The sequence below is a fragment of the Lissotriton helveticus genome, assembly GCF_964261635.1.
Source record: "Lissotriton helveticus chromosome 1_1 unlocalized genomic scaffold, aLisHel1.1 SUPER_1_unloc_1, whole genome shotgun sequence".
NCBI lineage: Eukaryota > Metazoa > Chordata > Amphibia > Caudata > Salamandridae > Lissotriton > Lissotriton helveticus.
This window is the reverse complement of record NW_027611648.1, coordinates 3,926,967-3,999,055: the sequence shown is the minus strand read 5'-3', so window position 1 is coordinate 3,999,055 and position 72,089 is coordinate 3,926,967.

The window sequence follows — 72,089 nt, the reverse complement described above, 5'->3', positions numbered from 1 at the left end:
GTGGCGCTCACGCTTGATAGCGAGGTTGGGGATGCGCATTTCTACGCAGATCCGCACGGCATCTGGCTGTTTCGGTTTCTTGGCTACCACGATGGGCGACACCCATGGAGTGGGCCCGCTTACACTTTCGATGATTCCAGCCAGCTCGAGTAAACGCAGTTCCACTTCTACCTTGGGTCGTAGGTGGAACGCGATGCGTTGGGGGCGGAGGACCACTGGGGCGACCGATTTGTCTATGTTGAGATGGATGGCGGGTCCCTTCAAACAGCCGATCCCTTCAAATAGCGATGTGTGTTCTAGTACTAGATGGTCGAGGCTGTGGGCTTGGACTGTGAGTGCAAAATGGATCAGCCCGAGGTCTTGGGCTGTTCTGCAACCAAGCAGGAATCCCGATCCTTCTTGCGACACATAGATTTTGGTTTGCAGGCGAGTGGCGTCGTGGGACAGGTCCGTCCGGAACATCCCGCACAGGCGTAGTGGGTGACTGGTGCCGTAGGCGTACACTTGCACCCTCGTGGGATGGAGTGCCGGTGCATTCTCTAGTATCCGGTACACGCTGGCTGCCATCAGGTTGATCATCGCGCCTGTGTCGATCAAAGCCGCTACTGCTTGGTCCTGCACGTTGACCGTGCACATGGGTTCTGCGGACGGTGTAGCTGCCAGGGTGTTAAGCATCCGCACGACCTGGACGGAGGCCGCGTCCACTTCATCGTCATCCATGTCACTGCTGGTAGAGGTGCTGGGCAGCGGCTCCAGCTGTATTATCCTTCTGGGTGAGCCACTCTGCTTCTTCTTCGGTGCCGACAGACATATGCTTGCGAAGTGGTTGGCTTTTCCACATGTGCTGCAGATATTGCCTTGTGCCGGGCATGATCCGCTGTGGGGTGTTGCGCCTCTGCACCACGCGCAGGCGTGGCTGTGGGAGGGCTGAGCCGTCTTGGTTTTCCTCGCCGGGGTTGCTTCGTGCGGTTCTCGGTGGCATTGGTCTTGAGGGCTCACACCGGCTCTGTCTTGTTTGCGACCGCTGGCTTTGGCTCCATAAGTCTGAATGAGGTCGCACACTGCTCGTCCCATCAGCGTGTGACCCCGGAGCATGATGGTCGATGTGGTCGGTATCAGCGGGTGCGCTTCTACCCGAGTTTGAAGTCTTGAGGGTGTTCACTTGTGTGCTTGCCATCCCTGGACACGTGTTTCGCGTTCATTAACGCTCATCAGCAGGGATTAGGCGTGTGCACGGGGTTGCTGCGTGGGCTGCCGAAAATATTCTTAGGTCCAGATACCTCTGTCAGCACTAGATACCTGAATGTTGCTGCCACCAGCTGATCTGGACTCCACCTCCAACTCAGCAAAGCTCAGTCTCTGAGCTACACAAATCTCTTGTTGCGGGGCTGAAGCCCTCCTGGCTTCAAGCTCCAAATCAAGTTCTCTCATCCTCAAGTAGTGAGCTCTTAGGCGTTTTTGCGCTTCCATTGCCAATTTTTGCTTTTCCAATTCTATTTGTCCAGCTAACTTTGCCATCTCCATTGCATGTGCCCTGTCTGCTGCCTTGTCTGCCAACTCCTCTGGCGACAGGCATCTGGTTGCTGCCTTTTCCATCCTCACTGAACCAGGCATGACGTCTTCAAAAACACATGGAGATCTCCCAGCAAAATTATAGAAATGGAAACCTGTGGCTGCGTTATAGGTTTGCTCTCACTATGTGGTGATCAGCAATTCACTGTATGTCAACTACAAATGCAAATTCGCAAATCCTCACCGCTGCGTCCAATGTTAGAATTGGGGGTCTCTGGTTGGCGCAAGTATGCACTTGTGACAAGCAGGGACCCTCTCCTCTAAGTCAGGGCGAAGGATGACCCTTTAGAATTACCCTTGCTCACCCTCTAGGTGCGTGGCGTGAGCAGCCAAGGCTATTCTTCAGGCGTTATTCAGTTAAGCATTTGTAATCATACACACAGTAAAATGTACCAATCCCCCCACAAATGGACACCAGGCTGGAAGTATATATCAAAATATGATTCTTTATGTAAAAATATATATATATCTCAGATCAGGCTTATTCACAAGACCAATAACGTTTTTCTTTATGCCACCAGATGATAAAAACAGGCAAATGCTCCTTGTTGTACTTAAAAAGTGGTTTCTCTCAAATTCAATAGTTCTCTTCGTCTTATCTCACTCTAAATGCAGTCTCTTCCAAGTTTGGTGGGTTTTGGACCCACCCCGGGCCTTCGGCGTGCCTTGCAGCGCTTCCCTTGCTCTCCGCTGTGAAACTGACTTCACCCCTACCGCGGCTCACGCATCGGGCGTGAGCACGCCTGCGCCGGGACCGGCTCTTCCCCTCGGCTCGGGGACAGAGTCAGTTGCGGGCCGGCTCGGCGGTGCGGGAGGGCTCTGGGGACAGCGCGGCAGTCAGGGGGAGCTTGGGGTCCCTAACGGGGAGTGCAGACATAGCGCACAGCTCTCACTCACCCGTGGGGACTCCGAGGACGCGCAGACTTCTCTTCTTTGGCTCCCAGGCAAGGAGCGGCTCGATGACGGGGAAAGAACAAGTTGCGGGCCCCGAGCCCGATGATGATTTATGAACACTTCTCCTTCTTGCGGTTGGGCCTAGTCGGCACAGGCAGCGCGACTCGGTCCGGATAGCGCTTTGGGATCCCTTCAAAAAGCGGAGTATCTCCGGGGTGACACGCAGCACGGGGGCCCTCAGTACCGACGGTACAGCAAGGTGGCTCCCTTCTCAGTGCGGCGCGGCCTCTCCTGCGGGGGCAGAGCCAAGCGGGGCGGCCGGGTGCAAAAGGAATGCACAGATGGCCGTCCAGGCTACAGGCAGCTCGCGTCCCCGGGATTCCGGTGGGAGGGGCTGAAGTCTCCTCAAGGGCTCCGTGAAGCAGGCAGAGGTAGAGGAGCGCCGGCCTTAGCCCTGGGGCAGAGAGCGACTCCGGGTGGAGCGAGGCTCTCAAGGGCAAGAGGGCAGGCTGGCTCCCGGGTACCACAGCCCTAGGAGGGGGTGAGAGGGGGCAGACTTCACCTCCGGCGGGAGGAAATACTCGGCCTCAGGCAGGGGACGAGCCAAAGCACAAGAGGACCCACTAGTCCTGGGGTCCAGATCAGGGGGCAAGCTCAATCAAGCCCTTGGAGAAAAGTTTCAAGCACAAGTCAGCAAAGTCTTTTAGAAAAGTCTTCTCCTCTCCTTCCTCAGCAAGGCAAGCAGCAGGCCAGTCCTTCCAGCGTCTTCTTCTCCTTCTATTCAGGCAGAGGTTCTTTGTGGGAAACAGGATTCTAATTTACAAGGAGCAGGGCTCCTACTTTTATACTGTATTTCCTTTGTTCTTACAGGCCGGGGGGGCCTTTGCATAACTGCTTTCAGTCTCGGAGCACTTGTTGGGTGTAATTCTGGCTTCTGCTTTCAGCGCGAGGGGGCAGGCACATCAGACGCTCCACAGGGGGGTGGAGCCAGCATTGTGGGGACAGGGGCAGCCAGGAGTACCTTGTTGACAGTGCTTCGCCCTTCCTGGGCCAGGTGCAGGCTGAGTCATCAGTCGCTCCCCAGGGGGGCGGAGCCAGCATTGTGGTGGCAGAGCACAGCCTGATTCAGAGTCCAGGGCACTCCTACCTCCCACTAAGGTGTAATCCTTGCATTCACCACCTGTCATCCCCCAGCCCTGTCACTCACACAACTCAGACAGTCAGATACACATACTGCAGAGGCGGGCTGAAATGGTTAGGCAAGCAAATGCTAACTTTCTAAAAGTAGCATTTGCAAACACAGGATATTAAAATAAACTTTACTAAAAGAAGTATTTTATTATTCTGAGTTCAGGCATACTAAACATTATTTTCTACCATGTTCCCTGAGCCTGCTGGGATTATAGAGTGTAATAATTCTAGCAGCCCATCTGGCCTAAAGAAAACAGGTAGCCTCACAATAGTGAAAAACGAATTTGGCTGTAATTCACTATTAGGACATGCCACACTCATCAGAGCATGTCCCACCTTACACTTACAATGCACCCTGCCCTTGGGCCTACCATTGGGTGACTAATATGAAGCAAAGGGAAGGTTTAGAGGCTGGCAAGTGTGTGCACTTGCCCAGCCAGCATGACAGAATCACACTGCACGCAGGTTCTGCAATGGCAGACCCTAGACACATTTTTAAGGCTGCTTCTGTGGGTGGCGCTACCAGCGCTGCAGGCCCACTAGCAGTATTGGCATTCACAAACCCTGGCACTCCTGGTGCACTTTACTAGGGACTGACAGTAAATCCAATGAACCAATCAGGAATATCAATCACAGTTACACTTTACCTAGGGAGCACTTGCACTGCGGCACGGATTGGCCGTGGCGCAGTGCCCTGAGCAGCGGACACCAGCAAAAACATCGGAGGCACCTCAGCAAAAAGTGGAAGGGAAACTCACGCCAAGGTGCCAGGTCTAACACTAAGCAAGACACACTGTGAGGCACACAGCGCTGGAGTCTAGGCGCTTCAGAGAGCTGCTGCATGGAGCTCGCTGGGGCAGGATCACAAGCTTTCAGCATCACACGCACCACGGACGTCACACTAAGCAAGACACACTGTGAGGCACACAGCGCTGGAGTCTAGGCACTTCATAGAGCTGCTGCATGGTGCTCACTGGGGCAGGATCACGAGCTCTCAGCATCACACGCACCACGAACGTCATACTAAGCAAGACACACTGTGAGGCACACAGCGCTGGAGTCTAGGCGCTTCATAGAGCTGCTGTCTGGAGCTCGCTGGGGCAGGATCACGAGCTCTGAATATCACACTCACCACGGACGTCACATTAAGCAAGACTCACTGTTAGGCACACAGCGCTGGAGTCTAGGCGCTTCAGAGAGCTGCTGTCTGGAGCTCACTGGGGCAGGATCACAAGCTCTCAGCATCACACTCACCACGGACGTCACACTAAGCAAGACACACTGTGAGGCACACATCGCTGGAGTCTAGGCGCTTCATAGAGCTGCTTCATGGAGGTCACTGGGGCAGGATCACAAGCTCTCAGCATCACACTCACCACGGACGTCACACTAAGCAAGACACACTGTGAGGCACACAGCGCTGGAGTCTAGGCGCTTCATAGAGCTGCTTCATGGAGCTCACTGGGGCAGGATCACAAGCTCTCAGTATCACACTCACCAAAAACTGAAAGTGAAAACTGACCATTTTTTGCAATGTGCCTAGCTGTGGATTTTGAACCCAATATCTGCTGGTACCTAGCAAACCTATACATTTTTAAAATCTAGACACCCAGGGAAATCCAGGAGGCGGTGACTTGTCTGATTCTCACCAGGGTCTGTTAGTCAGAATTCCTTGCAAACCTCAATCTTTGTTAAAAAAAAAAGCATTTCCTTCACGTTTCTGTGATGGAAAGTTATGGAATCAGCGTGAGTCCACAAAATTCCACCCAACCCCCATTCCACAAAGTCTGCCTGATAAAAATGGTACCTCACTTGTGTTTATAGGCCTAGTGCTCGCAACAGGACACAGACTAAAACACAACGCGTACACACCACATTTGTACAGTGAAAACGTACCCTTTTTTTGTGCAAACTGCCTAGCTGTGGATTTTGAACCCTAGCTCTGCTGGCAGCAAGGTAAACCTAGCAAACCTACACATTTTTTAAAACTAGACACCCAGGGAAATCCAGGAGAGGGTGACTTTTGCGGCTCTCTCCAGATTCTGTTACCCAGAATCCCTTGCAAACCTCAAACTTTGTCAAAAAACACATTTTCCTGACATTTCTGTGATGGAAAGTTCTGGAATCTGCTTGGATCTACAAACTTCCACCCACTCCGCATTTTGTAAAGTCTTCGTATAAAAATGGTACCTCACTTGTGTGGGTAGGTATAGTGCCCGTGGCAGGAAATGGCATATAACGCAACGTGGACGCGTCACATTTTTACAGTGAAAACGGACCCTTTTTTTCAAAGTGCCTAGCTACAGATTTTTAACACGAGCTCTGTCGGCACCTAAGGAAACCTAGCAAAACTATACATTTTTGAAAACTATACACCATGGGGAATCCAGGATGGGGTGACAGTTGTGGCTCTCACCAGGTTCTCTTTCCCAGAATCCCTTGCAAACCTCAAACTGTGTCAAAAAACACATTTTCCTCACATTTCTGTGATGGAAAGTTCTGGAATCTGTGTGGATCCACAAATTCCATCCACCCCTCATTTCCCAAAGTCTCCCGATAGAAATGGTACATCTCTTGTGTGGGTAGGCCTAGTGACCGCGACAGGAAATGGGCCAAAACGCAATGTGGACATTGTAGAAAGGTGGCTCTGGATATACTATACCAAAGTGAGGTATAACGTGCACAGAGTCCAGTTGAACCCCAAAGGTAGGCAGAGGTAAAAGTTAGATAGAACCTTACTCTCTATTTGTGGCAGTGTGGTCGAGCAGTAAGGCAGTATCAGAGGACAGTGTTAATGCATTTGTTGTACACGCTCAGTCAGCAAATGAATTCACACACTCAAAGACTGAACTTGAGACCAATTGTTTTTGTATAAAAAATATTCTTTTAGTTATTTTATTTCCTAGAACCAAGCAAGCCTGGCACAGGTAAGCAACAAGTACTTTGGAGTAATGGTACAGATTGTAACACAGTTTGAATTGCAATTGTGATGTACTTTGGTTTGACTAACAGTATGGTTGCAGAGAAATGCAATACTGTGTAAATACAGTACATAGACTTGAGTGGGCTTTTTAATAACATACCAGGTAAGTTACTTTTTGGATTACTTTTCTTTCACAGAGTAGTATATCTAGATACTACTCTGGAACATTTCCTTTAAACAGGTAAGTAAAATCATTTTTGTTAAACAGTACAATTGTAAAGAATTTCTTTAGGTTTTCTAACTACACACTTAGAAATTGTTCCAAGAAAAACAGTCAATGTTATCCTATGGAAGAAAATAGTGTTATTGGTTTTAAGGTAAGTATTTGGCAATGGGAGTTGAGGTTCTGGGGGTAGACTCAGGGGTCCCCCAGGGTCAAGGATGCACTGTTGTTACACCCTCAGCGGCACTAGGGTGGCCGGGTGCAGAGTGCTGAGGCCCATTGCTATCCAATGAGAGAAAGGGGCCCTACGGTTGGTGGCTGCTGACTAGCACACCACTTAGTTGTGGGAGCCCAGGGCAAAGGGGGATCTGGCTTAGCACACAAAGCGTACCCGCAATGGCACAGGGGCGGCTGGGTGCAGGCACGGCTGGACTGGAAACCAAAACCAGCCCTGGCAAACAGCTTGGCTGCCCCCCCCCGGGAAAAGGGGTTGGGGGGGTTGCCAGCTGGAAGCACCACTCTTGTCTCACCGCTGTCCCTTTTGTTACAGGGGACTGATATTGCCGCCCCCAGTTACAAAAATGGCCCCCAGGGGTCCAAAACTGGCCCCCACCCTGGTGGGCCACCGGGGAAACGCCCGGTTCTCGCTACGGCCAGTCCGGCTCTGGGTGCAGGGTGCTGTTTTGGCGTTGGGTGCCCTGTTGTTTTACAATGGGGATTTTCGGTTTTGGTTTTTAGCTACAGGCTCGGTCCAGGAAGACATCCGGGAGGAACCAACAGCTGGGCAGGTAAGTTGGAGGGCTCAGGGACGTAGATGCACCTCAGGTTCTTTTCTCCAGGGCACAGGGGTGTCTTTTGAGGTCAGATTTCACCTTACAGGGCCACTCGCGGTTGGGGGGTCTCCGTGCAGAGACTGCAGGCGTAGTCGGGGAGTCCTGGAGGGGTCAACCCATGGTGGACTCGGACTCAGGAGCGCTGGGGGACCTAGCTGGGACCGGTGGGCCACTCGAACACTTACCGTAGATGACGGGTGCAGGGGTAGTTCCAGGCATCGGGTTTCTTTCTCCTCAGCAGGCCCAGAGTCTGTTTTTGTCGTTTCATTTGAACAGGGCTGCTGTTCACAAGAGATCCGGTCTTTGTTGAAGGCAGTCTGTCCTCCAAGGGTTCTGGAGGTCGCTGGCTGCAGGACAAGACGATTTGTGGTGCAGGATCTCTGGAAACTGCTGATGGGCAGGTAGGGCTGGGGCAAGTGTTCTCTGCAGTCTCCTCTGCTGGGCGGCTTCTTTTGTCCTTTTTCTTCTTAGGTAGCAGGAATCAGCCTAATAGGTTCAGGGCTGCCCCCTAAATACTGTATTAAGGGGGCGTTTACAGGTCTTGGGGTCAGGAGTCAATGCACTACTGACCTTAGGGTGACTACACCCTGGGTGTGCTCACCTCATGTGGGGGAGTGAGCACAATCCCTAATCCTGATTAGTGGGCTTCATCCCGCCTTCCCCACCTGAGGGGTGGAGCTGGCAGAGGTGGGCACACCTTCTGGGCTGGCTAGTTTTCCCCGCCTATCTTCCTGCCGAAAAGGAGGGGAGGCAGGAAGGGGCCCGCTCCTGTTAGCAGGACAGAATAGGGGTCGCACTACAAAGGCAGCAAGGCATTGGAAGCTCCCCTGCCACAGATGGCGCTATCTGGCCTGGGGGAGGTGTGAACACCTCCTCCCAGGAAATACTTTGTTTCTGGGCTCAGGGAGCAAATGCTCCCTCCCCAGGGGCCCAGAAACATGTCTCGTGGTGGCAGGCTGGTATGTACCAGTCAGGGAACCCACCGGAGGCTGGTAGTTTTTCAGGGGACATCTCTGAGATGCCCTCTTTGTGCATTTTTCATTACATCCCACACCGGCATCAGTGTTGGTTTAATGTGCTGAGAAGTTTGATACCAAACTTCCCAGTTTTCAGTGTAGCCATTATGATGCTGTGGAGTTCATAATGACAAACTCCCAGCCCCATATACTCTTAATGGTAGCACTGCATTTACAGTGTCTAAGAATGGACTTAGACACTGTAGGGCTACAGGGCTCATGCACCTGTATTTTCACCACTGGTATAGTGCACCCAGCTAGAGGGGTGGCTGACCTATGACGGGGCAGTGGCTTGTAGGCATGGCACACATGGATTTGTGCCATGTCGACTCTTCACTTCGTTCTGCACCAAAACACTCAGCCTGCAAAGGCAGTGTGTGAGTATGAAGGTACAGGACCTCTAATGGTGATGCAATAAGTGCTGCAGCCCTTAAAGACCTTCCCTTGTCACAGTGCCCTGGTTACCAGGGGTACCAGTTACCAGGGGTTGCCAATTGGGTTTAGTACAGTTTTGGGGAAAGAACACAGGCCCTGGGAGCATGAATGGCCGGGACCCAGGGCACATCAAGTCAAAGTGCATCAGTAGTTCTGTCAAAAAGTGGGGGGGGGGGTTACTGCAACAGAAACCCAGCTTCTCACATAAGCCTCCTCAAGCCCAAAGGCCAGGTGACCCAGCCAAACCTGGGAGAGTCTTTCTAGTCTTTCAGGTGAGGAAGAGTAGAGGAAGTGGGTTGAAGTTGCAGGGCCTACTCTGCTTTACATCCTTCTGCCCAGGTCATTCCCTTTGGGGAACTGGTCTTCCTCAACAGTTTCAGGACCACAAGGATAGCAGGTGAGGATCACACTCAGATTTCAGTGAACGTTCGGACTTGATCACTTATTCTATACATCAGCTGTTCAAGAGCTGCCATTGTGGCCATGGCATCCATCCAGTGACGTGTGTAGAAGAGGAGTGACGATTTCCATCGACGAAGGAGGAAGATTTTCACTGTGGCCAGGGCTGAGTCCATCCTATGCTTCTTGTGGTTGGTTAACCCCGGGATAGTGCCCATACTGTATAGAATCACAAGTGCTCGTGAAGGATGGAATGAAAGTCCACTTGTGGTTTTGATGATGCACGAGACTTGTGACCAGCATGGCTGGATGTGGGGGCAAGATTTTAAGACTACATACAAAAAGGGGGTCTGAGGGAATATCAACGACCAAAATGCTACATCCCTCTGTCTTTACTACTACCAACAACAAGGTAGCATTTGGTCACTGTCTCCGAAGAGAATGAATTAAATAAATAAAGGTGTGAAAGAGTTACTTGCAGGAGTCGTTCACTGGGCACTCTCAGACCTGCTGATAGTGTTCCCATCAGGCAACCAACCTGTACCGCCCTTCATCATTTGGGACAAACATCTTAAGGCTCACTGGAAGTCGCCCAGTGTGCGAGCACGCACAATAGTGCTATAATGGTTCTTTATACCCAAACGATAGGCTTTGTCAAAGAGTAGGTATCAAGGGTTGCTCACAAGCAGTGCAAAAGTATTAAATTAAACAAAATTAATTAAATATAAACGGTGGTGGTGCCATTAAAAAAGGGTAAAGGAAGGAAAACAGTTTAATAGTGACCTTCCTTTCCCAACATTAAAAACAGTGGAAGAAAGGTAGCATTAACAAATAACTACCTTAACAGTTGTTTTGGTCGACATGTTTCTGCAGTGTTTACCTTGGGCCCAGGGGTCACCTACTGCTTCATCAGGACCTATTGATTCTACTGCTTGTAGTGAAAATGAACAAAAAAAGTGTAAACAATATCACCTTCAGCTCTCCTGGATTGTAGAATTCCCGGATTTCATATAGTAACACACACACCAATATGCAAGAAAACAGAGAGAAAACACATTAAGCTATTTTATCGCTTCTTGCTCCAAAAAATCCACAGCTTTGTTTAGTAGCTGTGGCTCACATCCTACTAGTAATGTCAACAGCCACATATCACAATCTCGCTATTAGCGATTCATGCAAGAGCAGAATGACTTATGGTCCAATACACTCACCTATTATTTAGGAGAGTAACGCCTCACCTCACCCGGCATCAGCGCAGGTAGGAAGGAGCCCCGCTCTGTGGGAGATAATGCATAGATAAACAAACAAACACGGGCAGAAAGGTCAGAGGAAGCACCTACACGCGAGGGCAACCGTTGTGTAATTATTTAGCTTTAACAGGCACTCACGAGGAAAATCCTCATCGTAGCTCAGAAAGCTTCAAGATGTGTGCTTTGAATAGTTATGTTCTTAGAAGCACCGCACGGCCTTTAGGGTCATCGCGCTCGTTCTGGCAGTTGTTACCAAATACCTATCACGATTCAGGTTTTGTTTAAAGGCGTGCGCCGTCAGCTTAAAGATGTGTGCTTTGAATAGTTATGTTCTTAGAAACACCGCACGGCCTTTAGGGTCATCGCGCTCGATCTGGCAGTTGTTACCAAATACCTATCACGATTCAGGTTTGTTTAAAGGCGTGCGCCGTCAGTCGGTTTACTGCAAGCGCGGCATCTAAATGGAACCGCCAAACTTGCTAGTCAATCTCCACACGCCGGGCGCTTACCTGCCCGTCGGTACTCCAGACGTCCTTCTGGGCTGTCTGGGTGAGGTGCCGAACGGGCAGGAAGTGCCGATATTTACCACTGTTGTGTTCACTGATTCCTCCGTGTGGCGCCGTGACGTCACCACGGTGCGCCCAGGAATCATGGGGATTGTAGTTTAGAACAATGTGGTAGTTTAAGAACCCACGCCTCGGGCAACTCGAACACTTCCAAACGAGAATTACAGTGTTAACCTCCCTGAAAGTGAAAATAGATTCAATCGTCTGAACATCACGTTCTATATTGGAAGCTCCAAACCCAGACCATTATACTTAAGTATTGAAAAAGATTTTGAAAGGTGATTTACGCATATCTTGTCTGATTAGTGCGCTGTATCATTCTATTCAGCAACATAACTCTACCTTATAAGTAAATGGATAGTCATTAGACCTATATGTGTACATGCCTTAGATATAGGATAAGGATGCATTGTTCCTGATCATGAGATTTGTTGTAATTATAAGACTCTTTCTTCTATTATCAAGACGGTCAGTACATAAGGGCTCTTACCAACTTTATAGAGACATCCATGGAATGTCTTCATTCAATCCTTCTTTATCCGTCCCAAGCTTGTGTACCCATTTTTGTTCACGTCTGAACAGAAACCCCTTTGTGTCAGTGATGTATGTAGGTATCAAAGGTTGATCTAACACTGTCCAGTGTAGATCCTTCGGAGTGTGCTTAACTTGCAAGAAGTGATTGGTGAGTCTCGTTGACTGTCTAGAACACCGAATAGAACTCTTGTGCTCGGTGATACGTGTCTTTATTTTGCGAGTCGTCATGCCCACATACCTTTTCTGGCAAGGGCATGTGATCAGATAAATTAGATTGGAGCTATTACACGTGGTGAATCTACGTTGCTCCCATGGGCGGTCTGTACCAATGTCTATGGTCAGTGACCTGGTAGTGTTGGGACATACTGAACAATTGCCACAGGGATGATGCCCGGTGGCTGCCGGCATGTCCCACAGGGTACCCAATGCTCTTGGTAAATCATCTTTAGGCCGGGTATGCACAAGTCTGTCCTTTAGGCTTTGCCCCCTCTTGAACGTAAACAGAGGGATCTTGATGCCGTCTGTTCCCGTATTTAGAATACTCCAATGTTTTTTCACTATTTGTTGAATACTATTGGACTGAGTCGTAAAAGTACTCACAAATGTCATGCGTTCTTGTTCAGATTTAGGTGGTGGGATCTCTAATAACCCCTCACGGTTATTGTTTGAGGCTCGTTTCTTAGATCTCCGAACCAGATGCCTGGGGTATTCTTTATGCAGAAGATCTTGTTCAAGACTACCCGCATGATGTTCAAAGCTATCTCGTGTGGAACAATTCCTCTGAATCCGCAAAAATTGCCCGAAGGGCAAATTATCCCTCAAGGATTTAGGATGACAACTGTTATAATTCAATAATGAATTTCATGCCATCGGTTTGCGGTAGAGTTCGGATGCCAAACCTGTGGATGTTGAGGTGATAAGTAGGTCCAAAAAGGGCAAATGTGTCCTATTGTATTCAATGGTGAATTTTAGGAACTGGTTCCTGCCGTTCAACCATTCATGAAAAACAGCAAGTTCTGCCTCGCTCCCTCTCCATATCACCAGCACATCATCTATATACCGTTTCCACAGACGTAATTTGTCTGTGAAAGGGTTGGTCTCAGAGAAGATGTGATCTGATTCAAACCTATGGACATATAGATTTGCCAGGGAAGGGGCAAAAATACTGCCCATGCTGGTCCCACTGATTTGCAAATAAAGTGAGTCCTCATATCGGAAGAAGTTTTCAGTCATTGCTAAGTTTGCCAATGACATTATTAATCTTACTGGAGTAATAGAATCTAGTTGTCTCTCTGTAAGAAGTGCTTCCACTACCTCTAATGTTTCTAGCTGGGGAATCAAGGTGTAGAGACTCTCTACATCAAATGACACCAAGATGTCTGTATTCTCATTGAAATCGATGTCAGGTAGGAGCCTCAGTACATCATTGGTGTCCTTGAGGTAAGTCGGCATTTCGCTCACCATAGGTTTCAGAAATACATCCACGAATGTTGATAGTGGTTCTAATAGCGAGCCGATCCCTGAGATAATAGGGCGGCCCGGAGGTGGTCGTTGTGGCTTGTGTATCTTGGGTAAATGATAGAAATAGGGAACTCTGGGGTTCTCAGTACATAGAAATTGTCCTTCTTTGGCTGTTATCCAGCCCTCACTTAGGGCTTCTTCCACAATGTGTCGTATTTCTCTAGTCAGTCTCTCAGTGGGGTCTATTGATAGTTTACGATAGGCTCCGATGTTGTTGAGTTGGCGAAGGCACTCTGTCTGATAGGCATCAGCGTCTAGTAGCACAATCGCCCCGCCCTTGTCCGCCGGTTTGATAACCACAGACTGATTATTTGACAAGCTTGTAATTGCCTCTTGTTCCCTTCTCGAGAGATTGTGGAAGGGTCTATGCTCCTTCAGAAAGAGTTTTTTTAGGTCAGCATCCACCGCTTCCTCAAAGGTTAGTACCTTTGCCGGGAGACCGATGGTTGTAGGGTTAAAAGTGGAGGGTCTATGAAGACCTGTATTCACCACTCTTGTAATTGTCTCTTCCGGATTTTGTTGTTTTTGGGCGAAAAAGTAATGTAACCTAATTTTTCTGTAGAGCTTGCCCATTTCAATCTGGGTGACAAAAGGATCACTTTTGTTGGTAGAAACAAAGCCAAGGCCTTTATTAAGTACCTCTTCTTCCACTCTAGTAAGATGGTATGAACTCAGATTGATCACAGTGTTGGTCCTGTCGACGTCTCCACTTGGTCTTGGCCGAGAACTTTCCCGCTCCTCAAGCCCATTGCTTGGGGGGGTAAGTTCCAACGTACCTGGCCCTGTTGGGCTGTTCGTTGTCGGCCCGTGTCCTCCGGCCAGACCCTAAAAAAGGCTGTTGATTATACGTTTGGAAGGATTGATTTGGATCATAAAGTCCCATAGGTGGGTACTGGGGAAATGGTGGAGGTCCCCAGGGGGACGGTTGCCACCATGGTGGGGGTACGATAGGCGGCCCATATTGTTGGCCATAGCCTCTCCAGTTCCTCCTGTTGTTCCCTCGCCCTCTGCCTCTCGGTAATCCTGAGGGGCCACCTTGGTTTGAAGTGTCCGAATCACTTGATCTATTGTCCGAACCAGAAGTGCCATAATTCGAGCCTCCTTTGTGAGTGCTCTTATTAAGATTTTAAGACCATCAGATATATCATTTATCACTGCCAGGCACCTGCCAGGCGCAGCACTTGTCAATAGCGTACATACAGGTCCAGTGAAGCTTGTATGCTGTTCAGTGGCAATTGTGTAGGATTTGTTTTTAAACTGAGCTTGACATGCGCAGTGAAGCAAGCAGATCAATCTTCATCAGAACACGAAAGCTGGAGCTGATCATGCCACTGTAACCGGAGCGATCTTTCCATTCTTGGTGTAGAGAAGAGTTTTGTAATCAGGAGGTCATACAGACATTCTTAAAATGTCCCGCTTTTACTAACTCGTCATGGCAGCATGAGTTTGGGAGGGTCCGTGACTGGAGTCCCAGTTAAGAATGGGGGCAATGCCTCAGTTGTTGATACTTCCAAAGTTGGTTGTGATGCAGATGGAGTTCAGACATGATATCATTGAACAGTTGGATGGTGTCGCCTTTGAGAATATGGTCCAGCATAGGAGGCCTTCCTAATCCCAGTCCTGCAAAGTGAAGGAGGAGTTGTCAATCATCAATGCTGGGTTATGCCATAGGGTTTTTTAGGGTATAGACAGGCATGTTAAAACCACAACATTGAGGACAGAGAGACAATGAAGGAAGTCCTTGAGTGAGCAGACAGGGAGACAGTGGTGGAGGTTCTTGGGTGAGCAGACAAGGACACAGTGGTGGAGGCTCTTGGGTGAGCAGACAGGGACACAGTGGTGGAGGCTCTTGGGTGAGCAGACAGGGACACAGTGGTGGAGGCTCTTGGGTGAGCAGACAGGGAGACAGACAAAGTAGAGGAGGTACTTGGGCAAGTAGACAGGAACACCAGAAAGGGGGCCTCTCGGTGAATGGACAGGTAAACAGTGGTGGAGGCCGTTGGGAGAGCGGATGGAGAGACAGTGGTGGAGGCCCTTGGGTGAGTAGATAGGGAGACAGTAGTGGAGGCCCTTGGGTGAGTAGATAGGGAGAAAGTGGTGGAGGCCGTTGGGTGAGCGGATGGAGAGACAGTGGTGGAGGCCCTTGGGTGAGTAGATAGGGAGACAGTGGTGGAGGCCCTTGGGTGAGTAGATAGGGAGACAGTGGTGGAAGCCCTTGGGTGAGTAGATAGGGAGACAGTGGTGGAGGCCCTTGGGTGAGCAGACATGAAGACAGACGAGGAGGCCCTTAGACGAGTGATGAGGAAGACAGCAGTGATGGCCCTTGGGCAAGTGAACAGAGACAAAGTAGAGGAGGTCCTTGGGCAAGTAGACAGGGACACCGGAAAGGGGGCCTCTCGGTGAATGGACAGGTAAACAGTGGTGGAGGCCGTTGGGTGAGCGGATGGAGAGACAGTGGTGGAGGCCCTTGGGTAAGTAGATAGGGAGACAGTGGTGGAGGCCCTTGGGTGAGTAGATAGGGAGACAGTAGTGGAGGCCCTTGTAAGAGAGGTCAGGAAGATAGTAGAGGAGCCCCTTAGGCTAGCGGTCAGAGGCACAGTGGAAGGGACCCATGGGTGAGTGGACAAGGAGACAGTGGTTGAGTCCCTTAGGTGAGAGGTCAGGGAGACAGTAGCAGAGGCCCTTGGGCGAATGGACAGAGAGAGAATGGAGTAGGCCCTTGGGTGAGTGGACAAATCAACAGTGGCGGAGGCCCATGCACAAGTGGACAAGGAGACAATAGTTGAGGTCCTTAGGCAAGACGCAAAAGACACAGTGGAGGAGGCACTTGGGTGAACCGTCAAGTACACAGTGAAGGAGGCTTTTGGGTGTGTGGACAGGAAAACAGTAGCAGAGGCCCTTGTGGAAGCAGACAGGGAGACAGTGGAAAAAGCCCTTAGATGAGCCGACAGAGGCAGTGGTGGAGGTCCCTGGATGAGCAGACAGGGAGAACAGTGGAAGGGGCCCTTGGCCAAGCACACAGAGAGACAGTGGTGGAGGCCCTTGGTCGAGCAGACAGGGAGACATTAGAGGAGGCCCTTGAGCGTGCAGACAGGGAGACAGTGGAGGAGGCCCTTGGGTAAGTGGACTGGGACACAGTGGAGGGGGTCCTTAGATGAACGGACAGAGAGAGAACGGAATAGGCCCCTGGCTGTGCAGACAGGGAGACATGGGAGGAGGCCCTTGAGCGAGCAGACAGAGACATTGGAATAGGCCCTAGGCCGTGCGGACAGGGGTACAGTGGTGGAGGCCATTGGGCAGGCAGACTAGGAGACATTTGTTGAGTTCTTGGGCCAGAGGGCAGGGGCACAGTGGAGGAGGCCCTTGAGCGAGCGTACAAGGAGAAAGTGGCGGAGGCCCTTGAGCGAGCGGACAGGGAGACAGTGGCAGAGGCACTTGGCTGAGCGGACAGGGAGATAGTGGTGGAGGCCCTTGAGCGAGCAGACAGGGAGACAGTGGTGGAGGCTCTTGAGCGAGCAGACAGGGAGACAGTGGTGGAGGGGCTTGATCGAGCAGACAGGGAGACAGTGGTGGAGGCTCTTGAGCGAGCAGACAGGGAGACAGTGGTGGAGGGCCTTGAGCGAGCGGACAGGGAGACAGTGGTGGAGGCTCTTGAGCGAGCAGACAGGGAGACAGTGGTGGAGGCCCTTGAGCGAGCGGACAGGGAGACAGTGGCAGAGGCTCTTGGGTGAGGGGACAGGGACATGGTCGAAGAGGTCCTTGGGTGAGCGGACAGGGATACAGTGGTGGTGGCCATTGGGCAGGCAGACTGGGAGACATTGGTTGAGTTCTTGGGCCAGAGGGCAGGGACACAGTGGTGAAGGCCCTTGGGCAAGTGGATATGAGGACAATGGAGGGGGCCATTTGGCGAGTGGACATGGAAACAATGAAGGAGGCCCTTGGACAATCAGACTGGACAGCAGTATCAAACAATCAATCAATCAATGAAGATTTATAAAGCATGAATAATCACCTGTATCCAGGCGCTTGCAGCCCCAGATGCCTATTTGAACAGCCAAGTCTTGAGCGCCATTTGGAATTCCGTAAGTGAGGTGATAGTTTGGAGGTGCTTGCTTTTCTGCAATATGGGAGAAGGAGCATCCTCCACTTCTGCTTCGGTAGACGTGGGGAGTGTAGGCAAGTGAAAGGAAGGTGGAGCGTAGTCTTCTCAATGGTTGGTGGAAGTTTAGGCGGTGGTTAATGTAGGTTGGTCCTTGGTTGTGTAGAGTTGTGCGCGTGGGTCAGCAGCTTGAATTGGCATCTCTTCTGTACGGGGAGCCAGTGGAGTTTCCTGGGTGCGGCGTGATGTGGGTTCATCGGGGAAGGTCAAGGATGAGTCTGGCTGCAGTGTTCTGTATGGTCTGTAGTTTCTGTAGAAGGAGTGCAGTGATTCCTACGTAGAGGGCATTGCCGTAGGTGGCTGGTAATAAGGCCTTGTGTCACAGTGGGTCTCATGTGTAGGGGTAGCCACTTGATGATCTTACGTAACATGCGCAGAGGGAGGAAGCACACAGGGGAGATGGCGTTGATCTGTAATTCAATGGTGAGATTTTTGTCAATGATGATTCTGAGGATTCAGCTATGGTCCGAGGGAGTTGGTACAGGTCCTAGGTCTGATGGCCACCAGGAGTAGTTCCATATGTTGCTGCTGTTGCCAAAGATCAGTACTTCCATCTTGTTTGTGTTCATCTGCATGCCGTTGTTCTTTATCCAGTCGGTGACGTTTGTCTCTTCTGTGAAAGTTGGTTCTGGTGGTGGTAGGGTCGTCGGTGAATGAGAAGATGAGTTGGGTGTCATCTGCGTAGGAAATTATGTTGAAACTATGAGATCTGCCAATGTTAGCCAGCAACATCATATTTGAGTATAAGAGCGTGAGGCTGAAACGTAAGCCCTGGTGGGCACATCATGGGATTTCCTTGGGTTCAGAGGTGAAAGGTGGGAGGTGAATCCTCTTGGTTGTTCAAGTGAAGAAGGAGGTGATCCATCTGCATGCCTCCCCTTGGATGCTGATGTGGTGGAGTCTTTCAATCAGTGTGTGGTGGCATATAGTGTTGAAGGATGCCAAGAGGTCGGGGAGCATCAAAACTGTTTTTTCTCCTCAGTCGAGGAGGGTTTAGAAGGACCTTAAAACCTGGCTCTTGGACTGAACCACATCGCATTCAACGGACCAGCAGTTCCCTCATCCCACCCTAGCACCCTGAGACCCTTACGGGTGAGTAGTTGAGCTTTATAAACCCTGATTGATTGATTGGTGGCTGTGATCAGGGCGGTTTTGATGCTGTGATTGCTGGGGTAGCCAGATTGGGAGGAATCGAGCAGCTGGTTCTGCTCCAGTTGTGTCATGAGTTGATTGTTGATGATCTTTTCCAGTACCTTCGCTGGGAATGGGAGCAGGAAGATTGGCCATTAGTTTTTGAGTTTTTTGGAGTCAGAGGAGTGCTTTTTGAGTAGTGGTCTGACTTTGGCATGTTTCCAGACATTGGGAAATGTTGCGGTGATGAAAGAGATGGTGAGTAATGGTGAGTAGTGTGGTGAGTTCCTGGCCAATTCTTTGGTTTCCAAGGTTGAAGATGTGGTGGGAGCATGGGTCTGTGGGAGCTCCAGAGTCGATGGATTACATGGTGGAGGTGGTGTCCTGGATGTAGATGATGTTCCAGATGGTCAGTGTGTGGCAAGTGTCAGTTACAGTGGTGGTGTATCTGTCAAGGAAGTCCGTAGGTGTGGGTTGGGGTTTGAAGTGTCTGTAAATGGTTGCCAATTTGTCATGGTAGAAGTGGGCTAGGTTGTCACACAGCTCCTGTGAGGGTGAGATGCTGTTTTTGCTGGCAGCCAGGTTGAAGAATTCCTTAACAATGTTGAAAAGTTTCTTGGCATTGTAGGCGCTGGTTGCGATGCATGCAGCAAGGGCTGTCTTCTTTGTTGCCTTTAGCAACCAGTGATAGGGGTTGACGGAGGTCTTGAAGGCTGCCCGGTTGGAGGTGTCTGTGCTGGTGCAACATATCCTCTCCAACTGTTTGCTGGTTCGTTTAGCTGTTCTGAGTAGTTTTTGGGTGTACCTGCTGGCCTTTTTGGAGGATTTTCTCTGAATGTTGCGCTTGATAAGGATGATTCTGTCTGCGCAATTGGTGATTCAGGTGCTGAAGTTTTTCACTCCCTGTTCAAGGCTGGTGGCAGTAGCATGGTTGGAGGTGCTGAGGGCATTTTCCCAGCGGATCTCTGAGATTTAGTTCCACCTCTGGTGGGGGGCATTGGTCATCTTTGGGGTGGTGGTATGGGGGCTGGAGATGCTGAAGTGGATGTTGGAGTGATGGATCCATGTGAGTTCTGTGACATGGCTGTATTTGACGCTACTGCTGGAGGTGAAGATTGAGTCCAGTATGTGTCTGGCACAATGTTTCTTTTTATGGGATCCTCGATGTGGAAATTTAATATGCCGAGGATGATGTAGTCCTTGGAGTCTAAGGCTGGGGGCACAATGAAGTCTGCGATATGTTGCAGAAGCTGGAGCACGAGCCTGAGGGTCGGTATATGAGGGTGCATCCGAATGTTGTCATGTCATCCGTTGTGGACCTTGAAATTGAAATGTTCCATGGGGTTGGTGGAGCTGTCGGTGGTTGTGGTACATTGTATGGTCTCTTTTTGGATGATGGCTGTTCCTCCTCCCAACTTGTTGATGCAGTTCTGGTAAGTGATTTCATATCTGTCAGGAATCGCTGTGGCAATTTCAGGGTTGGATGTGGTGTTCGGCCAGATAGCAGTGAAGAAGATGGTGCCCGTGCAAGGATGGCAATGAGGTTCCATAATTACGCAGAATGCCTCCATAGTGAGCTTGTGTTGAAAACGGAGCATGTGGGTTGGTGCTGTTGTTCAAGTTGTGTCTCTGGTGAATTCGAGGTGGGCTGGGATGTATGCAGTGGCAGGTGAAGTCGCAGTGGGTGCAGGTGAAAGGTCCTACCATCGAGCATGGGTCGGCGTGGTGGCAGTGTTTGTTGCTGCATCTAGGGTCAAGGGTGTTGTTGTTTAGTTCCCAGGAATCCCCAGGACCTGTGCTGTTTTTGGATGACCTAACCGCTTCCGGACACCCCCACAGGAAATGTCAGACGTTAGACCAGCTACCACCCCCTGTATCTTACAGTGGCGTAGGTAGTCTCTGGCAACCACTGATCAAGACAACCATGATTCCTCAGGGATCATGGAAAACAGTACGGTACGTTTCGCTCAGACACTCGTGCTTGCTTACTTACAAAAAATACACAGGATGGCGAATAGGAAGGTTCAATAAGTATTTATTGATCCAGCATCAACCTTGTGTAAAACATATGTGCTGCGACAATCAGGAGACAGAAGGGATACAAAGAGATTACAAGTACCAATAGGGTCAATAGTAGATACATTTCTACCATAGTGCTAATAAGATGAACATAAGCAGTTCAGATAAAAACAGTAGCACTCGCATATTCCTTAAAATGTGCGCCCTAAGTATTTTGCCTAAATGTACCTAGCCTAGCTCTGTATGTGTATCATGTATATGCGTATATGTATGTATGGGCTGCTGAGAAACCCCTAGGGAAGAACTAGTCCCCTCACCTGATGGTTTGCAATAAAGGACCACGAAAAGGTGACCCACTGTTTGTGGGTCAACGCTGAGTTGCACAGCCTTATACACATGTGGTATTTAATTTAATACTCTTAGTCCCAAAGTGTTTCAAAAAGTAATCCAGTTTATTCCATGTTTTCATCAAAGTTCATCAATCACGTCAAAAGCACGAAATTCATTTCCTTATGTATGTTGCATATTTAAGAATTGCCCATCCAGGCCTATTCAAAAACATTTGTAATTTCGTAGCCTTCACAAAGTTGCAATAACATCACCCAATGCATTTCGGTTCCCTTAACCTTCGTCGGGGGTATCTGTGGTAAACAAAATATATATCTATCAGCGACTAATTGAACTCTGTCCCTACCCCAAAGCATTATAACAAAGAATATGCCCATTTTTTTATATAGTGAAACATGATCAAAAAACAGTATCAAAAAACAGTATGTGACTCATTCTAAATGCGAAATATTTTCCAAAGCAATAATAATCAAACAGGTGCCCACCCTTTTTTTCCCCAGTATTATCTATAAACCAAGCATGTATATTTCAAACAAATGTTTTATACGCTCACTGTTTAAACTCCCTCCTCTGTCTATCAGATGCCAGATTACCCCTCCAATCGATATTCCCTTCCTCGCAGATTCACCCCGTTGGTTTCGAAAAACTCACGTGCATACCTGATATTGTCTTTCACTGCCCGTCGCACTCTCCCCATGTGCGCTTTGACTTATAGTGTTACCTGACTATCCAAACCAACTGAATTTAAGCCTCCGTTACCCTCCCACCTGACAACCCGTAATTACTAAAAAGTCACGTGCAAACATTTCCTACTATCGAAACCCAATGATATATTTAAAGCAATATAACCAGTGCATCTGAAAAACATTAGTTACTTGACTGTGTTAGCAAAAACCTCTTTAGTCCCTGTGATCTTTCGCTGTCCAATACATATTAGCAGTGTCATGGTTTTTCCGTGTCATCAAACTTTCGAAAACAGGCTTTTGACGTGAAACTTATCCTTCGCTCATTCTTGTTGTTTGTAGCCTCGGGGTGCTAATCAGGGTTGGAACGCTTTTTAATCAACATCTCACTGGAAAATCGCCTGAAGCACACCCATTCCTTTCAAATTGTAATTATTTTTCTTTTTCTTTGTAATCCAGTTCGGCGTGCAGCACCCATTTGAACGGCTCCGTTCCTGAGCCTTTATGAGTTATACTACCACGAAAAGGTGACCCACTGTTTGTGGGTCAACGCTGAGTTGCACAGCCTTATACACATGTGGTATTTAATTTAATACTCTTAGTCCCAAAGTGTTTCAAAAAGTAATCCAGTTTATTCCATGTTTTCATCAAAGTTCATCAATCACGTCAAAAGCACGAAATTCATTTCCTTATGTATGTTGCATATTTAAAAATTGCCCATCCAGGCCTATTCAAAAACATTTTAATTTCGTAGCCTTCACAAAGTTGCAATAACATCACCCAATGCATTTCGGTTCACTTAACCTTCGTCGGGGGTATCTGTGGTAAACAAAATATATATCTATCAGCGACTAATTGAACTCTGTCCCTACCCCAAAGCATTATAACAAAGAATATGCCCATTTTTTTATATAGTGAAACATGATCAAAAAACAGTATCAAAAAACAGTATGTGACTCATTCTAAATGCGAAATATTTTCCAAAGCAATAATAATCAAACAGGTGCCCACCCTTTTTTTCCCCAGTATTATCTATAAACCAAGCATGTATATTTCAAACAAATGTTTTATACGCTCACTGTTTAAACTCCCTCCTCTGTCTATCAGATGCCAGATTACCCCTCCAATCGATATTCCCTTCCTCGCAGATTCACCCCGTTGGTTTCGAAAAACTCACGTGCATACCTGATATTGTCTTTCACTGCCCGTCGCACTCTCCCCATGTGCGCTTTGACTTATAGTGTTACCTGACTATCCAAACCAACTGAATTTAAGCCTCCGTTACCCTCCCACCTGACAACCCGTAATTACTAAAAAGTCACGTGCAAACATTTCCTAATATGATTATTATTGCTTTGGAAAATATTTCGCATTTAGAATGAGTCACATACTGTTTTTTGATACTGTTTTTTGATCGTGTTTCACTATATAAAAAAATGGGCATATTCTTTGTTATAATGCTTTGGGGTAGGGACAGAGTTCAATTAGTCGCTGATAGATATATATTTTGTTTACCACAGATACCCCCGACGAAGGTTAAGTGAACCGAAATGCATTGGGTGATGTTATTGCAACTTTGTGAAGGCTACGAAATTACAAATGTTTTTGAATAGGCCTGGATGGGCAATTCTTAAATATGCAACATACATAAGGAAATGAATTTCGTGCTTTTGACGTGATTGATGAACTTTGATGAAAACATGGAATAAACTGGATTACTTTTTGAAACACTTTGGGACTAAGAGTATTAAATTAAATACCACATGTGTATAAGGCTGTGCAACTCAGCGTTGACCCACAAACAGTGGGTCACCTTTTCGTGGTAGTATAACTCATAAAGGCTCAGGAACGGAGCCGTTCAAATGGGTGCTGCACGCCGAACTGGATTACAAAGAAAAAGAAAAATAATTACAATTTGAAAGGAATGGGTGTGCTTCAGGCGATTTTCCAGTGAGATGTTGATTAAAAAGCGTTCCAACCCTGATTAGCACCCCGAGGCTACAAACAACAAGAATGAGCGAAGGATAAGTTTCACGTCAAAAGCCTGTTTTCGAAAGTTTGATGACACGGAAAAACCATGACACTGCTAATATGTATTGGACAGCGAAAGATCACAGGGACTAAAGAGGTTTTTGCTAACACAGTCAAGTAACTAATGTTTTTCAGATGCACTGGTTATATTGCTTTAAATATATCATTGGGTTTCGATAGTAGGAAATGTTTGCACGTGACTTTTTAGTAATTACGGGTTGTCAGGTGGGAGGGTAACGGAGGCTTAAATTCAGTTGGTTTGGATAGTCAGGTAACACTATAAGTCAAAGCGCACATGGGGAGAGTGCGACGGGCAGTGAAAGACAATATCAGGTATGCACGTGAGTTTTTCGAAACCAACGGGGTGAATCTGCGAGGAAGGGAATATCGATTGGAGGGGTAATCTGGCATCTGATAGACAGAGGAGGGAGTTTAAACAGTGAGCGTATAAAACATTTGTTTGAAATATACATGCTTGGTTTATAGATAATACTGGGGAAAAAAAGGGTGGGCACCTGTTTGATTATTATTGCTTTGGAAAATATTTCGCATTTAGAATGAGTCACATACTGTTTTTTGATACTGTTTTTTGATCATGTTTCACTATATAAAAAAATGGGCATATTCTTTGTTATAATGCTTTGGGGTAGGGACAGAGTTCAATTAGTCGCTGATAGATATATATTTTGTTTACCACAGATACCCCCGACGAAGGTTAAGGGAACCGAAATGCATTGGGTGATGTTATTGCAACTTTGTGAAGGCTACGAAATTACAAATGTTTTTGAATAGGCCTGGATGGGCAATTCTTAAATATGCAACATACATAAGGAAATGAATTTCGTGCTTTTGACGTGATTGATGAACTTTGATGAAAACATGGAATAAACTGGATTACTTTTTGAAACACTTTGGGACTAAGAGTATTAAATTAAATACCACATGTGTATAAGGCTGTGCAACTCAGCGTTGACCCACAAACAGTGGGTCACCTTTTCGTGGTAGTATAACTCATAAAGGCTCAGGAACGGAGCCGTTCAAATGGGTGCTGCACGCCGAACTGGATTACAAAGAAAAAGAAAAATAATTACAATTTGAAAGGAATGGGTGTGCTTCAGGCGATTTTCCAGTGAGATGTTGATTAAAAAGCGTTCCAACCCTGATTAGCACCCCGAGGCTACAAACAACAAGAATGAGCGAAGGATAAGTTTCACGTCAAAAGCCTGTTTTCGAAAGTTTGATGACACGGAAAAACCATGACACTGCTAATATGTATTGGACAGCGAAAGATCACAGGGACTAAAGAGGTTTTTGCTAACACAGTCAAGTAACTAATGTTTTTCAGATGCACTGGTTATATTGCTTTAAATATATCATTGGGTTTCGATAGTAGGAAATGTTTGCACGTGACTTTTTAGTAATTACGGGTTGTCAGGTGGGAGGGTAACGGAGGCTTAAATTCAGTTGGTTTGGATAGTCAGGTAACACTATAAGTCAAAGCGCACATGGGGAGAGTGCGACGGGCAGTGAAAGACAATATCAGGTATGCACGTGAGTTTTTCGAAACCAACGGGGTGAATCTGCGAGGAAGGGAATATCGATTGGAGGGGTAATCTGGCATCTGATAGACAGAGGAGGGAGTTTAAACAGTGAGCGTATAAAACATTTGTTTGAAATATACATGCTTGGTTTATAGATAATACTGGGGAAAAAAAGGGTGGGCACCTGTTTGATTATTATTGCTTTGGAAAATATTTCGCATTTAGAATGAGTCACATACTGTTTTTTGATACTGTTTTTTGATCATGTTTCACTATATAAAAAAATGGGCATATTCTTTGTTATAATGATTTGGGGTAGGGACAGAGTTCAATTAGTCGCTGATAGATATATATTTTGTTTACCACAGATACCCCCGACGAAGGTTAAGTGAACCGAAATGCATTGGGTGATGTTATTGCAACTTTGTGAAGGCTACGAAATTACAAATGTTTTTGAATAGGCCTGGATGGGCAATTCTTAAATATGCAACATACATAAGGAAATGAATTTCGTGCTTTTGACGTGATTGATGAACTTTGATGAAAACATGGAATAAACTGGATTACTTTTTGAAACACTTTGGGACTAAGAGTATTAAATTAAATACCACATGTGTATAAGGCTGTGCAACTCAGCGTTGACCCACAAACAGTGGGTCACCTTTTCGTGGTAGTATAACTCATAAAGGCTCAGGAACGGAGCCGTTCAAATGGGTGCTGCACGCCGAACTGGATTACAAAGAAAAAGAAAAATAATTACAATTTGAAAGGAATGGGTGTGCTTCAGGCGATTTTCCAGTGAGATGTTGCAATAAAGGACCCCATCTCTGCTTCGAGAATGACACCCCGCAAGGGATGTCAGACGTCGAAGATTCAGCATGCAGGACACTGTGGCAGCTTGGAAGGAATTCTCCTCTAATTCGTAGGGGGGAGTGAGGGTCTTTTATGATAAAGTGGTCACTCCAGGTTTTCTTCTAGAATCGATATGTTTTGAAAACCATCATGAATGTTTTTCCAAACAAATGCGATCATGCACAGCTGGCTGTTGGCCAAGGGTGAAGAAAGTGGTGACCCTTATACAGAATAATTAAACTGTGCCTGAGGACATGTTTAAGTTCGTCAGGTACAGGGATTACGATACAATACGGAAAACCTGGTATCGAAGAGACAGGAGCAAGCTACTAGGTAAAAGGTCACCTGCTTAGAATCATTATTGCCGTGTGGATGGGACAATGTATGTAAAATGGGGTATACATGGCAGGACTATCCTAAAATACATGACAGTGTAGAACTCGGAAATGGTGTATCTTTGGAGGGGTAGGAGGGCCTGGGGTTGGGGTGCTGGGTGCTGTCCAGGCATGGACGGGCACAGACGGGCCTGCCTTTAGTGTGCTCGCTGCTCGGTCTTGCTGCGGCCTGCATTAAGTAGGTCCTGAAGTGGGCGGGGCTTCTGTTGGAGGAAGGAATGTTGAGTGGGAAAGCCAGGTTGGGAGAAACCCAGTGGGAAAACCTGGGCAGCTGCAGTATCACTGGATCAGTCTGGAAACACGCAGGAACTAGAGGCCATAGACAAGTGGAAAGCTAGGTGTCGAGATGCCTATTCCAGTTTTAGAAGCAAAAGACACACAATTGATGGACAGAATGCAGAATAAATCAAAACGTTCACCCCCAGTCAAGAGATCTGGTTAAATCCATCCTTTTTTTGCTCACCATGACACCCCAGTTTAGACCTGGCCATATGCAAATCAGTCTTGACCCTGTGCCCCGTGGGAACAGTCCAGCCCTAACTGTCAAGCCAGGTCCTCCCTGGATCAGAAACAAGCATCCTAGGACTGGTTTCGGGGTTTCACCCCATATCAGCAAGGATAGCTTGAATCCAGTGGCACAGTGAGCTCGGGACCCACGTCTGAGCATACCCGGCGCACTTAGGGCAAAAAAAGCAAAAGATACACAATTGATGGACGGAATGCAGAATAATTCAAAATGTTCGCCCCAGTCAAAAGATCTGGGTTAAATCCAACATTCTTTTGGTCACCATGCCACCTCAGTTTAGACCGGCCATATGCAAATCAGTCTTGACCCTGTGCCTCATGGGAACAGTCCAGCCCGAACAGCCAAGCCCGGTCCAGTAATGGAGGCACTTGGGTGAACAGACAGGGAAACACTAACGGAGGCCCTTGGGTGAGCAGACCGCAAGACAGTGGTGAAGGCCCTTGTGGGAGAGGTCAGGGAGACAGTGGTTAAGGACCATGGGGGAGAAGTCAGGGCACTAGTCGTTGAGGCCCTTGGGTTAGCAGACAGGGAGACAGTGGAGGAGGTGTTTGGTGAGCTGACACGGGGACAGTGGAGGAGGTATTTGGGTGAGCGGAAAGGGACACAGTGGTGGAGCCCTTGGGGGGGCTGACATGGAGACAGTAGAGGAGGCCCTTGGGCAAGCAGACAGATGGACAGTGGTGGAGGCACTTGAGCGAGTGTACAGGGAGACAGTGGTTGAGGTACTTGGGGGAGAGGTCATGAAGACAGTGGTGGCGACCCGTGGGAAAGCTGTCAGGGACACAGTAAAGGAGGCTCCTGGGTGACTGGACAGGGAAAGAGTGGCAGAGGCCCTTGGGGTATCAGACAGGGGGACAGAGGCACTTGTGCAAGCGGACGCAGAGACAGTGGAGGAGATCCTTGGCCGATCTGACACAGAGACTGGGGGGCCCTGGGGTAGCGGACAGGGGGACAGTGGAAGAGGCCATTGTAAGAGCGGACTCAGCTACATTAGAAGAGGCCCTTCAGCAAGCCGACAGGGAGACAGTGGAAGAGGTCCTTGGGTGAGTGGACAGGTAGACAGTGGTGTAGCGTCTTGGTCAGGCAGAGACACAGTGGAGGATGCTCTGGGGCGAGTGGACAAGGAGACAGTGGCGGAGGCCTTGGGTGTTAGCTAGGGAGACAGTGGAGTAGGTCCCTGGGCGAATGGAAAGATAGACAGTGGCAGAGGCCCTTGGGGGAGTAGAAAGGGAGACAGTGGTTGAGGCCCTGAAGACAGTAGAGGAGGCTCTTCGGCAAGTGGTCAGTGACACAGTGAAGGAGTAGTCAAGAAAACAGTGGAGGAGGCCCTTGGCGCGCAGATGGTGAGACATTGGTGGGGGTCCTTGGGAGTTCTGACAGGGAGACAGTGGCAGAGGCTTTTGGGGAAGCGGAGAGGGATACTGAGGTGGAGGCTCTTGGGTGAGCACAGAGGGAGACCGTGGTATTTCATTTCAGGTTAAAGACTCACTGTGACTCACCCGCTTCCTGATTTGCTTTATTGCTTGCAGGTTAATGTATATGAATTTCATATCTAAAAATTTAAATAAATTCTTTAAATAAAGTAAGGTATAAAAATACAGAGAAGCAGTTTTCTCACTTAGCTTCAATGGTCTAGGTTTAAAGTTGAGCTTGTTACAGCAGTGTTGTCCTCTGTTTTCTACCAACATGAATAATATTAGGTTTGTGTGGCCAGCAACGTCGAACTCAAAGGACGAGTGTCAAGGTATATTCGTTACCAAAATGTGGTAACTGCAATACACCACTGAACTTCAAAACCACAACACCCCACATTCATTCATGAGATCACAGTGAACACAACACTCTATTTAAGGGAGAAGCACAGGTGGAATCTAAAGCATAAGTGTGTACAATCCTGAGAAAAGAGGCTGTTTACAGCACTACCCTTAGTGCAAAGCAGCTCTTGATGTGGTGGCTGCACAGAACATAAAGCGCTAATGGTGTGTACAAACCTGTGTAATGAGGCTCCTTACAGTACTACCCTTAGTGCCATGTGGCTCATGATGCGGCGGGTGCATACAGCATAAAGTACTATAAGGGCATGATTCACAAGTGACATCTGTAGTTGTCGTGGAGGCCCCGTAGTTGGGTTGGGGGGAGCACTTACTTCTACCGAGGCCCGCAGTCAGGGTGGGGGGGCTCATACTTGTGGCGGGACCTCCTAAGTGTTACAGTTACTCATTGCGAAGGTCCCACCATGAGTGCGGGCCCTCTGCCTCGACTGTGGGACCTCTGCCATAGGTGCGGGCCACCCACCATGTCTGTGGGCCCTCTGCAACAAGTGCGGGCCCCCCACCATGACTGTGGGCCCTCTACCATGAGTGCGGGCCCCCGCCTTGATTGCAGGACCTATGCCATAAGTGCAGGCCCCCACCATAACTGTGGGCCCTCTGCCACGAATGTGGGCCCCTGCCTCCACCGCAGGACCTCTGCCACAAGTGTGGGCCTCCCACTATCACTCTGGGCCCTCTGCCACGAGTGTGGGCCCCTGCCTCGACTGCTGGACCTACACCACAAGTGCAGGCGCCCCCCTTGACTGTGGACCCTTTGCCATGCGTGCGGGCCACTACCTTGACTGTGGGAGCTCGGTCACAAGTGCAGGCCCCTACCACAACTGCGGGGCCTCTGCAAAAAGTGTGTGCCTTGCCTTAACTGTGGGTCCTCTTCCACAAGTGTGAGCCCCCCACCATTACTTAGGAGTCTCTGCCACAAGTGCAGGCTCCCCCGCCTAGTCTGTGGGACCTCTGCCACAAGTGCGGTCCCCCCACCATGACTGTGGGCCCTCTGCCACGAGTGCGGGCCCGCCTCGACTTTGGGACCTCCACCACAAATGTGGGCCCCCCAATATGACTGTGGGCCCTCTGCAGCAAGTGCAGGGCCCTGCCTCAAATGAGGGACCTCTGCCACAAGTATGGGCCCCCGCCTTGACCGCTGGACCTCCCCCACAAGTGTGGGCCTCCCACCATGACTGTGAGACCTCGGTCACAAGTGCAGAGCCCCGCCTTGACTGCGGGAACTCGGTCACAAGTGCAGGCCCCCCACCTTGACTGTGTGACCTCGGTCACAAGTGCAGGCCCCCGCCTTGAATACAGGGCCCACACCACAACTGCAGGGCCTCTGCAACAAGGGCGGGCCCACCTTGACTGCGGGACCAATGCCACAAGTGCGGGCTCCCCACCATGATTGTGGGCCCTCTGCCACAAGTGCGGGCCGCTGCCTCTCCTGCTGGACCTCTGCCACAAGTGCAGACCCCCGCCTTGAGTGTGGGAGCTTGGTCACAAGTGCAGGCCCCCCACCACAACTACGGGCCACTGCAACAAGTGCGGGCCCCGCATTAGCTGTGGGTCCTCTTCCACAAGTGCGAGCCCACCACCATTTCTTAGGGACCTCTGCCACAAGTGCAGGCTCCCCCGCCTAGACTGCAAGATCTCGGTCACAAGTACAGGCCGCCCGCCTCAACTGCGGGACCTCAGCCACAAGTGCGGTCTCCCCCGCCTCGACTTCTGGACCTCTGCCACAAAGGCAGGCCCCTGCCTCAACAGTGGGTCCTCTTCCACAAGTGTGGGCCCCCCCATCTCAACTGCGGATCCTCTTCCACAAATGCGAGCCCCCCACCATTACTTAGGGGCCTCTGCCGCCACAAGTGCGGGATCCCCCGCCTCGACTGCGAGACCTCTGCCACAAGGGGGGGAACGCCTCAACTGTGGGTCATCTTTCACAAGTGCGGGCCCCTACATTGACTGTGGGACTTCGGTCACAAGTGCAGGCCACCCGCCTCAAATGCGGGACCTCAGCCACAAGTGCGCCCCCGCCTCAAATGCGGGACTCCCATCACAACTGCGGGCCTCTGCAACAAGTGTGGCCCCCTCTCAACAGTGGGTTCTCTTCCACAAGTGTGAGCCCCCCACATCAACTGCAGGACCTCAGCCAAAAGTGCCAGCCCCCACCTCAAATGCAGGGCCTCTGCAACAAGAGCGGGCCCTGCCTCAACTGTGGATCCTCTTCCACAAGTGCGAGCCCCCACCATTACTGCGGGGCCTCTGCAACAAGCTTGACACACGCTCTCTCCAAAAACACAATTTGGAGGTGTTCTCCCTGCTCCATGAAGGCAACCTAGATATATTAGGAGTCAGGGAGACGTGGCTAGAGGATTCTTCGATGCCCGACTTAGTGGCTGCACTCCCACCCAGCTTCAGTGCCACCACCCATAATAGGAAAGACGGTAGGAAAGGGGGGGGAGTTGCCGTCTTTTATAAAAACTCCTTTAAATCGGAAACCATTTGTGCAGAAAGTATAGAGGGTGCGGACATCTTGGGGGTCAAGCTCTGCTCTGCCACCAATTGCCTGGCAATACTCATCGTCTATCGCCCTCCTAGAACTCCCCCAGCCTTTTTCGAGCCTTTTTTGGGACTGGTCCACGACCTTCGCACAAGGTATGAGGGTCTTGTGGTAATGGGAGATTTCAATCTCCACTGGGAGGAGTCCACTAAAGACGCAACGTCCAAACAGTTAGAAGAGGCTATGACCGCGCTAGAACTAACCCAGATAGTGACAGGCCCAACACACAAGAAAGGTCACACACTGGATCTGATTTGGACCTCAGTCCCGGTGCTAAGCCCTGTCACTATCTCACCTTGCATATGGTCGGACCATCACCTGCTGCAGGGTAGATTAGCATTCCCGGGGCAAGGAGGAATCCCCACCGCCGAGTGGCGGGTGGTGAGAAGGTGGAATTCAATCAATATTGATACTCTATTATCTTCATTAGAGAAATCCTCCCACCTTAACAGACCACCGGAGGATGACGTGGAGAGGGCCAGCCTCAAACTATCACTAAAACTGGAAAATGCCATTGAGGCAGTGGCACCTGCACGAAGGGTTGAAATTGGGGACAAAGGAAAAGGGGCCCCCTGGTTCAATGATGCCCTGAGACTCCTGAAATGCTCCCTGCGCCGGAGCGAGAGAGCCTGGCGAAAGGGGTATGATCCTAATTCCCAAGCCTTGTATGTTAAAGAGCTCACCACTTACAAACAAGCTATTAGGGCCAGGAAAGGTGAGTTTTATGAAAGCAGAATTGCGACAGCACCCAATCCCCAGAAAGAAATTTTCAAAGTCCTTACAGAACTGAGAAAAAAGAAGGAACAGCCCCCTTCCTTAACGCAAGAAGACTGCCATAAATTCCAGTCATTTTTCACCACCAAGATATCTGCCCTCCTGACAGAAATCGAGACCACCCCTAGACTGGCCTGCCCAGGAATCACTCAAATACCTACCCCCACAGTCATCCAGCCCCTAACTTCACTACCCTTACTCACCAAAGAAACTCTGGAAAGAGTGATGAATCAAGTCAAATCAGGCTCACTGGCTGACCCATGCCCTCCGAGGATCTACAAACAAGCCTGGCCAGGACTGGAGGATGACATACTATCGCTCCTAAACAGCTCCCTCACTTCCGGACAGGTCCCTTCCAACCTTAAGGAAGCCCGATTGATTCCTCTCTTTAAAAAGGCAGGGGCTGATACCAAGATCTTGAAAAACTATAGGCCCATTTCACAACTTCCTTTTTTAGCCAAAATACTGGAGCAGCATGTGCTGCCCAGCCTCTCTTACCACCTTGAGAACAATTCCTTGCTGGAACCAAACCAGGCCGGTTTTAGGGCCCACAATAGCACGGAATTGGTCATGCTTTCCGTGCTAGATGACCTGCGACTTAAAGCAGATAAAAAAGATCCTTGTGCCCTGGTGCTGCTTGATCTCTCCGCGGCATTTGATACGGTCAATCATGACCTACTATTGTCGCGGATGTGGGACTTCGGTATCCAGGGCACGGCCCATGCCTGGCTGACCTCGTTCCTCGGTGAACGGGTTCAGAGAGTACAACTGGATGACCTGGTATCAGAGGCAGCAAGGATCACATGTGGAGTCCCACAGGGCTCGGCCCTGTCACCCTTGATGTTCAATGCATATCTGCAACCCCTCATCTCATCATTGAATCAGATGGACTGCAGTATATACAACTACGCTGATGACACTCAGATCATCATTCAAATTGGTAACACTCCAACAGCAGATCAAAAATTGCAAAACAGGGAGGAGCCTAGCTCGCGAGCATAATGGTCGTCTTTTAGCTCGGCTCCGTCGGCCCTCCGACCGACCTCGACTATCCTGTATCTTATCCTGCTCTGAGACGATGCATCACCACAGAATTTGACATATAACGATTTGCTTCTACTCACCGTTTTGTCTGGGAGCCTCTGCGTGCTGTGAGTCCGAAGCTGTGCCCTCGAGAAGATTGAGGCCTCCGGGAGATCGAGACCGGGACCTCGCCTGTGGGATCCGACCGGCGCTGCTGCAATTGCTGGCCCCGGCCAGGAGAGTGAGCCACTGGTGAGAGCCGTTGTGCATGTACCCCGGTGATCCTGAACCGGCCCCGCCTTGCAGACCGTGCGGCTGGAGGGGAGCGAGACGTGTTGGGGCCTGATCGTGTGAAGGGGTCCCTTCGCCTTATCCTGCCTGGCGGCCCTGGACCCCGCGCTCGGCTCTCGCCTGTGGGACCTGCCGCGGTTCGGCGGGGGCCCTTCCCCCACCGCCGAGCGTCTACCCTTTCTGTGCCAGGGAGGCCACTGTTGGGATCCCTCTGGAGATCTGTAAAGCCCTACATTTGTGGACCGTTTGGGGGCCGCGGTTCGGTGCGGGGCGGCAAAACTCACAAAATGGCTGCTGACATCGTAGGAGGTGTTTCGCCTCGCATCGACGACCTTTGCTGGCCGTGCTGCACGGGGGCCTGGGCGCGTACTCGTGAGTGCCCGATTGGAGATGTCCTGGATGCCTTGAGGTCTTGGTGCGCCGTCTTGGCCCCCGGTGTCTCTGCTGACTCACTGCGGCCCGCTGCCATTTTGAGCCGATGCTCTTTCCTGCACCCTTCCTGTCCTGATGCCTCCATTGCCTTTCCCCCTCCGGCCGCTCCGAGGGTTGGTACCGCTGCACTGCGGCTGCTGGATGGACCGGTGGCTCTTGACTTTCCTGTTTTTCAACACCTGGAACTCGAGGACTTGAAAGTGTCGAGGAGGCCTGTTTCTTCCTGGGTGATTGGGGACAATGGTGGATGGCGGCTTGCTCCCACATCGACGAATTCGTGCCTCTGTCTTGGAGAGGTGCTTTTGCGTTGTCGAATTGCAAGACTGTACTCCTGCTCATCTTTGCCTGCGCTGTTATTGCTGTTGCAATTGACTTGTTTCCTTGATATCCTGTATTCCATTTGTTTGTTCGATGCCTATTGTTTACGATACTGTTGTGCTGCTCGTTGGCATTACGATCACGCTGTGACGGGTGGCCCTATCCATACTGTACTTTATTGGGTTGGTTTCGTGGATAGGAAGGGTTGGGGGTGAGGTACGCAATGTTGGCGGACTGCTGGTTTACGCTTCCGTGGCGCTGTGGCTTGCATTCTTAATGTTGTGTGCATTGTACACTATTTCACCCCCCCTCCCGTAGGTAACTGATGTGTGTGATGGTGCTGCGTTGCTTTTATTGTTTTATATTTGGTGGTCGGGGGAGGGTTGCAGCCGGGTGTGTTTGTTCATATTCCTTGGCTCCTCCCTCTCACTCTTTCTTTTCCTTTGTTTTTACTACCTCTCCTCTTTCTTTTCTACTATATTTCGGGTTCTGGATTAGGGCGACAGGCACGCTGTTTGGAGGGTAGGCCGTAGCCTTCTACAGGGGTGCAGGGTGGGATGGGTGGGCGGGGTCTTCTCGTGTTTCGTTTCTCAGTTCTATGGCCCTTTTCTATCCCTTTCTAGAGGCGCCGCTTCTGTCTTCGTCCCTGTGGCATGAGTGGGCTGGGGCACGTTGTCTCGTTGCCTCGGTTAAGATTTGATATTTTCTGTTGCGACTTTCGTACCCTTCTTGTCTTCGATATCCTAATTTCTTTGGTGTTATTCGCCGCGGGACGCTTGCCCGAGGTGGCGCCCTTCTTTTGCGTTGTTGTTCTTTCATTTCCTTCTCTTTGTTTTTGTATTTTTTCTCTTTTTCCTATTTTAGTCCTTATTTGTTTGTCCCCCCTGCTTTTCCTTCTATTATCCTCCCTTATCTTCACCCCCCCCTTTTTCCCCTTCCCATTTCCCTTTCCCCCCCCCTTTTTTTTTTCCCCGGGTTAGTATGGCGGGTTGGTTTTGTCTCTGATGTTTATTGGATCCCCTTCTGTTTGTTAGTGTGTCATTGGGTGGAGGATATGATGTGTTGGTAGCAATCGTACACTCACTGTATATATTGCGCTTGTTTCATATTGTAATGGACTCATGACTTCCACTCCCCCCCCCCTTCTTTTCATATCGATGAGGATATAGTTTGGAGCTTCGGATTTCTCCATGTTGCCCGCGTACCCGTCATACCCCTTATTTTGTTATTGTAAAATGAACCTTCTCTATTCCTGTAAATGGGCCACCGCAGCCTCCTGCCCTCCTTATGCATGATTGCCGTGTATTTGCCTTTTCGTGACTGATTGCGTGCTACTTGTCTCTATTATTGATTGCATTCGATCTATGGCCGGCCACGATAGGTTATGGGCCCGTGTATGTATATCCTTTTATTGTCAATAAAGGTTTTAAAAAAAAAAAAATAATAATAAAAAAAAAATTGCAAAACATCTTAAAATTTACCGTCAATTGGATGACGGCAAATTCTTTAAAGATTAATCCTGATAAGACAGAGGTGTTTGCAATTACGACATCATCTAGCCCTTGGAGTGACCTCTTATGGCCCACTGAATTAGGAAACCCCCCAGTACCGGCAGACACAGTTAAAAGCCTAGGTATAGTTGTAGATGCCAACCTCACTATGTCAGCCCAGGTCTCAGCTGTAGTGGGCACTTGTGTGGGCCTAATGAGACAACTACGCAAACTGTCTCCCATCCTGACGGCGGACACTCTCAGGAGAGCAGTATCAGCATTAATCCTGGCACGGCTGGACTACGGCAACGTCATGTATGTCGGTACGCCGCAAAAACTAATGAACAGACTCCAGATTGTCATGAACGACGCGGCCAGACTCATTTTCAACAAACCAAGAAGGACCCATGCCACCCCCCTTCTTCGTAAACTTCATTGGCTGCCAGTAAATCAACGGGCCACGTTTAAGGGCCTATGCATTACGCATAAAGCCTTATATGGGCAAGCCCTTAAATACATTAAGGAACATCTTGTCCCGTATGCCCCTAGCAGGAACTTACGATCAGCAGAGGCCGCACTATTGATCTGCCCACGGTTCAAACTGTCCTCCTTAGGAGGACGCACGTTCTCCTACACAATTTCCAGTGCATGGAATAAACTGCCTGAGAACCTGCGCAAAGAAACAAGTCTGTTGCCCTTCAGAAAAAGCTAAAAACCGTTCTATTCCAGGAGGCATGGGGTACCATCTAGCTTGTTCCACCTAACAACTTTGTGTCCACTATCCGCTAAGCGCTTAGAGACCCCTGGGTGATAAGGCGCTCTACAAATCAAAAATACAAATACAAATACAAGAGCGGGCCCCGCATCAACTGTGGATCCTCTTCCACAAGTGCGAGCCCCCACCATTACTGCGGGGCCTCTGCAACAAGAGCGGGCCCTGCCTCAACTGTGGATCCTCTTCCACAAGTGCGAGCCCCCACCATTACTACAGGGCCTCTGCAACAAGAGTGGGCCCCGCCTCAACTGTGGATCCTCTTCCACAAGTGCAAGCCCCCACTATTACTGCGGGGCCTCTGCAACAAGAGCAGGCCCGCCTCAGCTGTGGATCCTCTTCCACAAGTGCGAGCCCTCACCATTACTGCGGGGCCTCTGCAACAAGAGCAGCCCCGCCTCAACTGTCGATCCTCTTCCACAAGTGCCAGCCCCCAATATTACTGCGGGGCCTCTGCAACAAGTGCGGGCCCCGCCTCAACTGTGGATCCTCTTCCACAAGTGCGAGCCTCCCACCATTACTTCGGGCCTCTGTAACAAGAGCAGCCCCGCCTCAACTGTGGATCCTCTTCCACAAGTGCGAGCCGCCACCTCAAATGCAGGGCCTCTGCAACAAGAGCGGGCCCGCCTCAACTGTGAATGCTCTTCCACAAGTGCGAGCCCTCACCATTACTGCGGGCCTCTGCAACAAGAGTGGGCCCCGCCTCAACTGTGGATCCTCTTCCACAAGTGCGAGCCCCCACCATTACTACAGGGCCTCTGCAACAAGAGTGGGCCCCGCCTCAACTGTGGATCCTCTTCCACAAGTGCGAGCCCCCACTATTACTGCGGGGCCTCTGCAACAAGAGCAGCCCCGCCTCAACTGTCGATCCTCTTCCACAAGTGCGAGCCCCCAATATTACTGCGGGGCCTCTGCAACAAGTGCGGGCCCCGCCTCAACTGTGGATCCTCTTCCACAAGTGCGAGCCTCCCACCATTACTTCGGGGCCTCTGTAACAAGAGCAGCCCCGCCTCAACTGTGGATCCTCTTCCACAAGTGCGAGCCGCCACCTCAAATGCAGGGCCTCTGCAACAAGAGCGGGCCCGCCTCAACTGTGAATCCTCTTCCACAAGTGCGAGCCCTCACCATTACTGCGGGCCTCTGCAACAAGAGTGGGCCCCGCCTCAACTGTGGATCCTCTTCCACAAGTGCGAGCCCCCACTATTAATGCGGGGCCTCTGCAACAAGAGCGGGCCCGCCTCAACTGTGAATGCTCTTCCACAAGTGCGAGCCCTCACCATTACTGCGGGCCACTGCAACAAGAGAGAGTGGGCCCGCCTCAACTGTGGATCCTCTTCCACAAGTGCGAGCCCTCACCATTACTACAGGGCCTCTGCAACAAGAGCGGGCCCCGCCTCAACTGTGGATCCTCTTCCACAAGTGCGAGCCCCCACTATTACTGCGGGGCCTCTGTAACAAGAGCGTGCCCCGCCTCAACTGTGGATCCTCTCCCACAAGTGCGAGCCCCCACCATTACTGCGGGGATTCTGCAACAAGAGCGGGCTGCGCCTCAACTGTGGATCCTCTTCCACAAGTGCGAGCCTCCCACCATTACTGCGGGGCCTCTGCAACAAGTGCGGGCTGCGCCTCAACTGTGGATCCTCTTCCACAAGTGCGAGCCTTGGAGAACCTGACCTTATGGGCCAGGCGGCGCAGGGCACGCCTAAGATCTCCGAGTTCACCTGCCTCGACCGACAGAGACATGAGACACTCTGTTGGGCGTAGAAAAGTAGATTTATTAGCTACAGCTAAGTACAGTTATCTAAGAAGTACCACACAGGTAGGTTCTCAAGAGACTGCCACTTCAATCCGTCGCGCACAGTCTATTATACAGAACAAGTTTACAATGACACCTCCCAATACACACAAAACTGACAAATAGGAATAGTTCGAAAACAAACTATCGGATGTCTAAAGCACACCCTCCTTTCAGACCCCGTGTGCTCTCCTCCCCTCAGGTTAATCAACACTAGTGCCCGTAATTCAATTTACAGGTGGCAAACATGTGTAAAATGCTTCAAAGGAAGGGCTATGTAACAAGAGAACACACGAAGAGAATGGTGAAGGCCAGTTAAACAAGATAAAGTAGGGAAGAATGGTGGGACCCAAACAGTGGAGTAAGACGTGGATTAATCAGTCTAGACATGGCTTTACGAACTCGGCCAGACCCTGACATCAGTTTCGTAAACAAAGACAAGGGGTTGTTCTTTAACAGAAAAGACACGGAGCAGCTGAAAAGGCAGAAAGACCATGTTTATAGCGTTAGCCGTGCTGCCTGAGTGAGGCAACACAAAACGGCGGCTAACCACAAAATGGCTGCTAAATGCAAAGCGGAGCAAAAACCTGCGTAACCTCAGTCCCTCCTTTTGCCATACTCAGGCAATGCACAAAGGGATCCATGTTAGTCTGAGTCAATATCAATGGTCATAAGGTCATTGAGGTGTTGTTGCACCATCATCTTAATATTTTCTGTCTGCTGTGCTACTGGTTTGGAACACAGATAGTGGCACAAAGTCCACAAATGGCTGGACCACACTGTAAACAGAGACAAGAAAAGATGATTGCTAGAATCGTTCCAAGGAAAGTTAGCACTTTCCATCCCCAAGTGGACAGTAGTCCCCACAACCATCCCATCACAGTCCAATCTTCACTGTCCTGATGTATAGATTCAGAGATGACATGTAGCTTAGAGATGGCTTGGTATACTGTAGGGGCATTGTCAGGAATATAAATGCAGCAACTAGATCCAATCAGTTAACAAACTCCTCCTCTACCTGCAAGAACTATGTCTAAGCTCGGCGGTCAAATTCTTCAATGCTACAGAAGTTACATTGATTGTGGCATCAACAACGCGAAAAAATTGCCTGATGTTTCTGCTATTGATCATCGGACCCCAAAAGGGAAGGAACCCTTTCAGGAAATCCCCTCCCTCTTGTCCTGCTGTGTCTTCTGAATCTACAACTCCTCTACCAAATCTCTTTCTGTGATGATCAGCAGGAGCAGTATAGGTTGGGGGAAGAAGAAAGGCTATATAACATGTTCCTGAAAAATATGTGGGAAGCCATGTATAAGCTCTGTCGTGACAGATAAAATATGTACCTTGAGATGGCACTAACGGTGAGGAAATCAGGGGTGTATAGACATATGTGTGAGAACAATTACCCTTCTCTTGCTTAGTTTTGGTATTCTGGCCATTTATTTGCAGACACAAATGACCTCTTTGGGGTAGGACCCAAATCGGTGAAAAACTCTTCTTCTTAGCCTTATCGGTGAGGCTGAGAGTATAACGAGTGATATTCCACCCATCATATGCTTTCTTCTCATCTTTAGGAATCTTGCTAATGTCAGCAATCTTTGCCATTGTTACAATCCCCTTTATCAAAGAACTGTGACTGAAATCCACTCCACCATTATAGGACCCACCAGGAGGATATCGAAGTTGATTCTGGTATGCATTAGAGAACATAGCCAGATAGGCCCAAGCAGAACCTTCATATGAAAATGGGAGGACTAGATACGGAATTCCTCTCTGTGTATTATGTGGTATGAGACCGCAAACCCAACAATCAGTAGTATTTACTATCAATTGATGCTGATGTAATAACTGAATAAACGAATTGTTAAGATATTCCATTCTTCTCATTTGCTCGTGGTCTGGGAGCGAGTAAAATTTATGCGGAGAAACAGTAGTAGAGGGAGTTAGAGGAACAGAAGTGGGAACATGTACTAACCGTAGGATATGTATAAGCCATTCTATGCATGCTAATAAACTACATAAACGTACTAAAACACACAATGCTACGCCACAACGACTGAATAATAGTTTCTTATAATGAGCTCTTTTCATCATTTTAATATCACTCCCTTCTCTTGTACTATCCATTACTCTAAGGTTCTGAACTGGGATGGTGCAGTGAGCTAAAAAACGGTGATGGATCAAGCCCTGATCTGTTGACTGGGTAGGAGTGTTCTGATTAACTCAGATACTCTGTCCATCACCACCCCCTTTTTGAAATTATTTTGGCCACCATGAGTGTGGAAGGGTATGCTCAGACATGAGTCCCTTGCTCACTGCACCATCAGGATTCAAGCAAGCCGGGCCGAAGACGGCTGTAATGCCGGGAAACCGGTCCCCGGAAGCTTGTTTCCTTTCCAGTGAAGAATTGGCTTGGTAGTTTGGTCTGCCCTGTTCCCATGATGCACTGGGCCAGGGACAGACTAATTTGCATATAGCCAGGTTCTGAACTGGGATGGTGCAGTGAGCTAAAAAACGGTGATGGATCAAGCCCTGATCTGTTGACTGGGTAGGAGTGTTCTGATTAACTCAGATACTCTGTCCATCACCACCCCCTTTTTGAAATTATTTTGGCCACATGAGTGTGGAAGGGTATGCTCAGACATGAGTCCCTTGCTCACTGCACCATCAGGATTCAAGCAAGCCGGGCCGAAGACGGCTGTAATACCAGAAACCGGTCCCCGGAAGCTTGTTTCCTTTCCAGTGAAGAATTGGCTTGGTAGTTTGGTCTGCCCTGTTCCCATGATGCACTGGGCCAGGGACAGACTAATTTGCATATAGCCAGGTTCTGAACTGGGATGGTGCAGTGAGCTAAAAAACGGTGATGGATCAAGCCCTGATCTGTTGACTGGGTAGGAGTGTTCTGATTAACTCAGATACTCTGTCCATCACCACCCCCTTTTTGAAATTATCCATTACTCTAAAGGCGTTGCTCACGATAATCTTCCTTAATCACTTGGCTGTGATTGTTAGCCGTCCTATGACACTGCAAGTCCTGTTGACCTAGTCACTATCCAGTCACAGCTCAAGACTCCTACCGTGACCCTGCAACTTGATGGATAAAAGAAAAAGGACGTTATTTTTTTTAAACAAAATTAGAAAACCCAAAATTAATTGTCTTTAAGCAATCTCCTTCTCAGATTTTATCGTCTCTTTCCAGGTGTTGTTTGGTCCTTAAATACATTTTCAGGATCGGTTGTGTTGAGTCTCAAATGTACAGGTACAGCTTCCGGTAAGACGTCATCGTCTTCGTTCTCGAACTAGTCCAATCCAGGCGTGCACTGCTGAACGGTACAAATTGGGGTACCTTCTCCCCTTCACTATCACCAACACCTTCTCGGACCCACTGATCAAAAGGTAAAGGCAATGGTACCCGTCTGCAATGCACGCCGTGGATCCAGTTTTTCTTTCCCAAAACCTTGACAGCTGTACGAGTTGTGAGTAACACTTGTCTCGGCGGCCCCCAACGAGGTTCCAAGTTCTTTTTCCTCTGAAAGTTCTTCAGACACACCCAGTCCCCAGGCTGGATGGAGTGTCCGGGATCTGAGGAGGCCTCCGGCAAAGCGTTTTGGACCTGTTGACGAATAACATGCAATTTAGTGGTGAGATCATGCATGTAGTCAACCAACAGTGGATACGGAATGTCTGAGTACTTTTTGGGTCTGGGGACTCCCCAAACATTGGCTGGGCGTCCAAAAACAATCTCGTATGGGCTAAGCCCCAAACGAGAATGAACAGCCGTCCTAGTTGAAAGAAGTGCTAAAGGTAAGGCATCAGGCCAAGAAAGGCCTGTGCTGGCCTGAATCTTTGCTAATTTAAGTTTGAGAGTGCCATTATAGCACTCTACCAGACCCGCTGACTGAGGATGGTTTGCCGCATGGAATTTCTGCCTAATACCTAGACCCACACATACCTTCTGCATAATTTGACCTACAAATTCACTTCCATTGTCACTCCAGACAATGTGCGGCAAACCAAACCTCGGGAAAAATTCCTTCAGAAGTATTTTAGCAGTGGATAAAGCAGTATTGTCCTTTAGGGGGTTGGCCTCTATCCATCTGGAAAAGGCACAAACCACCACCAGGACATACTTAAGATTGTTAAAGCGTTCCATATGGATATAGTCTATTTGTAATACCTCAAATGGATATGTAGGGGGTGCAAAGTGACCTGCTGGAGTTGGAGTTCCCTTTTCTGGATTGTGCATCAAACAAACAATGCAATGTTTCACCACATTTTCTGCACATTTTGGAATACCTTCATTCTGCCATTCTGGAGCTAAAAGCTTACATACACCCCTTGCATTAATATGGGCTGGTCCATGAGCCATAGTAACTACAGGCAGTACATACGCATCTGGTAACAACCATCATTGATGCTCTGACAATTCCGTCCAACATCCCATTGTATCCAACATTCCCGTACTCTCTCTCCACGTATTCAATTCTTTCTCGGTGGCCTCCTTCTGAATCGCTTTCACGCTTTCTACTATGTCTTCACACATACCACCTTCTGCGACCCATCTTGCAGGGCCTGCAACATACATGCGACTTTCGACATTCCTTGCTGTTTCCCTCGCTATTTCATCTGCAAACGCATTCCCTTGACCCACGTCATCAGTAATCTTTTTATGTGCACTGCACTTTACAATCGCTATTTGAGTAGGCAAAACAAGTGATTCAAGAAGGTCAGTTACCAACTGACCATGCTGTATTTTAGTGCCGTGGGAGGTAAAGAATCCTCTCTCCCTCCACAAACGGCCAAAACTATGGGCAACACCAAACGCATATTGACTGTCAGTATAAACAGTCACTCTTTTCCCTTTCGCCAACACACATGCTCTTTTTAATGCAATCAACTCTGCAGCTTGCGCTGAATTTTGCACAATACGTGCAGTTTCGACCACTGTGTGCAAGGTTGTTACAGCATAAGCAGCAGTTGTCTCACCATTAGGAAGCTTGAAACAAGACTGATCTACCCACAGGATGCCATCCGGATCCACAAGCGGGGTGTCTTTCAGGTCTATTCGACCCTTTGTTTCTTCTTCGGTACGAAGAAAACAATCATGCTGATCTTGTACATGTTTGTCATCCAAAATAGGCAACAATGTTGCTGGATTCAGAACATTACATCTTTTTATATGTATATGGCTAGCTAAAAGTGTTAACTCATATCCAGACAAACGGGCGCTAGCTAAGTGCTGTGTTTTCGTCCTATTAAGAAGAGTATCGACTGCATGTAGCACCATAACATTAAGAGTAGGATCTAACACTAGTCCAGCAGATTGTCGAATAGAAATCGCCGCTGCTGCTGTTGCTCTAAGGCAACTAGGTAATGCCTTAGCTACTGGATCTAATGTAGCCGAGAAATAGGCACACGGCCTTTGTTTGTCGCCGAATTGTTGTGTCAGAACTGATAATGCGCAACCTTCCTTTTCATGGACATAGAGCGTAAAAGGTTTACTGTAATTTGGAATACCCAACACAGGAGCAGAACACAAGGCAGTATGTAAGTCAGAGAAACTCCTTTGGCATTCATCAGTCCAAGGAAGAGGCTGGGGCGTATCTTTAAGTGTGAGTGCCAACAAAGGTTTAGCAATTAGGGAAAAGTTCGGAATCCATTGTCTACAATAAGAGGTAATGCCTAAGAAAGCAAGCACCTCTCTTTGTGTGGACGGTACAGGCATCCGTGCAATTGCATGAATACGTTCTGGGGTCAATCGCCTTCCCTCCTTCGACAAGAGATGACCTAAATAGGTAACCTCTTGTCGGCAATATTGTAACTTAGAAGATGATACTTTATGATGTAAATCAGACAAATGTTGCAAAAGCGACACAGTTGCAGTTTTACAGACATTTTCCGAATCAGCAGCCACTAACAAATCATCCACGTATTGGATAAGAGTAGCACCCGAAGGCAAAGAAAAGGTGTCAAGCTGTGATTTCAAAGCTTGGCTGTATGTGGAAGGACTTTCACAATAACCTTGAGGTGCACGCTTAAACCGGAAGCTTCGGCCTCCAAGAGAGAAGCCAAAGAGATCCCTACTTTCTTCAGCAATGGGAATGCTAAAGAAAGCATTTTTAAGATCAACGACCGAGAACCATGCCGCTGAAGCAGGAATCATAGTAAGCAGGGCAGTGATATCTGGCACAACCGGAAACTGAGGGACAACAATTTTGTTGACCTCTCGAAGATCAATTACAAAACGGTACACAGGTGGCTGAGAGGGATCAGTACGTTTAAGAATGGGTAAAACAGGGCTATTACAAACATTCCCTCTAGTCTCTTCGACCACACCCTTCTGAACCAGATCATGAACAATGGCCAACATAGCTCTCTCATCATCATTAGATATTTTGTATTGGGGAACACGTGGCAGCTTAACGTTGGTCTTAACAGTAATCACATACGGTGGAATTTGCAATAAACCAACATCATTCGGACCCGTAGCCCAAAGTGTAGTAGGAAGTGAACGTAATTCAAGTGGCAGCTGTTCTTTAGATACATACATTGGAGAAATCAATTTATCACCCAAAGTGAGATGCACACCAGAGGATGAACAATACAGCGTAGCATGTAAACATTTCAATAAGTCCAAACCCAATAAATTCTCTCCACAACCCGTCGTTAAAAGAAGCGGAGCTTCCAAATTGTACGGACCAATAGAAATAGGCAAAGGACAAGAAACCGGATTTGAAACTGGGGCGCCAGAGAATCCTACAGAAACATTTGTTAAGCCAGACAAAGGTGCCCCAGGGAGTTTGGAATGCATTATGGAACTTCTCATTGCACCAGTATCCAAAAGAAATAGTCCTGTAACACCTAATGCCATAACATTAACATAAGGTCCTTCCTGATCCACTGGAACTGATACGACTCCCGTACTTTGCGTATGGCTGTCCTAGCTAGTATGAAAATCAACGTCCTCATTGTCGAGACAATAATCATCATTGTAATATTGTGCGGACTGAGAATTCCGTTGCTCAAAGTAATTTGTAGAGTCCTGAGGGGGAGAGTCGACGCACCACGTCCCCTACATCTGGATACGGACCGAGAATCACCACGACCCCGTGGTGCCAACGATCCACCATAATGCTGCAATAAAATCGGACAAGCATTCTTAAAATGACCTTCTACCTTACAATAGGCACATTGATTAGGACCCAATGGAACTCGTGGAGCTGAGGGTACCGGTTTCTGCAACGACCTCTGAAACTGCGGGGGCTGTTGGAATTGGGGCTGAGCAGAACGAGGGGGATAAGACTGTTGCAGAAGAACCTTCGTTTTTAATTCCTTAGTCTTTTTCTCCACTTTTTCCTTATCTTCCTTATCCCTATTCTCATAATATTGAGCAGTAGCCAATATCTGGGCAGTGGAAGAAACGGCCCACGAACTCTACGATTGTTTTAATTTATGTGATAGTTCTGGAAGTAAATTAAAGACAAATTTATCCACGAACAATCGCTGTCCACCTTCAGTACTCATGTCTTGACCACTATGGTCGATGAAAGTCTCTTAGAAACGAGTAAAGAAATCGGAGACACTTTCATCCGTTTTTTGTTTACACGCCACTAACTTATCCCAGTTAACGCGCACCGCAGGCATCATAGTTTTCATCAAATCTATTATTTTTCCAGGTAATTCTGTAATTAAATCATCAGGTTTGGCACCACCTATTTGTCCTGCATCTGCAGCTGTAATAGCAGCCCAATTACCGCCTAAAGCTGCATCATGATCCTGTTTACGAATCTTGGTCCATATCGCTGGTGGGACTACATTTCCCATAAGTAAATCTATATCTGCCAAATTCATAATACAAGCGTCAACAGTCTGGGACAATTCTTTATAATACCCAGCAGGATTCTTACGAGGGTCCGGTAAAGACTGTTTAAGAGCTAACACTTCTGACCGTTTCCAAGGATCATGTACCCATATACGCTGAAAATGGGCAGGAATACCTGGATTAGCACCCGCTTGAGGAACCTCATCTCTCCATACTGGAGGAACTTCTCGCATAGGATATTGCGCCATTTTACGACGAACCGAGGGATCAGGCTCAAGAGAATTTTGGGAGAAAAAGTCAGTACGAAAAGTAACAAGCTTTTGAATAGCAGGCTCTACAGCAGGACCCACAATAAGTCCCTTATCAAATTGATCTTGTATTTCGAATAAATCCTGAGGAGGTGAATCCAGATCCACATCTCCCCATCCTTTAATCAAAATATTGCACATAGCATTAAACACATATCTCTGTGTAGGCGCGTTCCATGGAAGGAAAGTATCTAAAATATCACGTACACTATACTGTACACTACTCATAATCCAATTACGAGCAAGAGAATCTAACTTAGTCCGTTCTTCCAAATCTGGAAACTTACTACGAGATTCTCTCCTAGACGACGCAGGAGAAAAGTAAAAAGGCCCAAGAAAAGGTGACAAAAGACCTGAAACGGTGTCAACTAAGCGTTGTCGAGCTGTAGGGGAATCTGACACTAAAACAGGGGACACCGTATTCTGTAAGACAGAAGAAGAATCTGTAGCAAAAGAAACAACAGACGGAGGAGGCTGAGGCACAGAAGATTGGGGTACAGAAGTCGCTAGCAAAGGGGGTGGAACTGGAATCACAGGAATAGGCAATCGAGCAGGGACCAAAACAGCTGGATTAACAGCAGGTTGTAATAGCGGTGCATTAGCACCTAACACATATGGTGGAGGTAATGTCAGTAAATGGGACATAAAACAATCGTCATCGGGAGTTTTACTCTTCGATACAGTAGGTAAAACAGGATAACATCTATATATTGCCATACGATGTTGTCTTTCCGACACCTCAATCACCTGATCAGCTTCGTCATTTTTAAACTGTTGGGCAGCCTGTAAAATCGTCATACTCTGCTCTTTCTTATCTTTCTTCATTTGCTTAATTTCTTTCTGTTTGGCTTCCTTACACCAAAGGCGGAAAGAGTCAAACATTGCCGGCTGGGTTTTTCTCTTAAATAGAATCGCTTCCAAATTATCTAGTATATCAGGCTCAAAAGTACCATTTTGTGGCCACTGTAGAACACCATCTTTCTTTGTATATCGGATCCATGTTTCGTTAAAAACAATTGGACCCAGACCATGTTTTTAGTAAAGCTCATAAGTAGGAGTTCCAACTGGAGGACCCGGACAAGAATCCTCTAGCCGGGAATCCCTAGAACAACCAAAACAGCAAAATTTCCTAAACTTACTAAATCCAGGCATTTCGTAATGAACTGGACTTCCTTACAAACGTCAAGGGATTTTTTTCTGACAATATAGTCACAGCACAAACGTAATTACCCCTTGGCTTCGGTTAGCATGCTAATCGAATAACAAAGACAAAAACAAAGAGTGGGCGCTACCCACAAATACTTAACTTAGTGTTTTTCTCACGCCAACAGATGTCCGTCTAACGTCTCGCGATACCAATCATCACCAAAGGGCCAAGGCAGGGCGACAGTCAGGGCAGCAGTCGTCAGCAGCCGTCGGGAAGGAGTAGCCGCGCTTCAAAAAACCTTCGGTCCACTTCGACATGCAGGGGTCGCTCACGTGGTTCGCGAAATCCTCCGGAATTTTCTCGCGAAGCTCCTCACGACTCTCGGGCAAAAACTACTACCGCTGAAGTCGCCCACACGTTGGGCCGCCAATTGGAGAACCTGACCTTATGGGCCAGGCGGCGCAGGGCACGCCTAAGATCTCCGAGTTCACCTGCCTCGACCGAAAGAGACACGGAACACTCTGTTGGGCATAGAAAAGTAGATTTATTAGCTGCAGCTAAGTACAGTTATCTAAGAAGTACCACACAGGTAGGTTCTCAAGAGACTGCCACTTCAATCCCTGGCGCACAGTCTATTATACAGAACAAGTTTACAATGACAACTCCCAATACACAAAAAACTAACAAATAGGAATAGTTCGAAAACAAACTATCGGATGTCTGAAACACACCCTCCTTTCAGACCCCGTGTGCTCTCCTCCCCTCAGGTTAATCAACACTAGTGCCCGTAATTCAATTTACAGGTGGCAAAACATGTGTAGAATGCTTCAAAGGAAGGGCTATGTAACAAGAGAACACACGAAGAGAATGGTGAAGGCCAGTTAAACAATATAAAGTAGGGAAGAATGGTGGGACCCAAATAGTGGAGTAAGACGTGGATTAATCAGTCTAGACATGGCTTTACGAACTCGGCCAGACCCTGACATCAGTTTCATAAACAAAGACAAGGGTTGTTCTTTAATAGAAAAGACACAGAGCAGCTGAAAAGGCAGAAAGACCATGTTTACCGCGTTAGCCGTGCTGCCTGAGTGAGGCAACACAAAATGGCGGCTAACCACAAAATGGCTGCTAAATGCAAAGCGGAGCAAAAACATGCGTAACCTCAGCCTCCCACTATTACTGCGGGGCCTCTGCAACAAGTGCGGGCCCCGCCTCAACTGTGGATCCTCTTCCACAAGTGCGAGCCCCCACTATTACTGCGGGGCCTCTGCAACAAGTGCGGGCCCCCTACCTTGACTGCGAGACCGCGTCTACCTGAGGCCGGAGAAACAAGGAGAATTCTATTTATTTCTCCTTGTTATTGACTTTTTCTGCAGCGGCGGCACACATGAACAGAGAGAATAACTTCAAAGGATAGTTTTTGTACAGGAAAGTATTTCTTTCTGCACAAAAAACTATTCTGACCACAATGCAGACACTTTGTGCAATGACACAAAGGACCCTGCGTTGGCGCTAGACAATCCCAAGTGCACCAGTATTAGCAGAATGCAGAACTGCGCAGTGTCTTTGAAAATACGGCACTGCTCTCCTCTCTCCTTTTTATTTAGCACTGAAACTTCACTTGTTGTGCTGCATTGTGTGAAAGGTTAGTAACTATGCCTTTTAATGTTCTTCCCATACTGCCCAGCAGCAGGTTGGCAAGGCTGGATATGTGAGGGTGTGGTTGTCACACTCAAATTACTGTTTGGTGACTAGGTTCTTGGTGGTGTGCATTTGTGGTTTGCATCTTCAAGCTCATTCTTTCCTAACCCACAGCCAGTGTGTTTGGTCGTGTGGTTCTCTGGAGAGGCATTTAGAGACTCACGTTCTTGTGGCCAATAATAAATCAGGAAGCACAGAGTACAAAGTTGGCCAAAAACATCTTTCCTCTTCTTGACGCTCAAGCCAGGTTGGCCCTGATTTTGGTCATCATTCTTTCAAAGATGGATGGATAGTTGCAAGTCCTAGTTATAACAACTCTCCAGCCTGTCCCACCTCCAGCTTGAGATGAGAACACAAGCGAGGCTTCGGGGAAATGTAGAAGCAGAGGTTTGGAGAGAGGCCTTCTCCTGCTTTGGCCAGTTCACAATGGCTTCCAGTGAGAACTTGAGTTCACTTGAAGGTCCCTGAAATGGCAAGAGAGTTGTAAGAAGAGGATCATCAGCCTCAGGGAGATCTTACTCATACACGAGGACTGTTGAAGAAGAGGTCCATCGGCCTCAGGGAGATCTTACTCAGACACAAGGACAGTTGTAAGAAGAGGATCGTCGGGCTCAGGGAGATCTTACTCAGACACAAGGACAGTTGTAAGACGAGGTCCATCAGCCTCAGGGAGATCTTACTCAGACACAAGGACAGTTGTAAGAAGAGGTCCATCAGCCTCAGGGAGATCTTACTCAGACACAAGGACAGTTGTAAGAAGAGGTCCATCAGCCTCAGGGAGATCTTACTCAGACACAAGGACAGTTGTAAGAAGAGGTCCATTAGCATCAGGGAGATCTTACTCAGATACAAGGACAGTTGTAAGAAGAGGTCCACCAGCCTCAGGGAGCTCTTACTCCGATACAAGGACAGTTGTAAGAAGAGGTCCATCAGCCTCAGGGAGATCTTACTCAGACACAAGGACAGTTGTAAGAAGAGGTCCATCAGCCTCAGGGGAATCTTACTCAGACACAGGGACAGTTGTAAGAAGAGGTCCCTCAGCCTCAGGGAAATCTTACTCAGACACAAGGACAGTTGTAAGAAGAGGTCCATCAGCCTCAGGGGAATCTTACTCAGACACAAGGACAGTTGTAAGAAGAGGTCCCTCAGCCTCAGGGGAATCTTACTCAGACACAAGGACAGTTGTAAGAAGAGGTCCATCACCCTCAGGGGAATCTTACTCAAACACAAGGACAGCTGTAAGAAGAGGTCCATCAGCCTCAGGGGAATCTTACTCAGACACAAGGACAGTTGTAAGAAGAGGTCCCTCGGCCTCAGGGAGATGTTACTCAGACACAAGGACAGTTGTAAGAAGAGGTCCCACTGCCTCAGGGAGATCTTACTCAGACACAAGGACAGTTGTAAGAAGAGGTCCATCGGCCTCAGGGAGATCTTACTCAGACACATGGACAGTTGTAAGAAGAGGTCCATCAGCCTCAGGGAGATCTTACTCAGACACAAGGACAGTTGTAAGAAGAGGTCCATCGACCTCAGGGAGATCTTACTCAGACACAAGGACAGTTGTAAGAAGAGGTCCATCGGCCTCAGGGAGATCTTACTCAGACACAAGGACATTTGTAAGAAGAGGTCCATCGGCCTCAGGGAGACCTTTCTCAGACACAAGGACAGTTGTAAGAAGAGGTCCATCAGCCTCAGGGAGATCTTACTCAGACACAAGGACAGTTGTAAGAAGAGGTCCATCAGCATCAGGGAGATCTTACTCAGACACAAGGACAGTTGTAAGAAGAGGTCCATCAGCCTCAGGGAGATCTTACTCCGATACAAGGACAGTTATAAGAAGAGGTCCATCAGCCTCAGGGAGATCTTACTCAGACACAAGGACAGTTGTAAGAAGAGGATTGCCGGGCTCAGAGAGATCTTACTGAGACACAAGGACAGTTGTAAGAAGAGGTCCCTCGGCCTCAGGGAGATATTACTCAGACACAAGGACAGTTGTAAGAAGAGGTCCATCGGCCTCAGGGAGATCTTACTCAGACACAAGGACAGTTGTAAGAAGAGGTCCATCAGCCTCAGGGAGATCTTACTCAGACACAAGGACAGTTGTAAGAAGAGGTCCATCAGCCTCAGGGAGATCTTACTCAGACACAAGGACAGTTGTAAGAAGAGATCCATCAGCCTCAGGGGAATCTTACTCAGAAACAAGGACAGTTGTAAGAAGAGGTCCATCAGCCTCAGGGGAATCTTACTCAGACACAAGGACAGTTGTAAGAAGAGGTCCATCAGCCTCAGGGAGATCTTACTCAGAGACAAGAACAGTTGTAAGAAGAGGTCCCTCAGCCTCAGGGAGATCTTACTCAGACAAAAGGACAGTTGTCAGAAGAGGTCCCTCGGCCTCAGGGAGATATTACTCAGACACAAGGACAGTTGTAAGAAGAGGTCCCTCAGCCTCAGGGAGATCTTACTCAGACACAAGGACAGTTGTAAGAAGAGGTCCCTCGGCCTCAGGGAGATATTACTCAGACACAAGGACAGTTGTAAGAAGAGGTCCATCAGCATCAGGGAGATCTTACTCAGACACAAGGACAGTTGTAAGAAGAGGTCCATCAGCCTCAGGGAGATCTAGCTCCGATACAAGGACAGTTATAAGAAGAGGTCCATCAGCCTCAGGGAGATCTTACTCAGACACAAGGACAGTTGTAAGAAGAGGATTGCCGGGCTCAGAGAGATCTTACTGAGACACAAGGACAGTTGTAAGAAGAGGTCCCTCGGCCTCAGGGAGATATTACTCAGACACAAGGACAGTTGTAAGAAGAGGTCCATCGGCCTCAGGGAGACCTTTCTCAGACACAAGGACAGTTGTAAGAAGAGGTCCATCAGCCTCAGGGAGATCTTACTCAGACACAAGGACAGTTGTAAGAAGAGGTCCATCAGCCTCAGGGAGATCTTACTCAGACACAAGGACAGTTGTAAGAAGAGGTCCCTCGGCCTCAGGGAGATCTTACTCAGACACAAGGACAGTTGTAAGAAGAGGTCCATCGGCCTCAGGGAGATCTTACTCAGACACAAGGACAGTTGTAAGAAGAGGTCCATCGGCCTCAGGGAGATCTTACTCAGACACAAGGACATTTGTAAGAAGAGGTCCATCGGCCTCAGGGAGATCTTACTCAGACACATGGGCAGTTGTAAGAAGAGGTCCATCGGCCTCAGGGAGATCTTACTCAGACACAAGAACATTTGTAAGAAGAGGTCCATCGGCCTCAGGGAGATCTTACTCAGACACAAGGACAGTTGGTCACCTCTCTCTGTTCATGAATTCTCAGCCATTGTGACCTCTGAAGTCTTCAGTAGTCAGACTGTGCTCCCACCAGGATCTTATGCTTCCAACCATGATGTCAATCCGAGACACTGGGGGGTTCTCTGAGATCTTGGGGAGCCAGGCTGCGTCCCCAAGATCTCAGGCCCCACATGACTCCAATCTCAGAGACGGGGTGTATTCCCAGGAGTTGGGCAACCATGCAGGGCCCCCTCCCCACGATTTCAATACCCTCTAGATGCCAATCTCAGACGCTGAGGTGTTCTCTGAGATGTCGTGGGAGGCAATCAGTGTAGGTCCACGCTGGGAGTCAAACACACCAAAAGTGAGGGAAGAACGCTTGCAATAAGTCGAAGTCATAGGGAGGTAAATCTTTATTTGAAAATGTATGTTATAAACCAAAGCAAATCATACAAACAGCCCTCAATCTCCTCCACTAATAATACTCAGAAATTGCACAAATAAATTCATTAATATTCCTTGAGTTCCATTACAAATAATTTCCCATTTTCTTTATGAAAATGCCCCATGCAATGTTATTATTTGATCGACACAAAACTTCTACAAATCACCAAGGTCGGCTTTTTAAAATCCCTGAGTACATTATTAAACCTTAAAATCATAAAATAAATTATTTTGATAGATTCTTGAAATTCTTCCAATGCAGCGCCATTAGCGAGATGACCTTGATCGTCCACCCGATTAGTTTGTTTGTGTTTCCTGCAAACCAGTAATCACTCGCCTCAGAGTGTACTAATGCCGCTTCCTTAAAAGGTGGTTTCAGGTACTTATTTCTTAAGTCTTGTTGATAGGACACAAGCAAAGGATTTGCCCAATTGTTTCCGAATAAGAGTTGAGAGCACAGCATCGGGTCAATTGATGGTCAGACTTATTCCCCTTCCCCCGGACTGCAACAGTGGGACGCATGGGAGCCTGAAGCGCAGAGAAGCCTCTTCTACCCTCTGGCTTAGGTTAGGGTCAAGATACATTTGGCTTTCCTTGGAGAGAGTTCATGAGTCTAGTGTGGGTTCTTCCCCTGTGCTGCCGCTGCATACATCTAGTCCATGGTCCTGTTTATTAGCGTCTTCTTAGTTAACTTTAGGATTGCCACTAGTTACTTTATTGGACATAATTAGACATTTCTTAATATCAATTACAACTTAGGTTCTGTGGCTTCCACGCTTGTACTCCGGTTTTATCCCAGGTCTTCTCTGATAAAGACCTTTAAACAAGATGATGGTGCATTCTCTACGTCACATAAATGATTAGCCAGATTAATATAATTTAAGGGAGGTAGATGCTTTAGTACAAATTCTAATCAAATCCAACAGTGCGACGTACAAGATCGTAACTTGAAAATGTGCTGTTTAATATTAATAAACAAGGAGTTTAACACCGCCATCTTTTGTTTCTTTAAAATGATGCCTTTGTATAAGAAGGCAAAAACATATTTTCATAGTTATGACCGTAAGTGCGGGGCCCAGAGCCCCCCGTAGAGATGTGAAAAATGTGCAACGGCTCTACCTGTCGCCGACACTGAATTTTTAATCTGGTTTAAGTGTGATTACCGGGTCAATTTCTATTCGCAGGAAACCCCTAAATAAGTATATTCTGTGCTTTGCTCAGTTACTACCTCAACATCCAGGGCCGGCTGTAGGGCGGCGACATCGGTGCCGCCGCACCGGGCGCTGACTTTGGGAGGCGCCGTGTTTTTAAATACAATATGGTTTTAAAAGCACCCGCTGCCGGGTTCCTGGCCTTTGTAAATTTTCAGGCAACCATAAAAATATCAAGATAACTCTGGTGATTGATGGACCTGCTGCAGAGAGACTCATCATCAAGTAGCACAGGAGGGTAAAGTGCCTGCTGCAAAGCAGGTGAACCATGCAGATCACAAAGTGCGTATAATGTAAATATGTCAGTGTGTTCCTGCTTCTGTCAGAGAGATCCTATTGTTACTTGCAGTTTATAAGTTTCAATCTTAACATAGAACAGTGAGCTATTAACTGTCATCCAAGAGCTGCATACCAACTGCAAGGTGTAGATTAGAGCGTTGTGATTTTTCTCCCAGTCTTTCATCATCCTAATGTTGCAACAAGGTCCCACTTGGGTAGAAATCAATTTTCATTAGTAAAGCCAACCCACAACCATGGTGCTACGTTTTAAATTCTTGGTTTGTGCTTCTTCAGACCAAGCACTTAAAATGTACTGCCACCAGTATGGATGACTTGTAACTCTTGCCCCCTGTAGTCCTCGGACTTATGTAGCATTTCCTCTGCACTGATTTACACATGTATGATTGATTGCCTCTGTGTAAGGTGTGTGTGATGTAAAGTGCTCTGAAGCCCTACATTGGTAGGAGTGGCGCTATAAAACAAAAGAAATGCAAGAGGGAGAGAGCGGTTATGGAGCCTTGGGGGCCCTGATAAAGGGTGGTCGTGAGGGAATCCGGGGCTGGTCATTGGGGAAGCGCCAACAAACATTGTCGCACCAGGCTCCACCTGCGATATAGCTGGCCCTGTTGACATTCCACTTAAATCGGGACTTTGGGATTCCAAATGACATCATTTTAGTTTTTCTATAATTAACAAAGAGAAAAATTGATTGTTTAGTTAATAACGACAAAAGGTTACTCCAGTTTATTATGCCTGTTTTCATGACTGATATGGGTGTACCATTCATCCCAGCGGCCCGGTATTTTTGATATTTCCTTTTAAGAGCTCTACCGCTTTAAACCTACAGATGGTAGAGGTGGAAGCAACTCGTGGAGTTACATGAAAACTTCATGAGATTCTGAAGAGTCCGAGACTTGGTGGAAATTGGCACATTGCACTGCTCGCACTGATTTTTAGCGCCAGAAGCTCGTTCCGCACTGAAAAATCAGCGTGAACAGAAATTGACCAGAGTCATCTGAGGGCGCCGCTTCTCAATTTGGTTTTGCTGCCGCTTGAGTTGTGACTGCCTGCTTTGGGAAAAACATCACTGGGTAGCACCGGAAAATCGCACGGTTGGCGGAATTTAGCCGGAACTCTGCATTCCATTAATAACACGGAGTGCCCAAAACTCCGCCAGCTGAGCAGAATTTTCCACCGCCCGCAATGTAGAGCTCAAAGTCCATATTGCTCGCAAGAAGTTGTGGGTGTGGACTTTTTCCATATAAAACTTACATAAACGCTTTGCATTTACTGCACGAGATGTTATACACTTCTCTGCTCTAATGTTGCAGTAGGCCTGTCAATATTAAGGACCAAAATGTGTGATTAGTGCCTGTATTTATTTCTGATTGAAGGCCTAACCAACCAAGTATATGATGGTTTCTTCATTTTTATTATTTGATTTGTATATTCCTGCTTTATTGCTCTCTTATGGATTTTTCTTTTTTATTAGTGCTCTTAGTTTTTTTCTGTATTGCCTTTAAATATTTAGGGGTTTCCTGCAATCTATTGATGTTTTAAAAAATAGTTCAAAATGTTGGAGTCTTGTTAATAGGCCATTCTTTTCAGAGGATAAAGGAACCACATTGGAATGTAATATACGTGAAAATTATTGGGTTAACCATTTTAAAACTATATATGGGGACCAGGAAGATACTGAATCAAGTGATCTTATTTATGTGGGCAAAAATACTCTCTAAGCTTTACAGACAGTGAAATAGCAAATGCTATAGCCCAAATGTTTAGAAATTAAGCCCCAGGACTGGATGGGGTTCCTGTTGACCTCTTTAAAATGAATATACCTCTTTGGTCTAAACTGTTGGCTAACGTTTTTAATAGTGCCTGCAAAGTAGGCTTACCGCAGTCCTGGTCGTTATCAGTAATAGTACCAGTTTTTAAATCGGGACTAAGAAGTGATCCGTGCTGTTTTTGGCCTATTTCTTTGCTTGATTCAGCTGTGAAGGTCTTAGGCAGAGCGGTACTGGCAAAGCTTACAGAGTGGCTGGATCACTCTAATATTCTCTCCAATCTACAGTATGGCTTTAGGAAGGGGAGAGGTACCACTGATCAATGCCTAAATCTGCTTCTGTTGATCGGGAAAACACTCTGGCGAAGAAGGGTACACTACATCTAGCATTCATGGACCTCTCCTCGGCCTTTGACCGAGTAAATAGATCTAAGTTATGGCATTTATTGCTGAAACTTGGAGTAGACGAGAATATTGTAAATTTCTTAGCGGATCTTCACCAATATCTTGAATCCACAGTAAGATCGATCAAAAAGGTAACTTAACACGCAACATTCGTATAATTAAAGGAGTGAGACAGGGTTGCATTTTAGCACCACTTTTATTTACCATATACATTAATGATCTTGACGAAATTTCATCGGGTGCCTGTATGGATATTCCTCGTATAGGGCAGAGATTAGTTCTGGCCCTCCTATATGCGGATGACGCTGCCCTTTTAGCCAGAACGGCGAAAGGGTTACAGCATCTTTTAATTACCTTTGCCACCTTTAGGAAGTCCCAGGACATGGACGTAGTTTTTTTTAAATCTCACATCATGATTATGGGGTCCAAACCCAAAAAATATAAGACTCACTATTGTGAGGGGAATGAACTTACTCGGGTAAAGTCATTCCTATATCTAGGAGTGCTATTCGGCGAAAGGGTTTCTTGGATCCCACGAATGCACGCTAAAAGAAATATAATGGCATGGTCTACTACTACCATCTTAGATTTTGGGCATAAACCCGTCCAAGCAATGTTAAGGACAAATGTCTTGCTATTGCGAGCTATGGATCTGACCTTTGGGGCTATAGGAATACTAAGGATATTCAAATTGTAGAAAACACATTTTTACGATTTTTTTTATCTGTTCCGTCTTCGACTTCCACTCATATCACTTATCAAGAGCTGGGCATTGGTTTTATTTAAGATACTATAGAAGTGGCTCCTCTGCTCAAATGGATTAGTATATGGACTAACCCTGAGCTTGGGATGAATTGTGATATTATCCGTGATTGTTTATTTCTTGATTTGGTTAGTAGTATACCATGATTGAACTATGTAAAAGGACTGCTATACATTTAGGAAGACCTTAGTTGTTTAGTTCTCCGGACAAAATGGTTAAGGCAGACATATTGTAGGCCCAAAAAATGTATGTCCAAATTTCCCAAAGTGATAGAGAGCGGAAAGAACTAAATAAACCTCAGGTGCGAGCACACCACTTGATATACACAACATTAACGATTCAGCCGTATTTGGCACTAGTGTCAAATCAGGAGCATCGTTTTCTTCTGGTCCGTTTTAGATTAAATTAATTGTACTTGCTCTTCGCTGAACCTAAGGGATTGAAAAGTTGGAGGATTTGAATGCATGCACTTGTGACAATTTCTCTACTTAGGATTCCATGCACTTTTGTTTTATTTTGTGAATACTTTATACAGATTCGAAATCGGTTTATAATTCCTATTTTAAAAGGCAAAGGTTTTATTTAGGCAAGACCAGCCTTTATTTATCTTCAAATGTTAAATAATGTGTCGGAAATTTTTCAGTTTTGCTAGTTTTTTAAGTAGGATATGATAATAATTTGTGTCCACTGTTAGAAACTGATGAGACTTCTTTTTAATGTGCATATCGATGAATTAGATTGCATTTTATAACATTTCTTGGATATTTTTATTGTACATTTGTAGTATGCTTTTATGGCTTTAATTAACCGAATAAAGTGAATTTGACTGACTGACTGTATTGCCTTTTTTCCATTGCATATCAGTTTGTCTGTGCGAATGACTTTATCAGCTCCTTGGCGTGTGGAGGTAACTGCAGTTGATTATAAATTACATATATTATCCTATAAGGCCTTATTTCTTCTGCACAAACTATAGCCCTGTTCCTCTCGTTGCGTCCAGTGTTTTGTTCTCAGCCCAGACCTTGGTTTGGGTTCTCAGAGGGCATTATTCCACGATAATCTTCGCCTCATCCTCTCACTTTACTGGTTATTATACCCAGATGTTGCAAACCTACTAACTTCCATATTTAAAATGATTCTCTGTGCCTCGTGCTCACTCTCGGGTCTGCTGATGGTTCCAAAGCTGTTTGATAATTGAAGTTTGATCCATGAATCTGCGTAGAATTAATGCTCGTCCTGTTACAGCTCCTGGATGTATACTCGGCTGCAGAGTGTGTTTGGCTCCTTCTCTGAGGTGTTTTGTTCTTTGCTATAAGTTGCCCCTGTTTATGAGCTGGTCCCGGCTCACCCGTCTGATGCTTTAGTTTTCTGAGACGGGCAGCCCATAATGTGACTTATTTACATGTTGCACTCACTCACTTGACAGTCAGTGTTCGAATGAGATCAATATGTGTTTAGTAAGGATCATTCAAACCTGGGTGATTGACCCGACCCCTTGGAGAGATTAACCAGACCCCCTGGAGTGATTGACCAGACCCCCTGGAGTGATTGACCAGACCCCCTGGAGTGAATGACCAGACCCCCTGGAGTGAATGACCAGACCCCCTGGAGTGATTCACCAGACCCTCTGGAGTGATTGACCAGACCCCCTGGAGTGATTGACCAGACCCCCTGGAGTGAATGACCCGACCCCCTGGAGTGATTCACCAGACCCTCTGGAGTGATAGACCAGACCCCCTGGAGTGATTCACCAGACCCTCTGGAGTGATTGACCAGACCCCTGGTGTGATTCACCAGACCACCTGGAGTGATTGACCAGACCCCCTGGAGTGATTGACCAGACACCCTGGAGTGATTGACCAGACCTCCCTGGATTGATTTACCAGACCCCCTGGATTGATTTACCAGACCCCCTGGAGTGATTGACCAGACCCCCTGGAGTGATTTACCAGACCCCTGGAGTGATTGACTAGACCCCCTGGAGTGATTTACCAGACCCCTGGAGTGATTCACCAGACTCCTGGAGTGATTGACAAGATCCCTGGAGTGATTGACCAGACCCCCTGGTGTGATTCACCAGACCCCTGGAGTGATTGACAAGACCCCTGGAGTGATTGACAAGACCCCTGGAGTGATTGACCAGACCCCCTGGAGTGATTGACCAGACCCCCTGGGGTGATTGACCAGACCCCGTGGAGTGATTGACCAGACCCCCTGGGGTGATTTACCAGACACCCGGAGTGATTGACCAGGCCCCTGGAGTGATTGGCAAGACCCCTGGAGTGATTGACCAGACCCCCTGGGGTGACTGACCAGACCCCCAGGAGTGATTTACCAGACCCCCTGGAGTGATTTACCAGACCCCCTGGAATGATTGACCAGACCCTCTGGGGTGATTGACCAGACCCCCTGGAGTGATTGACCAGACCCCCTGGAGTGATTGACCAGACCCCCAGGAGTGATTGACCAGACCCCCTGGAGGGATTGACCAGACCCCCATTAGTGATTGACCAGACCCCCTGAAGTGATTGACCAGACCCCCTGGAGTGATTGACCAGACCCCCTGGAGTGATTGACCAGACCCCCTGGGGTGATTGACCAGACCCCCAGGAGTGATTGACCAGACCCCCTGGAGTGATTGACCAGACCCCCTGGAGTGATTGACAAGACCCCAGGAGTGATTGACCAGACCCCCGGGAGTGATTTACCAGACCCCTTGAGTGATTGACCAGACCCCTGGAGTGATTGACCAGACCCCCTGGAGTGATTTACCAGACCCCCGGAGTGATTGACCTGACCCCTGGAGTGATTTACCAGACCCCCCGGAGTGATTTACCAGACCCCTGGAGTGATTGACCAGACCCCTGGAGTGATTGACCAGACCCCCGGGAGTGATTGACCAGACCCCCGGGAGTAATTTACCAGACCCCTTGAGTGATTGACCAGACCCCTGGAATGATTGACCAGACCCCCAGGAGTGATTAACTAGACCCCAGGAGTGATTGACCAGACCCCCGGGAGTGATTGACCAGACCCCCAGGAGTGATTGACCAGACCCCAGGAGTGATTGACCAGATTCCCGGGAGTGATTGACCAGACCCCCAGGAGTGATTGACCAGACCCCCTGGAGTGATTGACCAGACCCCAGGAGTGATTCCCCAGACCCCCTGGAGTGATTGACCAGACCCCAGGAGTGATTGACCAGACCCCCTGGAGTGATTGACCAGACCCCAGGAGTGATTGACCAGACCCCAGGAGTGATTGACCAGACCCCCTGGAGTGATTGACCAGACCCCCTCGAGTGATTGACAAGACTCCTGGAGTGAATGACCAGACCCCCTGGAGTGATTGACCAGACACCCTGGAGTGATTGACCAGACACCCTGGAGTGATTTACCAGACCCTTGGAGTGATTGACCAGACCCCCTGGAGTGATTGACAAGACTCCTGGAGTGATTGACCAGACCCCCTGGAGTGATTGACCAGACCCCCAGAAGTGATTGACCAGACCCCCTGGAGTGATTGACCAGACCCCAGGAGTGATTGACCAGACCCCCTGGAGTGATTGACCAGACACCCTGGAGTGATTGACCAGACCTCCCTGGATTGATTTACCAGACCCCCTGGATTGATTTACCAGACCCCCTGGAGTGATTGACCAGACCCCCTGGAGTGATTTACCAGACCCCTGGAGTGATTGACTAGACCCCCTGGAGTGATTTACCAGACCCCTGGAGTGATTCACCAGACTCCTGGAGTGATTGACAAGATCCCTGGAGTGATTGACCAGACCCCCTGGTGTGATTCACCAGACCCCTGGAGTGATTGACAAGACCCCTGGAGTGATTGACAAGACCCCTGGAGTGATTGACCAGACCCCCTGGAGTGATTGACCAGACCCCCTGGGGTGATTGACCAGACCCCGTGGAGTGATTGACCAGACCCCCTGGGGTGATTTACCAGACACCCGGAGTGATTGACCAGGCCCCTGGAGTGATTGGCAAGACCCCTGGAGTGATTGACCAGACCCCCTGGGGTGACTGACCAGACCCCCAGGAGTGATTTACCAGACCCCCTGGAGTGATTTACCAGACCCCCTGGAATGATTGACCAGACCCTCTGGGGTGATTGACCAGACCCCCTGGAGTGATTGACCAGACCCCCTGGAGTGATTGACCAGACCCCCAGGAGTGATTGACCAGACCCCCTGGAGGGATTGACCAGACCCCCATTAGTGATTGACCAGACCCCCTGAAGTGATTGACCAGACCCCCTGGAGTGATTGACCAGACCCCCTGGGGTGATTGACCAGACCCCCAGGAGTGATTGACCAGACCCCCTGGAGTGATTGACCAGACCCCCTGGAGTGATTGACAAGACCCCAGGAGTGATTGACCAGACCCCCGGGAGTGATTTACCAGACCCCTTGAGTGATTGACCAGACCCCTGGAGTGATTGACCAGACCCCCTGGAGTGATTTACCAGACCCCCGGAGTGATTGACCTGACCCCTGGAGTGATTTACCAGACCCCCCGGAGTGATTTACCAGACCCCTGGAGTGATTGACCAGACCCCTGGAGTGATTGACCAGACCCCCGGGAGTGATTGACCAGACCCCCGGGAGTGATTTACCAGACCCCTTGAGTGATTGACCAGACCCCTGGAATGATTGACCAGACCCCCAGGAGTGATTAACTAGACCCCAGGAGTGATTGACCAGACCCCCGGGAGTGATTGACCAGACCCCCAGGAGTGATTGACCAGACCCCAGGAGTGATTGACCAGATTCCCGGGAGTGATTGACCAGACCCCCAGGAGTGATTGACCAGACCCCCTGGAGTGATTGACCAGACCCCAGGAGTGATTCCCCAGACCCCCTGGAGTGATTGACCAGACCCCAGGAGTGATTGACCAGACCCCCTGGAGTGATTGACCAGACCCCAGGAGTGATTGACCAGACCCCAGGAGTGATTGACCAGACCCCCTGGAGTGATTGACCAGACCCCCTGGAGTGATTGACAAGACTCCTGGAGTGAATGACCAGACCCCCTGGAGTGATTGACCAGACACCCTGGAGTGATTGACCAGACACCCTGGAGTGATTTACCAGACCCTTGGAGTGATTGACCAGACCCCCTGGAGTGATTGACAAGACTCCTGGAGTGATTGACCAGACCCCCTGGAGTGATTGACCAGACCCCCAGAAGTGATTGACCAGACCCCCTGGAGTGATTGACCAGACCCCAGGAGTGATTGACCAGACCCCCTGGAGTGATTGACCAGACCCCCTGGAGTGATTGACAAGACTCCTGGAGTGACTGACCAGACCCCCTGGAGTGATTTACCAGACCCCTGGAGTGATTGACCAGACCCCCTGGAGTGATTGACAAGACTCCTGGAGTGATTGACCAGACCCCTGGGGTAATTTACCAGACCCCGGGAGTGATTGACCAGACCCCCTGGGGTGACTGACCAGACCCCCTGGAGTGATTGACCAGACCCCCTGGAGTGATTGACCAGACCCCGTGGAGTGATTTACCAGACCCCCTGGAGTGATTCACCAGACCCCTGGAGTGATTGACAAGACCCCCTGAAGTGATTGACCAGACCCCCTGGAGTGATTGACCAGACCCCCTGGAGTGATTCACCAGACCCCCTGGAGTGATTCACCAGACCCCCTGGAGTGATTCATCAGACCCCCTGGAGTGATTGACCAGACCCCCTGAAGTGATTGACCAGACCCCCTGGAGTGATTTACCAGACCCCTGGAGTGATTGACCAGACCCCCTGGAGTGATTGACAAGACTCCTGGAGTGATTCACCAGACCCCCTGGAGTGATTCCCCAGACCCCCTGGAGTGATTCACCAGACCCCCTGGAGTGATTGACCAGACCCCCTGGAGTGATTTACCAGACCCCCTGGAGTGAATGACCAGACCCCCTGGAGTGATTGACCAGACACCCTGGAGTGATTGACCAGACACCCTGGAGTGATTTACCAGACCCTTGGAGTGATTGACCAGACCCCCTGGAGTGATTGACAAGACTCCTGGAGTGATTGACCAGACCCCCTGGAGTGATTGACCAGACCCCCAGAAGTGATTGACCAGACCCCCTGGAGTGATTGACCAGACCCCAGGAGTGATTGACCAGACCCCCTGGAGTGATTGACCAGACCCCCTGGAGTGATTGACAAGACTCCTGGAGTGACTGACCAGACCCCCTGGAGTGATTTACCAGACCCCTGGAGTGATTGACCAGACCCCCTGGAGTGATTGACAAGACTCCTGGAGTGATTGACCAGACCCCTGGGGTAATTTACCAGACCCCGGGAGTGATTGACCAGACCCCCTGGGGTGACTGACCAGACCCCCTGGAGTGATTGACCAGACCCCCTGGAGTGATTGACCAGACCCCGTGGAGTGATTTACCAGACCCCCTGGAGTGATTCACCAGACCCCTGGAGTGATTGACAAGACCCCCTGAAGTGATTGACCAGACCCCCTGGAGTGATTGACCAGACCCCCTGGAGTGATTCACCAGACCCCCTGGAGTGATTCACCAGACCCCCTGGAGTGATTCATCAGACCCCCTGGAGTGATTGACCAGACCCCCTGAAGTGATTGACCAGACCCCCTGGAGTGATTTACCAGACCCCTGGAGTGATTGACCAGACCCCCTGGAGTGATTGACAAGACTCCTGGAGTGATTCACCAGACCCCCTGGAGTGATTCCCCAGACCCCCTGGAGTGATTCACCAGACCCCCTGGAGTGATTGACCAGACCCCCTGGAGTGATTTACCAGACCCCCTGGAGTGATTGACCAGACCCCCTGAAGTGATTGACCAGACCCCCTGGAGTGATTGACCAGACCCCCTGGAGTGATTGACCAGACCCCCTGGAGTGATTTACCAGACCCCTTGAGTGATTGACCAGACCCCTGGAGTGATTGACCAGACCCCCAGGAGTGATTAACTAGACCCCAGGAGTGATTGACCAGACCCCCGGGAGTGATTGACCAGACCCCCAGGAGTGATTGACCAGACCCCAGGAGTGATTGACCAGACTCCCGGGAGTGATTGACCAGACCCCCAGGAGTGATTGACCAGACCCCCTGGAGTGATTGACCAGACCCCAGGAGTGATTCCCCAGACCCCCTGGAGTGATTGACCAGACCCCAGGAGTGATTGACCAGACCCCCTGGAGTGATTGACCAGACCCCAGGAGTGATTGACCAGACCCCAGGAGTGATTGACCAGACCCCCTGGAGTGATTGACCAGACCCCCTCGAGTGATTGACAAGACTCCTGGAGTGAATGACCAGACCCCCTGGAGTGATTGACCAGACACCCTGGAGTGATTGACCAGACACCCTGGAGTGATTTACCAGACCCTTGGAGTGATTGACCAGACCCCCTGGAGTGATTGACAAGACTCCTGGAGTGATTGACCAGACCCCCTGGAGTGATTGACCAGACCCCCAGAAGTGATTGACCATACCCCCTGGAGTGATTGACCAGACCCCAGGAGTGATTGACCAGACCCCCTGGAGTGATTGACCAGACCCCCTGGAGTGATTGACAAGACTCCTGGAGTGACTGACCAGACCCCCTGGAGTGATTTACCAGACCCCTGGAGTGATTGACCAGACCACCTGGAGTGATTGACAAGACTCCTGGAGTGATTCACCAGACCCCCTGGAGTGATTTACCAGACCCCCGGGAGTGATTGACCAGACCCCCTGGGGTGACTGACCAGACCCCCTGGAGTGATTGACCAGACCCCCTGGAGTGATTGACCAGACCCAGTGGAGTGATTTACCAGACCCCCTGGAGTGATTCACCAGACCCCTGGAGTGATTGACAAGACCCCCTGAAGTGATTGACCAGACCCCCTGGAGTGATTGACCAGACCCCCTGGAGTGATTCACCAGACCCCCTGGAGTGATTCACCAGACCCCTTGGAGTGATTCATCAGACCCCCTGGAGTGATTGACCAGACCCCCTGAAGTGATTGACCAGACCCCCTGGAGTGATTTACCAGACCCCTGGAGTGATTGACCAGACCCCCTGGAGTGATTGACAAGGCTCCTGGAGTGATTCACCAGACCCCCTGGAGTGATTCCCCAGACCCCCTGGAGTGATTGACCAGACCCCCTGGAGTGATTGACCAGACCCCCTGGAGTGATTGACCAGACCCCCCTTGAGTGATTCCCCAGACCCCCTGGAGTGATTGACCAGACCCCCTGGAGTGATTCACCAGACCCCCTGGAGTGATTCACCAGACCCCCATGAGTGATTCATTAGACCCCCTGGAGTGATTTACCAGACCCCCCTGGAGTGATTCCCCAGACCCCCTGGAGTGATTGACCAGACCCCCTGGAGTGATTGACCAGACCCCTGGAGTGATTTACCAGATTCCCTGGAGTGATTCACCAGACCCCCTGGAGTGATTGACCAGACCCCCTGGAGTGATTGACCAGACCCCCGGGAGTGATTGACCCCCTTGAGTGATTCACCAGACCCCCTGGAGTGATTTAACCTGTATAACTTATTAGTATTGTACGTGTTTTTACGACCATAGGGTGAAACAGCAGTGACCTTACATGTGTTGATTCAGACTAATGATAAGAGGACTTTGACAACGAGCCATCTTTGTCCGATACACCACCTCACAGGTCATGTTAGAGGATCTCTAGCGCCGGCACTGTTCCGGACACGCCATGGACGTCCAGAATACATCTCGTCACGGGCACCAGTCCATGATCTCTAGCTCCGGCCTGGCTCTCTTCAGTGCATCGAGCACAGACCCATTGATTAAAGACATTTGAAGCCTGTGGGACAGAGAGGGTACGATATTGATTCGATATTGTGCAAATAAATGACAACGAAAAATCCAGTTTGCACAGTATTTACGACGTAACTGAGTGTATATTCATGAGTAGAGCTACCAAACACCGTAGACAGCACAGGGTTATACTAACACTTCCTCCCCCACCCTCTAGTTTCTCTAAGAACAATACAGGCTGATAAGGACAAACATTTGCATAAATCAATCACAACAGTTAGTCAAGTGCCCACGGCCCATCATTCTTCTCATACTAAGTGAACCCAAGGTTAGGGCGCAATCCAACTAGAAACAAGAGGGTGACAGCGTAGCCGGTCCTTTAGAGCTCTCCGACTCCCACTTTACAAATGCACATGTATCTGCTGCACCCAAAAAACTCAACCCTTCGGGCACAGGTAGCCCTGACAGCGATACGTCACAGAGAGCTGACATACGCACCAGTCCTGATAGCTAACAGACGATTGGCCACTTCACATCATCAGTAGCCAATCCCCCTCTCCACAGTCAAGAATTGGAGACATTGGGCTAGATATATGTGAATGAGGGAATACGATTGTGAGACTGGGATAGCTGAGGCATGGGGCAGGCAGCACCCCACCATGACACTCCACTGGATCATTCCCACCCTACTCACACCTCATAGGCAAATAGAAGTGATGTCCCACCTGCTCCTCACACCTCATAGGCAGGTACAAGTGATGTCCCACCTGCTCCTCACACTTCATTGGCAGGTACAAGTGATATCCCGCCTGCTCCTCACACCTCATAGACTGGTAGAAGTGATGTCTCACCTGCTCCTCACACCTCACAGGCAGGTACAAGTGATGTCCTACCCTGCTCCTCTCACCTCATAGACAGGTACAAGTGATGTCTCACCTGCTCCTCACACCTCATAGGCCGGAGCAAGTGATGTCCCACCTGCTCATGACACCTCATAGGCAGGTACGAGTGATGTCCCACCTGCTCCTCACACCTCATAGCAAGGTACAAGTGATGTCCCACCTGCTCCTCTCACCTCATAGACAGGTACAAGTGATGTCCCACCTGCTCCACACACCTCATAGGCAGGTACAAGTGATATCCCACCTTCTCCTCACAACTCATAGGCAGGAACAAGTGATGTCCCACCTGCCCCCCACACCTCATAGGCAGGTACAAGTGATGTCCCGCCTGCCCCTCACAGCTCATAGACAGGTACAAGTGATGTCCTACCTTTCCCCCACACCTCATAGACAGTAACAAGTGAAGTCCTACCTTCCCCTACACCTCATAGGCAGGTACAAGTGATATCCCACCTGCTCCTCATACCTCATAGGCAGGTACAAGTGATGTTCTACCTTTCCCCCACACCTCATAAACAGTAACAAGTGAAGTCCTACCTTCCCCTACACCTCATAGGCAGGTACAAGTGATGTCTCACCTGCCCCCCACACCTCATAGGCAGGTACAAGTGATGTCTCACCTGCCCCCCACACCTCATAGGCAGGTACAAGTGATGTCCCGCCTGCCCCTCACAGCTCATAGACAGGTACAAGTGATGTCCTACCTTTCCCCCACACCTCATAGACAGTAACAAGTGAAGTCCTACCTTCCCCTACACCTCATAGGCAGGTACAAGTGATATCCCACCTGCTCCTCATACCTCATAGGCAGGTACAAGTGATGTTCTACCTTTCCCCCACACCTCATAAACAGTAACAAGTGAAGTCCTACCTTCCCCTACACCTCATAGGCAGGTACAAGTGATGTCCCACCTGCTCCTCACACCTCATAGGCAGGTACAAGTGATGTCTCACCTGCCCCCCACACCTCATAGGCAGGTACAAGTGATGTCCCACCTGCCCCCCACACCTCATAGGCAGGTACAAGTGATGTCCCAACTGCTCCTCACAGCTCATAGACAGGTACAAGTGATGTCCTATCTTTCCCCCACACCTCATAGACAGTAACAAGTGAAGTCCTACCTTCCCCTACACCTCATAGGCAGGTACAAGTGATATCCCACCTGCTCCTCACACCTCATAGGCAGGTACAAGTGATGTCCCACCTGCTCCTCACAGCTCATAGACAGGTACAAGTGATGTCCTACCTTTCCCCCACACCTCATAGACAGTAACAAGTGAAGTCCTACCTTCCCCTACACCTCATAGGCAGGTACAAGTGATATCCCACCTGCTCCTCACACCTCATAGGCAGGTACAAGTGATGTCCCACCTGCTCCTCAAATCTCATCTCATAGGCAGGTACAAATGATATCCCACCTGCTCCTCTCACCTCATAGACAGGAACAAGTGATGTCTCTCCTGCTCCTCACACCTCATAGGCCGGAGCAAGTGATGTCCCACCTGCTCCTCACACCTCATAGGCAGGTACAAGTGATGTCTCACCTGCTCCTCACACCTCATAGGCAGGTACAAGTGATGTCCCACCTGCTACTCACACCTCATAGGCAGGTACAAGTGATGTCTCACCTGCTCCTCTCACCTCATAGGCGGGTACAGGTGATGTCCCACCTGCTACTCACACCTCATAGGCAGGTACAAGTGATGTCCCACCTGCTACTCACAACTCATAGGCAGGTACAAGTGATATCCCACCTTCTCCTCACAACTCATAGGCAGGAACAAGTGATGTCCCACCTGCCCCCCACACCTCATAGGCAGGTACAAGTGATGTCCCGCCTGCCCCTCACAGCTCATAGACAGGTACAAGTGATGTCCTACCTTTCCCCCACACCTCATAGACAGTAACAAGTGAAGTCCTACCTTCCCCTACACCTCATAGGCAGGTACAAGTGATATCCCACCTGCTCCTCATACCTCATAGGCAGGTACAAGTGATGTTCTACCTTTCCCCCACACCTCATAAACAGTAACAAGTGAAGTCCTACCTTCCCCTACACCTCATAGGCAGGAGCAAGTGATGTCCCACCTGCTCCTCACACCTCATAGGCAGGTACAAGTGATGTCTCACCTGCCCCCCACACCTCATAGGCAGGTACAAGTGATGTCCCACCTGCCCCCCACACCTCATAGGCAGGTACAAGTGATGTCCCAACTGCTCCTCACAGCTCATAAACAGGTACAAGTGATGTCCTATCTTTCCCCCACACCTCATAGACAGTAACAAGTGAAGTCCTACCTTCCCCTACACCTCATAGGCAGGTACAAGTGATATCCCGCCTGCTCCTCACACCTCATAGGCAGGTACAAGTGATGTCCCACCTGCTCCTCACAGCTCATAGACAGGTACAAGTGATGTCCTATCTTTCCCCCACACCTCATAGACAGTAACAAGTGAAGTCCTACCTTCCCCTACACCTCATAGGCAGGTACAAGTGATATCCCGCCTGCTCCTCACACCTCATAGGCAGGTACAAGTGATGTCCCACCTGCTCCTCACAGCTCATAGACAGGTACAAGTGATGTCCTATCTTTCCCCCACACCTCATAGACAGTAACAAGTGAAGTCCTACCTTCCCCTACACCTCATAGGCAGGTACAAGTGATATCCCGCCTGCTCCTCACACCTCATAGGCAGGTACAAGTGATGTCCCACCTGCTCCTCACAGCTCATAGACAGGTACAAGTGATGTCCTATCTTTCCCCCACACCTCATAGACAGTAACAAGTGAAGTCCTACCTTCCCCTACACCTCATAGGCAGGTACAAGTGATATCCCACCTGCTCCTCACACCTCATAGGCAGGTACAAGTGATGTCCCACCTGCTCCTCAAATCTCATCTCATAGGCAGGTACAAGTGATATCCCACCTGCTTCTCACACCTCATAGGCAGGTACAAGTGATATCCCACCTGCTCCGCACACCTCATAGGCAGGTACACATGATGTCACACCTGCTCCTCATACCTCATAGGCAGGTACAAGTGTTGTCACACCTGCTCCTCGACTCATAGGCAGGTACAAGTGATGTCACACCTGCTCCTCACACCTCATAGGCCGGTACAAGTGATGTCCCTCCTGCTCCTTACACCTGATAGGCAGGTACAAGTGATATCTCACCTTACCCTCACACCTCATAGGCAGGTAAAAGTGATATACCACCAGCTCCTCACACTTCATAGGCAGGTACAAGTGATGTCTCACCTTACCATCACACCTCATAGGCAGGTAAAAGTGATATCTCACCTGCTCCTCACCTCATAGACAGGTAAAAGTGATATCCCACCTGCTCCTCACACCTCATAGGCAGGTAAAAGTGATATCCCACCTGCTCCTCACACCTCATAGGCAGGTACAAATGATGTCCCACCTGCTCCTCACACCTCATAGGCAGGTACAAGTGATGTCCCACCTTATCCTCACACCTCATAGGCAGGTACAAGTGATGTCCCACCTGCTCCTCACACCTCAAAGGCAGGTACAAGTGATGTCCCACCTGTCCCCCACTTCATAGGAAGGTACAAGTGATGTCCCACCTGCTCCTCACACCTCAAAGGCAGGTACAAGTGATGTCCCACCTGTCCCCCACTTCATAGGAAGGTACAAGTGATGTCCCACCTGTTCCTCTCCTCATAGGAAGGTACAGGTGATGTCTCACCTGCACCTCACACCTCAAAGGCAGGTACAAGTGATGTCCCACCTGTCCCCCACTGCATAGGAAGGTACAAGTGATGTCCCACCTGCTCCTCACACCTCAAAGGCAGGTACAAGTGATGTCCCACCTGTCCCCCACTTCATAGGAAGGTACAAGTGATGTCCCACCTGTTCCTCTCCTCATAGGAATGTACATATGATGTCCCACCTGCTCCTCACCTCATAGGCAGTTACAAGTGATGTTACACCTGCTCCTCACCTAATAGGCAGGAACAAGTGATGTCCCACCTGCTCCTCACACCTCAGAGGCAGGTGCAAGTGATGTCCCACCTGCTCCTCACACCTCATAGGCAGGTACAAGTGATGTCCCACCCACTCCTCACCTCAAAGGCAGGGATAAATGATGTCCCACCTTGGAATCATTCCCCCACACCAGTAACTGGTGTGGGAGTATCATGCCACCCATCTAGAGGGAGAGACATGACAGCACCGGTATACCCGGTACCAACTTTCTAAAGCCCTGGCATCACAAAATGGATGCCGCTTCCACAGACACGAGTCAGGCCTCCTGTTGCTGACCGAAACTCCGGCAGGAGAGGCCTCGACAATAGGCTTCCTGTCACAGGGAGGTGTTATCACCTCCCAGATGTAGTGTTTTGGGGCTGGGCAGGAGCGCCATCTGAGCACTTTGAAGTCTGCGCTGGGGGCACATTTGGTAGTCCCTTTGCATAGTCTAGTTCAAACCAGTCCATGGGGCTACCAGCCCCTGCTCTGGTGCGAAACAGTACAAAGGAAATGGATGTAGCCACCCCTCTTTCCAAACCCTCCCATGGGTGGGTCCCCAGAGCCAGTCCAACCCTTTCCTTGGGTATAAAGTAGAAACCCCAGTCCTTAGGACTTTAGATATCCCTAGATGAAACTCTGTAGCTAAATCCTGGAACTTCGACTTTCTACGCAAGACTAGAAGACTGAAGAATCTCCCTTGGGGTCAAGGAATGACTCCACTGCTTGGCAGGCACCAACAAAGCATTTTGCCAGTCTGCAACTCCGATGCTCCCGACGGACTCCGAAGTACCTGCAGCCCAAGAGGGGGAGTTACAGACATCTCAGAGGCCGACCCGAGTCCCCAGGAAAGCTGAGACCAGCAGCCCTCGTGAGTAGCGTGGAATAGGAACTCCTGGCCACCGCGCACATCTGCAAGTGCATCAGCGCTTGACGTCCCTTGAGGCTGTG